This window comes from Mesoplodon bidens, assembly GCF_964165515.1.
Source record: "Mesoplodon bidens genome assembly, chromosome: 2".
NCBI lineage: Eukaryota > Metazoa > Chordata > Mammalia > Artiodactyla > Ziphiidae > Mesoplodon > Mesoplodon bidens.
Genome location: NC_138177.1, coordinates 89,356,250 through 89,426,928, shown reverse-complemented (window position 1 = coordinate 89,426,928; position 70,679 = coordinate 89,356,250). Strand labels below are relative to the sequence as shown.

The window sequence follows — 70,679 nt, the reverse complement described above, 5'->3', positions numbered from 1 at the left end:
CTCATGAGGAATTGCATCCTCTTCCCACCCCACCCCAGTGTGACGTGAAAGTCGCAGAACAGGGAAAATATGGAGGGCAAGCCAGCCGTGGCTTCCCTCTCCACATTTCCCGCTGAGCCCCAGGAGAAGGGCAGACCCTCCAGAGCTGTAGTAAGAGGCTGGAGTCATGTGAGCAGAGTCCAATACACCCCTTATGCCTTACAACTTTCTGGAGTTGGAAAATGGCCAACAGAGACCCCCAAAATGAAAGTCACAGTCAAATGATCACAGTTTTCAAGGTCGAAATGCTAAAAAAGCCCAAGTCTGCCAAAATGAGGTATATGATTGCTCAACCACTGAGGTAGTATTACTTTTTCGAACTTTCCCGATGATAAGAATCACCTGAGATGATTGTTAAAAAAATGCAGATTCCCAAGCTGCTCCCCCTGGAGAGTCAGTGGATCTGGGGTGTGATTGAGAATTTTCATCAAATTCCCCGGGAGATTTCTATCACCCAAAGAGTTGGGAAACTCTATCATGAGGTAATTCCTAGGTAGCTAGACCAATAGGAGGTGTTTTGTAAGGCAGTACAGCCCTGAATGGAGGAAACCTCTCCACCACCCTGCTCATGAAAGGTTTTGTGGATGTGGGCAAGGGCAATGCTCCCAACAGGCAAAACCTGGAGAGTCAGGCTGGCGACCAGAGAACTCAGTCTTTGCCAAGATGCAGTGATATTCACCAGCCACAGCCCTGACCTCACCATCCCTGTCCAGCTGGATATGGTTCAAATGCGACCACTGTGTGTTGCCTCCTTTTCACCCATTTTCAACAGTAGCATTTATAACAGTTGCCCTGTTTCCCACCAGCATTGTACATGAGGACTGTGGGAGGTGGTTGGTAGTAATCACAAAGCCAGTGTGGGCAAGATCACGGGGAGCGATGAGAAGGCTTAACCAAGAGGAATAGACACACTCAAGCATCCTGGACTTGAACTTGCTGTCAAGTGACCCTCTAAGTTTGTCCTTTGAGCACCGTTCCTATCCACACCTGGATGCACTAATTTTCTCTAAATATGTGGAAAAATATCTAACATGTAGTAAACACTCACTGTGTTCTAGGCACTGTGAAAGTGCCTTGTGTGCATCAGCTCACTGAAGCCTCCTCCAAACCCTATTAGGTAGGTGTTATTATTATTATCCCTCAATTTACAGATGAGGATCAAGAAACCTGCCCCAAATCGTACAGCTATTAAGTCATGGGGCCAAGATCTGAACACAGGCAGTCTCCAGAACCTGAGCTCTTAATATTACTCTACACTGCCTCTCCAGTGAAAGAAAAACATATGAGAGAGAGGAAAATAAAAGGACACAGTCACATTTCAAAAGAAGATAAACATGTCCATGGATAGGAAACAGAGAGGAAATAAGAAGACTAATGTGAAGAAAGGCTGCCAACAAAAGCAATCAGCAGGAGATAAACTCCTTTCAGATGAAAAGAAAATAGTAGAACCAGATGAAAACGATTGTAAGACAAGCAAGTTGAGAATTCTCAAAAGATGAGGGAAAAAACGAACAAGAATAAGTGGATATGGAAGAGGAACAATTAGAAATCCTGGAAATGGAAAAACCTAGTACTTGAAATAAAAACTGAACAGATGGGGGAAGGTCTGGACCAAATATAGTTGAATAAATAATTAGAGCTTTGGAAGATGGAGCTGAGGAATTCACCCAGAACTCAGTGCAGAGGATTTTTTAAAAATCGAAAATGATGAAAGTGTAATTATGAGACAGGGAAAAGAGTTTGAGAGGCTCCATCCAAGAGAAGATTCAAAAGAAAGGATTAGAGCAAATGATAGAGAAGACTGAAGAGATAATGGTGAAAAATTCTCCAGAATCCTCAGACAGAAAGTGCCCACTGAATGTTGAGTAAAATAAATAATAAATCCACACTTATACATGCTGGTCTAAAGCTGAAGAATGCCAAGAGTGAGCAAGAAAATCTTTAAAACTACCAGAGGAAAGAGAGATCTTCCATCTAGGGGATTCTGGACTTGGAGAGAGAAACAGTAGCTGGATGACTTTGAGTTACACCCTACTGATAAGAGGATGGTTGTATTACAGTAAGAGAGGACACTTGGGGTATTTTGTGTATGGAAAGAAAATTATGTGGGTATGCGGGGAAGACTATCAATTATTTTGCACACCTCTTCTGAGCAACAGTCTGTCCTTTCTAACCCTTTCGTTCACATGCGCGCTCCATTCTCTTCTAAAGCCTGCTCCCAAGCACTGTTTATTAGCCCAGGGAAGGGTCCTTGAGCTAAGGTGACCGATCATAACAGCTCACCCTAGGCCTCATCTGAGGCACCATGTTGGGTGAATAAGAGCCGTTCCTTGAGATATTTGACCTTGAGACCAGAGAGAGCAGGTCCTAGCAGCAAAGCTGTGAGAAGTGAGCCACAGGTGCTCTCAAAAGCCATGCTTCCTGCCATGTGGACAATGCCAGTCTGAGGGAGAATAAAGTTGGTCTGTAGAGAAAAACAAAGATGAAAGAGAGAGAGAGGGAGAATCCTGTCAATGTGTAAGAAGGATCGGGTCCTAGTCGTATCTCTGCTCGTCTGATCTTTTATGAATCTTCCCTAAATTCTCCCCTTTAACTAAACTTATAAAACTTAAATTTCTACTATTTTCACCCAAAAGAATCTTAGTTAATGGAATGATAAGATTGACACTTTATTATTCTTGAACTATTTGCATGTTTTCTTTGGGGAAAACGTCTTTGTTTATTTATCTTCTGGGTCTTATATGTTTTTTCGTTTGTTTCTTTTAAATATGCAGTATTCCCAAACCAAATTTCTGTTCTCCTGATCCCAATCCTCTTTCTTTTCTCCCTTTCTCCACTGAAGGCTTCCTCATCTTTACGCACACCCAAGCCAAGGACTTCAGTATCGTCAACTCCTTCTGCTTTTGATTTCATGCCCCCAGCACCACGCAGCCATCAAATCCCATCAATTCTGCCTGTGGAAGTACCTCTCAGATCCATCTATTCACTTTAACAATGATTAACCCACCCAATGACAGGGCTCCAGGCAACTCTCTCATTTGCTGTTCAGTGTAATTCGGTGTAATTTTCTGGAGGGAAATTTGGAAAAGTATTTCAATAATCTTTAAAATAGTTCTGTTGATACTTTGACTCAGCAGTTGCACCCTATGAATAAGGGGGGGGGTGGTAAAAGATAAGAACGAAGACATTTTTTAGAAAGCAAGAACATGTACAACAATGACATGTTTTAAAATAATATTTAATAAGATGGAGTGTTGCTTAAGATATAATGTTACGTAAGAAATGATATGAAACATATTTGTACACAGTATGATTCTAATGTCATTAAAATATATGTCAGATTCAGTGATTATGCAAAATTTGATATGATCTATAGGCTTTCATTCTTTCCACCCTCATTCTCAAACCACTGCCCACCACGGGTCCCTTCTGAGAATGAGGTGGGTGTGGTTAGGAAGCAACAGCGTCCAAGTCATTTGAGGCTTTTCTAATTCAGTGTACAGAATGTTGAGTGCAGTATAATTTTCAACATCTTCATACTGTACATTCTGTGACAATATAAACTCCCCTCCAGGTGCTGTCTTCTGTTACTTTCACAAGAATGCAACCCCACGCTTAACACAATTTAACTTTTATCCCCACACGTAATCCCATCTTGGTGGGATTTTAATACATTTTTATATCTACATAGGGAAAAAATAGGTAAAGTAAACACACCAAAATGTTAATAAGTGGCTAACTCTGCAGGATGAAGTTTGTTGGTTTTAACATACTCCTGTATCTTTAAATATTTTTTAAAATGTAACTGTCAATAGCTGCTTAGCATTCCACCATATGGATACACTCCAACTTATTTAATCAAACCCCATTCTTGGAACACTTAGAGAACTTGCCATTTTCCACTACTGTAAACGATGCTGCGGTGAACATCTTGGTATCTACATCTCTATGCCAGCTGGGTCCTGCAGAATTATACAGGCCTGAGGCAAAAGAGCTCCTGTCTTCCAGGGCATTTCCTCTTTTGTAGAGGAGAGCAGACACTTAGAGAAACAACTGCAATGTGAGACACAGTGTGGTTAGTGCCTTATCAGAGGAGAAGATTCAAATCCAGGCAGGGAGCAGGATGCCTGGAGGAGGGGGCATTTGAGCCAACGTCCTTAGACACAGAGCTGGGAAGAGAGAGCTGATCTTCCCAGTGGTCACAGAGAGTTGATCTCAGTGAGCTACTCCAGTGGCCTTTGCACCAGAGCCTGAGAATCTGGGGCCCCGGTGTCAGGGCCTCTTGGGAACATGGCAGCTCTCATCAAGGGACAGGAGCATCCTCTCCCCTCTACTGAAGCCTGCTAGTTTCCCCATCCTCCTTCCAGACCTATAAAGTCCACTCCACCATCAGCGCCCCTGTGTCCAGACAAGGGGAGGTGTCTCCAGAGCCCTCCACTGCCGCCCTCCCTCTGCCCCCAGGGGAGCAGCACAGAGGGGCCATTCCCTGACAGTCCTGAGCCATAGGGCAGGCGCACAAGGCTCCGGATCCTCAGCTCTCAGCACCTCCTGCAAAACGCCAGCTCCTGGGGTCAAAGAAATGTTGAGCAATCTTTGGAATTTTTCAGAGAGAAACACGCACTTTCGAATTCCATTCTGGCCTCCTGAGCTGGGCACGCTGCCCACAGCCTGGAGCCCTGAGTCTTCCTGAGCAGGCATCTGGGAGCACTGGGGGACTTTTCAGTGTTTGTTTTCTCCTCCTGCTGGCGGGGCTGTAAGGACACCATTACAGTGAGGTCATGGAGCCCTGCCCTGCTGCGTCCATCCGTCAGTGGCCGAGCAGCCGGGATCTTGCAGTCGGTGCTGGATGGATGTGCCAGGGGCTGGGTGGGGTCTGGAAAGACTGAGGGGCAGAGTCCAGGCTGCACCCCTCAGGACTGCCCTGCCCCTTCACTGCCAGGCCCTATCCCCTACCCCGGCGCCCGACCTCCGTCAAGGGCCTCAGGGCCACACTCTGTCCAGCTTCCTGGGGCCTGCAGGGACACGTGGAGAGCCCAGTTTTGGCTTGGTTGAGATAATCCACTGATGTCTTGCAACTAGTTCTTAGCGCAAACAGAACCTTCAGGGAAGCCTTCCTGGCCCCCACCCCGCTCCCCCTGCTTCGCCCCACCACCATCACATGCACGAAATGAAGTTTCCCTGTTATACACTTTCATGGCACCCTGTGCCTCTCCTTCTGAGCTCTGGCCTCTGCGGTTAATAATAATTATTTGAGTATTTGCTTCACGTCTGTCTCATTGATAGACAGCATGTCCCTTGAGGGCAAGAGCCCTGTCTGTCGTGTTCACTGTTGTGTCCCCAATACTAAGCACGGTATTTGATACGTAGTAGGTACTTTATGGACTTCATTATGCCAAGCAAAGTTTCCCAAGGGGGTACAAGGATACTGCCCCCAAAGGTGCCCCTCCCAGGACATGAGCTCCCCTGGGATCCCCTTCAGATTTGATGGGACCTCAGCCTGGCCCCACTTAGTGCCTCAGTTTCCCTGGGTTCCGGCTCCCCCACTGTCAGCCTCATCTACAACCAGGGAGTCAGGAGACCAAAGGGTCCTTGCTTATAATTAAAGCTCCTCTGTCTGTGATCTGAATGCAGGTCTCCTGGCAAGGGTGACCTGACCTGGCAAGGGTGACTTTTGCAGACACCAGTTGTTTCAACAGCCCCACTGCCCCCTATTTCAGGTTCCTTTGTCATCCTGGCTCTGGGGTGGCCCTGACTCTATATGCACACCTCCCATCTACCTTAGGTTTGTGTCAGGTTCAAAAGTTCTTCAAGCCCATCACGCCGTTATTTCATCTGTGCCTCCCAATAGGACTTGAGGGCCAAAGCATGAGCCTTCCCATTTTACAGAAGAGGAGACGGTCCCTGAGAAGTGACCTTCTCAAGGTCATGTCTGGGAAATAGCGGGTTACGTTTCTAGCTCCAGGGGCAGAAGGAAGGAGTCAGGTAGAGAGTGGGAGGTTAGGACCCGGGAAGGAGGGAACCTAGGCCAGGCACCTGAGGCAAGAATGCAGACATCTCAGAAGGAACTGGAAACAAGACAGCGCCTACACCCTCTAATCAGAATCCTGCACTTCATAAACCAGACGATTTTTATAATTCGTATGTTTTCTGTGTTAATTCTCACATAGTAGGAAATAATAAAACCTCAAGAAAGTTCCAGGTGACCTCAGCTGTGCAGAGGGAAGCCAAAGGAACGGGTTTGTATCTGTGCTTGTGCCAGAATGTTGAAAGGGACAGCAACCCAGGGCAAGAGAATCACAAAAGGGAGAGGGTCGAGGGCACAGGGGAGCCATTTTTTTTCACCGTCATCCCTACCCTGACCCCAGGCACCTGCAGAAGATCAGAACCTAACTATAGAAAACCTGGGTTTTTCTTGTCATTAGATGAAGTTGGTTTCCTTAATCACCTCATAAGGTTGCTGTGAGATTCCATCATTCACATGACAAGTATTCATTGAGTTCTAGGTGCCTGGGATGCATCAGGGAACACAGCAAAGATCTTCACCCTTGGGCAGTTTATATTCTAATGAGAGGAGATAGAATACCGACATTAAACAAGAAATCAGTAAATTACATGGTATGCTAGAAGGTGTTGAGTACTGTGGGAGCAGGGTAAAGGGTGAGGGTGTACTGGGTTTGTTGGGGTAGCAATGCCAACTACAGTGGTCAAGGCAGGCCTCACAGGGAAGGGGAGATTGAGTTGCAGGGGTGTCAGGGAATGCGTACCCCAGGCAGGGGGAGACCAGGCCCTGAGTGATGAGGAGCAGGGATTGTTCAGTGAGGCTGGGGCTGGGGGAGTGAGGGGGAGAGTGGTGGGAGCAGAGGTCAGAGGGGTGAGGGAGTGGGCAGATCATGAGCTGCTTGCTGGCCATCGCACAGACTTGGGTGAGTGAAATAGGGAGCTATGGATGGCTTGATGCCTCTAGCTACTGTGTTGAGAAAAGAGTGAAGGGTCTAATGAGAGACATGATGGGAAGCCAATGCAATAAGCCATGGGAGGGGCCATGGCAGCTTGGACCTGGGTGCAGTGATAGGAGGTGATGAGAAGAAGTGAGGCACTAGATAAAGTGAGAGACGACAGGATTTGCTGATAGTTTTGGTGGGGGATGTGAGAGAAAGAGGAGTCAAGGATGACTCCACAGTTTCTTTTCCAGGAGGTGACTCCTGGAAGGATGGAGTTGCCATCAACTGAGATCATGCCTGTTAGTATAGCTACTGACCACCTACTCTAGGCCAGGTCCCGGGTCATCTACTTTGCTCTCTGATCCAAATCAATCCTTACAACCCCATGAGGTAGGAATTAGTCCCTTCAGCCCAGAGAAGGTACCTCACTGACCACGTCACTCAGTAAGTAAGAGGCAGATCCTGGATGCCCCAGGCTGGTCTGACCTCACGGGGTGGATGTGCACATCCTGTCCGCAGGATACCAGTTCCCTTGCCTCGCCCGACTTTGGCTGGCCTTGTACTTCACTCCCTCTTTCCCCTACATCAAGCTGTCTCCAAGTGACAGAGCTCCCAAGCCCTGATGTTTTATGTATGCTGGGGACTTCTCTTGGACACACTTTAAAACTCCTTACTTGGATATCTGAAATTAAGTCTGGGGGTGGCCAAAACTAGGATGTTTGGGAACTTCTTCAGAGGCCTTGGGCTGACAGGTGGGCCATGAGTCAGGGAGGTGACAGGTGGGAGAGAGCACAGGGGGACTCAGCAGCTGTGTCAACAAAAATGCGGGATTCTTGTAAATACAGTCATCTCTGAAACACCCTTCCCCACCATCACAGCGCCTACACTGGAGGGGCTGCTTTCTCACCCTCAGGATTTCTCTGCCCTTGTAGATCACCAGATTCACAGCTTACAGACAAAACACGTGGACCCAGAGGGTTGACCCTGATTGCACTCAGATATGGGGGCAGTGCGTGCATGCATGTGTGTGTGTGTGCTTGTGCATATGTGTCTAGGGAGGGGGGATTGGAAGAGTGGAAATCTACCAGCACAGCATGATTTCAGGAGTCTGAACACCACCATCTTAGCCCAGGCACATCCTGGACCTCCTTTCAGGGCTGACTTCAAGAAGGACACAGAGGGGCTTCTCCTACATATCAGAGCAGAGCTCTGCCCATCCAGGACCAGGCCCTGCGCAAAAGTTTCAGCAAGAGGCTGCTAAGAGCCAATTTTGCAAGGAGCCCAGACTAGGGGCTCCTGGATGGATTCTGGGTTCCTTGCTAAAGTTGTGCTAAGAAGTTGGATATAAAACCCTGCCACCTGCCTGAGTCACAAAGGAGGCCTTAAACATGTAAAAGCACTTTATGCCAGGCACTTACACACACACACACACACACACACACACACACACAAACCTGCTTTAATTCTCCTGACTATGGAGTAGGGATCATCCCCACTTGGACAAAACTGAAGCTCAGAGAGGTCAAGAGAGGTTCAGGGGTCACACAGCTGGAGTCCCCGATTGTACCCTCAGATGCCTGACTTCGAAGCTCCCAAGGCCCAAGGTATTTGACATCTCCAGCACCCATACCTTAGCCCTCCTCAAATCCCCTTCCTTTCTGGGCCCACAAGTCTGCTGAGGAGCAGTTCTGGGTCAGTCTGGCTTTCTCACCAGAGGCCTTACCCTCTCTGGAGCCTCCCCGCCAGTCCAGGGATGGGGTAAGCCTGCAGGGATGGCCTAAGCCTTGGGAATGGGAAGGGAGGGGGTTGTGCTGACATATCTTTGGAATTTTTCTGACTTCCCTGTCCTTTGGGGCAGAGAGTAGATAAGGATTGGGCATGTGGGCAAGGAAGGGGCATCTCTCTCCTTAGAAGGTGGTCCTGGGGCTCAGCGCAGTGACCTTTATTCCCTCCGATATCCTGAGACCTATTCTCTCCCCGTCTCACCCCCAAGTCTCTGCGCCCAAGCAAGGCACTTGTCTCCCAGGGCTCACTTTCAGCAAGGGGGACACAGGTTGTTTCTTCCGGCCCCACTGCTGAGACTCTTTTCCCACTTGCCCTGAGTGTCTCCCCTCTGGCCAGGCCCCTGGACCCTACCCAGAATCTTAGGTCAGTTTCTCCCATCAGTGAAGAAACACATTTTTGTTTGGTTGTTGGGTTGATGTGCCACACATCCCAAAGGTACTTGCCTGCTTGATGAAGCCCTGTATAGAAGGTGCTTATCCCAAAGGATGGAATTGCTAGAAAGGGGCTGTCTGACCTTACGCAGGGACACTCTGTACAGAGCCTGTCCCTTGACTTTGCCAAAAGTTCGGGCAGATTTGATCTCCTGGACTCATGGTTTCAGGACCTCGGAAGGCCAGTTCAGAGGTGCTTGGATCCCTAAATTCCCAGCACTGGTGGATGATGACCAGGGCCACCTCTAAACCTTGGCCCTGAGATTTGGACAAGATCGGGTGCGTTCAGGGTGGTATGGCCGTAGACACCCTGAGATTTGGTATGGGGGTGGAGATACTAAGCGTGGTCAGATCAGGCCTCTGGAATGTGGCAAGACAAACACCTTCCCTGCTTAACATGTGGCTGGCTCTCCCCAAAGCAGGGTGTCCCCACTTCTACACTTCTTCCTAAACTGCCACTGACAGCTCCATCGGTCTGGAGCAGAGTCTGCTCAGATTCCATCTGTGGGGAGCCGCTGTGAAGAGCCGGGGAATTTGCACGTGCAGTGGGCCCTGGTGGAGGCCAGAGACGGAGCCTGGGAGGGGGTGGGGCAGGCACACAGACAGCCTCTGTTGGCCTGGGAGGCTGAGAACAGTGACCAGCGCAAACCCTGTTGCTTTCAAATAAACAACCTCAGGCTGGGGGGAACAGCTCATCTTTGTCCTGGTTGGTGCTGATGTGGATCCTGCAGTCCCTGACCCCCCAGTTCTCCTTTTCTTGCCCACTGCAGCCTTGGAACTGGGGTTGGGTGGGGAGGGGCCGAGGAGAGGTGAGGCCCAGGCCCGAGGCACCTGGCTCCCAGAAGAGGTTGTGAGTCTGGCCCCTATGGCCTCTGAGGTGTGACCCCTCTTACCTAGTGGTCATGGGTGGGCCCCACACCCATCCCTATGGTCCTGGGCCTCCACCTCCACCTCAGCGAGTTCTCAAGGCCCTTCTTTTTGTCTAGCAGCTGGGCTGCAGCTCTGTGCCATGCACAGTCTGAATCTTGGAGGATCAGGGAGCCGTGGTGTATGGATAAAGGACCCAAATCCAGAGAGGTTAAGTGACTTGCCCAAAGTCACATAGCTGATGAGCCACTGAACTGGTTGACTTTCCACACTCTTGGAAGAATCCTCTTTCCATTTTTTCGTATTGGTCCTTCCCAGACCCCAATCCACCCAAGAGAGCCCAGACTTGGCTGGGAGGAGCAGTCTTCTGCACACATGTGGTGCTTATCAAGCAAGCATTGCCTTGTAGGGTTTCGCAATGCGCCTTGTGTTCTGGTTACCCCATTAGACTTGGAGCTGCAGGAGGGCAGGGGCCTTCCGTGCTTTCCTGACCACTGCCCAGGTCACTGCCCCACCCAGGCCCAGAACCAGGGCCCAGCACATCCCTGCTCAATGAGAGAGGGGATGTGTGCAGGCCTGGAGAAGAAACAGGCTCAGGACGTCAGGCTTTTTCCCCTCAGAGGGAACAGAGCAACGAACTGTGCAGGAAGAAGGAGGAAATGTTTGTAGGAACAGCGACTTGTAAAACAGGGAGGTGACCAAATTCATTCAGATTGGCCTCGGAGCAGGCTCTGCTCACAGAACCAGCTGAAATACTCCGAACTGAAAGCCAGCGGCATCTCCCCAGAGAGGCCAAAGGGGACAGGCCAGGCGGAGCTGGCAGTGGCCGGATCAGGCACAGAAGACATTGAGCTGGCAGAGGGTGCCAGGGAGAGGTTTGTGGGCCCTCGGGGAACAGGCAGTGGGACTTTTCTGGGAGGTCTTCCTTCCAAGATTAATTAAGCCCTGCTACTTGCCACTCAGCCAGTCAATCAGCCCAGTAACTGGTGTGTATCCAGCTTTCCCATGAGCCCAGTGTGGTGCTAGGAGCCTGGGAGGGGTGGGGAGGCAGGCACCAGAAAGAGAAGCCAGTGTCTGCCTTCGGGGGGCCTGTGAAATAGTTGGGGAGAGCAAACAAGCACATACAAATCAGATCATGGTTAGAATGGTTAAATAGCAAACCATGGGCGACCCAATACAATAGGAGGCAGGGGGGAGGGTCCTCTCCACTGTGCGTAAACATCAGGCATCTGCTCTTTTATTTCCTTTCTTTCATTCTACCACACCCCCACAAACACACACACACACACACATAACAGGGTCCCTACATAACAGGGCCAGCAGTGAAGGTTAGAGAATAACTTTCCATAAATCATAACTCTATGAGGCCTTGGCGACATCCCAGCTCCGGTCCTGAATTTACAGCCCTCAGAGTACTCACACTGCTGACCACCAACCCCAGGACAACACCAACATCTTAAATTTATTGACTGATGGACTGATTATCAGCGTGGGAGCAGCCAGTACACATGGCTAGGGGAAAGATGGCACACAGGCAGGAAAAAACAGAGAGCAACTTGGCAAAGTGCAAACAGCCTCATGTACAAGGAAGGGAAAGGATTAAAATCGTTCTTCAGTGAGATTTCCCAGAGCGGATTCTTTGGTTCCCACTTTTGAACCTTCACTCTTTCCCCACAGCTGGAACTTCCCCACCTCCTTGCACCCAACAAGTCCCTCTCCGATTTTGAAACTGACTTCCAGGGAAACTGTCCCCAGGTCCCACATCTGACTCAGGCCATCGCATCTGCCCCCTCTCTGTATTCAAGTCAGGCACCCAACTGTCAGTCCAGAGGGGCCAGGATCTGACTGCCTGGTCTGTCTTGTGTATAAGCAGTTTTTCCACTCATTAAACTCTCTGGAGCATCAGTTCGAGGCCGGGCTCTGGGCTATGTCAGCTGCAGGCAAAGTGGGACAAGCTAGGCCTTGCCGCACAGAAGCTCACCATCTCCTCAGGGTGAGAACACATAAACCCACCAACGTGAACTTAACCTTGCGAGGCAGGCTGGATTCAATGTCAAATGAGCGGAAGAGTCATCACCTTTTTTTGGTTTTGGTTTATTTGTTTATTTTTGTTTATAGCAGCTCTAGAAACAAACCAAATGTCCCCCCAAAATCACTTTAAAAGGCTCAGAGGAGGAAGAGGTTTCTGAGGGCTGGAAAACTGCCCCCAGCTTCTTGAAGAATCTGGATCTTGAAAGAACTGGACAGGTAGAGGAAGGGAGGGAATTCAGGAAGGGGGAATTGCTTGAATCAAATGGTGGAAGAAGGGTTTCCCTGGTGGTTCACTGGTTAAGAATCCGCCTTCCAATGGAGGGGAAAAAGGGTTCGATCCCTGGTCCGGGAGGATCCCACATGCCGCGGAGCAACTAAGCACGTGCGCCACAACTACTGAGCCTGCGCACTACAACTACTGAAGCCCACGTGCCTAGAGCCCATGCTCCGCAACAAGAGAAGCCACCGCAATGAGAAGCCCGCGCACCACAATGAAGAGTAGCCGCTGTTCGCCGCAACTACAGAAAGCCCACATGCAGCAACAAAGACCCAACGCAGTCAAAAAAAATAAAAAAAATAAAAAAGGGTGGAAGAGGGTAGATCAAACTTGGCAGATAGATGGCACACATGACACCACTCTGCTATTGCTTGTCTGTGGATGACGTTGTTGACTGTTATGCTGCTTCCCACCAACTCTGAGTGCAGACTCCTTCTCAATGCTGCCATCACCAACTGGTTAACGTGGGAATAAGTGTATTGGCCCTTTCTGGCCTAGAGAAAGGGGCCTCTGAGACCTGAGAAAATGGATGAGGCTGGAGCAGGACGCTGTGTGTGGAGGAGTGGGGAGGAAAGGCAGAGTCGTGGAGTTTCAGGATGGCACAGCTGAACGGACTGGAGGAACCAATTCCCACATTTTCACTTACGGAGTCCGAGGCTACAAGTACTTGTCCGAGGTCTGTGGGAGTACCTGGCAAAGGTGTTTGTGCTCAGGCCTCCTGACTGCTGGGTCATATGCTAGGGCCAGCTGTTCAGAAGGGCTTTGGATGCCCAGCTGCTGAGCTTGTACCTAATCCTGTACGAGCTGGAGCTGGCCGCGTAGGAGCCCAAGGCAAAGGTCTTCTGAGCTCATTCTCTACCCCAGCCCACCTTATCTCCTCCTTTTCCAAACTCCCGTTCCTCAGGAAGCCCACAGTGGGGCAGTGCTGGGGAGGGGGCATGCCCTGGTTCGGCGGGACGTCCAAGGTGGACTTCCTCTCACCCTTCTCCCTGCAGAGGAAGGCACTCCTCCCCCTGGAGCCCTAGCGGGCTCACTGGGCACCAGCGAAAGGTTTCCCACTCAGCCCCCAGGCCACAGGGAGCCACTGAAGGTTTTAGAGCATGGGAGTGTTATGATGAAAATGTTATTTATAAAATATTATTATGAAAAATTAATCTGTCCTGTGTCTTCTGGGAGAGAATGCCTCCCATTGGGACATTCCTGAATGGGTCGGAAGCTCTGCGAAATGGACCCAAGGGCTCCACAGGACAGAGGACCCACTGAAGATGGGGGCACTGGGAGGGGGGTCCTGCACATCTGGGGTGGAAAGGAGAAAGGTGTTTTACCCTCAGTATCAAATTCCTGAGGTCAAAGCCCATGGAGGCTCCTGGGAGGGATAAGGAGTGGAGACTAGGAACCACGCCGATCTGGAAGGGCTTTGGAGAGCTGTCAGACCCCATAACCCCCAAGCCGGCGTGGACTGGTAGTTGTTTTGCTGTTTGTTTCCTTGAAGTGGATGTAAGTAAAGAAGCATGTTGGGCTTCCCTGGTGGCACAGTGGTTGAGAGTCTGCCTGCCGATTCAGGGGACACGGGTTCATGCCCCGGTCCGGGAAGATCCCACATGCCGCCGAGCGGCTGGGCCCGTGAGCCATGGCCGCTGAGCCTGCGCGTCCGGAGCCTGTGCTCTGCAACGGGAGAGGCCCGCGTACCGGAAAAAAAAAAAAAAAAAAAGTATGCTGAGGCTTGTTTGGGGGGTAGAATGAATTGGGGAGACTGTGGCCCTTTGTGCAAGCAGCTTCTGGGGGTCTGAGAAGGGGAATGTAGGAGGCAAACTCCAGGCAAAAGAGGGCGTGGTGGCAAGGAGGGGCACAGAGACAAAGGGGGTCAGCCAGGAAGCCCCCCAGCCTGAGAAGGGGCAGAGCTGAGCAGCAGCGCCTGGATACCCCCATTAGACCACCAGCCGCTAGAGGGTGGGGACCACACCCCCAACTTCCTCAGCCCATAGTCCCAGGCTCTGGAGACTGGACACATAGCCATGACCTTGCTGAACCAGGATTGACTTTTTCCTTTTTCCCAACCATTTCCCAAATCATAAACAGTTCTCCCACTTATGGAAAGGGGCAGGTAGGGGATAGCATTCTCCCTGCCCATGGAGGGGCCATCCGAGTGAAGGTAGAAGGGTCTGGTACCAGAGAGATAAGCTAATTTTTCTCTTCAGAGGTCACCACTGATGTCCCATTTTCCAACCCCAGCTTCCACTTAGTGCTCACCCTCTTGGGGCAGCTGTTGCTCAATCTTTGCTTCTTTAAACCTTATTGCCTGGGCTTCCGGCCTTTGCACCTTCATGGTTCTCCCTCTACAGCTCTAGTTCCTCTTTCTCTACTTCTGTGTAGTTTACTCTTCTTCCTGAATCCCTTAAGCCAGGTGTCCCCAAAATTCTGCCACTGGCCTCTTCTCCTGGACATCTCCATGGTCTCCCTCGGGACCCTCTCCACTAGTCTCAGCTTTGACGGTCAACTTGCTTGTTGGTGACTCTATAGCCCTGATCACTCCTTCAATTCTAGGCCTTCGTTTGCAAGAGTCTGCTGGACAGTGTAGTTGGAAGCTCTCCACAGCCCCCAGGTACAACACGTCCATTGTTGGAGGGCTTCCATGAGAACTGGGGGGAGCCAAGCCTGGAGACAGGGTGCCCTGGTGGCCGGACCTTTGCCTCAGGTCACCAGCACCAGGCCCGCCATCATCCTGCAGGAGGCTGCCTGCCCTCCCTCTAGTCTCTGGTCACTCTTCCTCCTGACTCAGAGAGTGACAGGGTCTGAGTCACTGATGTTGGACCTGGAAGACTGAGATACCCCCCTGGGGGACAGAGTGGTGGGTAAATTCTAAATCCATCTGGAAACGATTCCAGTTCTGGGGAGTGCTCTGAGCTGAGAGCTCACGGGAAGATAAGAGGAGACCTCCCAGGCTGAATGGCGAGGAACATTATTCTCTCATTCATCCCTGAAATATTAATTGAGTTTCTCCGCTGGGCTAGGGACTGTGTTAGGGGCTCAGGATACAATGGAGAAGACAGACAAGGTCCTGCTCTCGGGGAGCTCAAAGTCTACCAGAGGACTGGGCACCAAGCAGGTGATTAGAAATTGATGAGTGCCCCGAAAGAGAAGCATGGGATGGAGGGGGAGTGAAGGACAGGGGCTGAGACCTAAAGAATTATTAAGAGCTAAGAGGAGATGCAGGAGAGAAGATCGTTTCAGGCAGAGGGCAGAGCCCGTGGGAAAGCCCAGGGCAAGGTGGGCTCAGCACTTTGGAGGACCTGAGAAAAGCTCAGAGTGACTGTGGAATGCTGAGAAAGTGACCCTTAAAGAGGAAGGAGAGGTGGGCATGGGCCATGTCACACATGACGTGGGGGGCCATGGACAGGATTTCAGAGTCTGGAATTTAAATCAGTGAAAGCCATGAGAAAATGTTCATTTAAATAAGATATTTGGGGCTGCCATGTAGCAATCACATCCCAGGGCCCACAGAGGACACTGCAGTGGGTACAAGACGGTGGCAGCCTAGATTAGGGAGATGGCTTTTGCTGGAGCCAAGCCGTCAGATTTTAAGGATATTTTGGAGGATTCAGGAGCTAAAGAAGAGCAGAGGAGTCAAGGACAGCTTTGCTTGTTTCACTTGTATAACCCCCTGCGTGGTCAAGTTCATTCCATGGGAAGTTTGGTCGTGGATCCGTGAAGTGGAGATGCCTCTGGGGCCTTGAAGAAAGAGGTGAAGTCATGCAGGCTTTGCCAGATACAATAAGGGTGCCCAGTTCAATTTGAATTTCAGATAAACAAAAAATAATTTCTTAGTATAAATCTGTCCTAAACATTACATGGGCCATGGTCATACTAAATTTTTTTTCATCGTTTATCTGAAATTCAAAGTGGACTGGGCATCCTGTATTTCTATTTGCTAAATCTCACAAACGGGCAATTGTGTACCTGGATCTGAAGCACAAGACAGAGGTCTAGACCGTGTCAGCATAGAGTAGCACGTGCAGCATCAGCCATGTAGGGGTGGCTTAGGGTCAATCTAAGGAGGAGACAAAGCCTAGAACAGGGTCTGATTAACTCCAAAGGTTAGGGTTCGGGTAGTGGAGAAAGGAGGAGGAAAAACAGGGGAGCACCACAGAAGCTGACGGTAGTAGAAAGAAGAAGTGACCCTCAGCAGAAAAATGAAACACACAAGGGCTAAAAGCATTCATGGGAAGGATGGGGGAGTCATTAGTGGTCTTGGTGGCAGCAGTTATTTATGTCTTGTGATGGGAAAATACATCACGGTGAGTTGAGGACTAAATGGAAGAGCTTGAGATGTTTTCCCATGAAGGAGAAGGTAGGAGCTGGAAGAAGAGGTGGGATCAAGGGCGGGCTTGATTTAGTATTAGAGACTTGAACTTGTTTAAATGTTGGTGGGAAGCCATGAACAGAGAGAGAGAAGTTGAAGATGAAGGAAGAGGGAACTTGGCAAGGTCCCTGAGATGGCACTAGGGGTGGGATCCAGAACATAAGATTAGATAGAAGGATATACATCTTCCATCAAGCCAGGAGGCAAAGTGGAAAGGAAGGATCCAGGCAGATTGGTGGGAGGATGGCAGTATGGTGAATGATTTCCGGCCTCCAGGTTCCTATTTTATCTTTGAAGGGGGTGGTGATATCATCTGCTGAGAATTAAAATGCAAGTAAAATAAGTTGAAGTTTTGAGAACAGGGTATAAGTTTTAAAAAGTGGTTGTACAAGGAATTGAATAGATGTAGACAAGGGAAAACATAGTGGGCGTTGCTGAGGACCACCTTGCTTGCTTGACTTGACTGGTGCTTGGTGAGCACCAGTGATGGTGGCTCCAGTCAGCTTGCTGGTGTGGTGATTCTTCTCCAGCAGACATCACCCACCACACAGGTACAGTTCAGAGGGAAAAGAGAGCTAGTCCTTCCACAGTTGGGGTTTTGCTGGGTAGTGTGATAGAGGGCAGTTTGTGTTAAAGGCAAGAGTGAATTAAATTCTGAGCTGTGCAAGCTAAGGTGTGATGGGGGGAGAAGAAAAAAGAGGGTTGTTGGATAGGGAGAGGGCGGAAGGGTCAGAGACAGGTGCTCCTGAGGGGTTCAGAGGACAGGTGTAGGCCGACTGATCGAGTGAATAAGCTGAGAGGCTAGAAGGATATCAGAATTAGTGATTTCATAGATGGGAGAGTTCTGGTAGTGACTCAGTCTGGGGAGTGGTGATGGGAGTGGATGGCCAAGACTGTAGGACAGAAGATCGTCAGAGACGGAGGAACCAAGCAACCAAGAGGCTGGGTCACTCTCATGGACACTGAAGTCACCCATGGTGATGGCAGTGCCTCCCTGTGTCCTCCACATGTCTTACCTCTCCTGGTAACACTTACCTGTTTGTCAGGCCACAGGGCTCGCTATGGTGGTGGGCAGGAAGAGGAGAGCTGGTAGTGGCTCACACTGGGAGGGGACTGTGAAATGTTTCAATAGTAGAAAGAGATTCTGTGTAAGCTTGGAACTAAGTGGATTCCGTTGAGTCTTCTTACAGTCTATCCACAGTCTGTCATCAATATTCATCAAGACTGAGAAAATCTAAGATTCTTTCTCCTCTCAATGTTACTCTGGAAGCCCAAGGAACTAGTATACTGGTAATAACACACAGTGGTATGCCTCACCTTTTTACCCCCAACTCCCAGAGCCTGCCCCATCTCTTGTCTTCTTTCAGCTACTCTGGCTAGAAAGTTCAGTCTCACTTCCATATCCACTGGCCACTAACTTTGCCTCTTTCTATTCCCAGTGCCCCTACTCTTATTCATATCACTGTCATGTCTCCTCACATTACAATTGCTTCCTAAATGATTTCTCTGCTTCCCTCCTACCACACCCTCCCGCCAATTTTCCCCGGCTTCTCCCTCTTCCCAAGAGGCCAAGGCCAGAGAGAGGACACTCCTAGCAATGCTTTCTCCAAATAGACCCTTTACTCAGCCATTGTATAATCTTCCTAAAATGCTGCTTAGTTTACATGATTCGCATCCTCAGAATTTCTCAGGGGATCTCTGTTTCTACAGAACAAAGATCAAACTTCTTAGCACAGTATTCAAGACTCCTCTTGACCTGGCCCCAAGTTCCTTGTCACCCAGATCTCCTATTCCTTCCTCCACGCACTGTGTGCCAGCCCCTCTGGGTTGTTTTACGTTTGCTGAAATAAGCGATATTCTTTCCTGACTCTGGGGATTTGAATCTGCTGTCCCCTCAGCCTGAGATGTCCTTCTTTCCGTTCTCCACCTGCATCCTGTAGGGCTTAGCTACAATCACACCTGCTTCCTGGTGCCTTATCTGATCCTCACCGTTCAGAATTAATCAGCCCTTCCTCTACAGCAAAGCCAGAAGGCTGTGCCGGCATCTCTATTCAGCATGTATTTTCAGTTTTGTAAGCAGTTTAGAAGTCGTTCATGTAACACTTACACTGCAAGTATGCTTAGCTGTATGAACCACTGAGGATACAAAGAGAGAAGAGGTCCTACCTTCCAGGTGCTCATATTCTAGTGGGAGCGCTGGGGTGCTTGGCGAGCTGATGGGCGACGACAAAGGCTCATGGTGCATTCTGAGAAAGGCGAAGGACCGATAATTCCACCAGGGAGTGGAATTACTGGTTTGTATCCGTCTCCCCAGCTAGAACAGAAGTTCCTTGAGTTCAGAAAGATGCTATGCTTAGCTCTAAAAGTCCCCACACCCCTGCCCAGACCCTGGCAGGTCGTAAAAGCACCATGCGTGATTTGTTAGGATGAACCTCAGGCTCCCAGAAGACAGGAGCTACGTCTCCTTCATTCTTTTATTCTTCCCTCTTCCAGTGCCTTGTTCTAGTCCTGGTAGAGTCAGTGTTTGCTGAAATGAATTGAGAAAGAGTTGATGGGAAGTAGCAGGTGTTCTGGGGACCTGTGAGTAAACAGTTGGCCTGGGACGTGCCTCAGACCAGACAAATGCTCATGATTCATGGGACTGTCTCGACCCAGGCACCAGTGGATCACTGCTCATCCCGGTGGGGCTCCCCGAGGCTGGCTGACTGACCAAGGCCTCCCAGCACCCGCCCACCCTGTAGCCACTCTCTCCTGCACGAGGCCAGGTGCAGGGAAGGGTCCTTCTAGCCAGCAGGGCGGCGTCAGGAGCTACGGGGACCAGGCTGGAGTGATTCACAGGAACAGCAGAGAAGCGGCCTGAGAGGCACCCCCAGAGCCACCCCCCCTGCCCTTCCCCCTACCACTGTGGATTGGGCCCCATCTTGGTTTGAGGGGCTGTGTGTTCAGCAGTTGTGGTGTCAGCCATCGAGTCACCCACCTTATGAAGAGGACAGAGGGGGCCCGTTCCCTAAGGATGGCTTCAAAATGACCCGACAAAGGGCTTGGGGAGAGGTGGGGAGGAAGTGCCTGCTCTGGGGTCAAGTGCAGAGGTTTCCAGGAGACTGTGCCCTCCCCCTCTCTAACCCCCCTCCAATTTGTGCGTCGGTGAGTGTGGGGTGGTATGCAGAGGGTGAAGAAGTTATGAGAAAAGTTGGACAATGTCCTGAATTCCTGGGCTGTGGAAAATCCCCCCAGGACTCCACAGTTCCTACCAGGAAGTGGGAGATTCCCAGCAGCTTTGGGGGAGTGTTGGAGGGCTGCCAAACGGGGTCAGGGCTTCATTAGCAAGGGCAACCCCTCCTGAGGGAAGTCCCTGCTTATCCCCTGGAGGTAGAAGTGGGCTGTTGGGATCCAAGGTGCCCCTTCAAGGCTGGGATGCAAGGTGTTCAGTTCCCATGGGAGGTGGGCTGCCCCACCCCAAGCCTTCCCCCTCCCTCCCCACCCCTCCCAATGCTCCTCCTGGCATTTCTTGATTCCCCTCAGTCTTCCTCTCATTTTCCCCCTGGACCAGGAGAAAGCCAAGAGAAGGCCTAGGTTTGTATCTCTGTAGAGGGTCTGCAGGGCATGGTGAGAATAACTTGGGGTCTGGTCTGTGCTCCCCTGCCTGCAGCAGCCATGGGCTCGGGCTCTGTCTGGGCAAGTCACTCAGCTGCCCCAAGCCTAAGCTTGTTCTTCTGTAAAATGAGGATGTCCCTTTGCAAAGCTGTTTGAAGAGCCATTGTGTATAAGGGCTGTTTGCAAATTTGCTTTAGACACACAGCTATTCATTGATTCACGCATCCATTCCACGCAGTACTTATCAGTGCCGACTACGTGTCAGGCGAACTTCCATTGCTAAGGATGTAGCAATGAGCAAAACAGACAAAACCCCCTGTCCTCCTGGAGCTTACACTTTAGTGAGGAAGACGAACAAGAAACTAACCAGCAAATGAATAAACATTTAATATACAATAAATATAATTTTCTTCTCTGCAAGGACAAGGTGACATAAGGTGGGGTAGTACCATCTCAGGATGCTCAGGAAAAGTTTCTCGGAGGAAGTGACTTTTGGACAGAGACCTGAGTATGGTAAGGGAGAGGGCCAGGCCACACTCTGGGGGAGAGCGCTCTAAGCAGAGGGAACAGAAGTGCCGACGCTCTGAGGCAGGGAGATGCTTGGCTCAAGGACCAGCCTGGAGCCTGTGTGGCTAGAGTGGAGCAAGCAGGGGCTGTGGTGGGGGATGAGGTCAGAGGAGAAGGCAGGGCAGGACTGGAGGGCCGTGTTTATCATTTTGGGGAGTTTGGTTTTATTCTAAGTAATGGTTTTGAACAGAGGAGTGAACTGATCTGATGTATGCTTTTAAGATTACCCTGTATGGGGAGTTCACGGCCAAAGTGGGACCAGGATAGCAGTTAGGAGGCTGTGATCATCATTCATCACAACTGATCCCCCCTCCCCTATCTCCATCCCCCTCCCCAGTTAGCATTCCAGAGCCTGGCACACTGTGCCTAGCTCCTCTCCTCTGCTACTCTCCTGGTTTACTGTTTTTTTTTTTACATGGGCCTCTCACTGTTGTGGCCTCTCCCATTGCGGAGCACAGGCTCCGGACGCGCAGGCTCAGTGGCCATGGCTCACGGGCCCAGCCGCTCCGCGGCATGTGGGATCTTCCTGGACCAGGGCACGAACCTGTGTCCCCTGCATCGGCAGGCGGACTCTCAACCACTGAGCCACCAGGGAAGCCCCCCTGGTTTACTCTTTACTGTATCTGGAGTCTGTCCCCACATGCCACAGAAGCTGCCACCAGTGGCCCACTCCAAGGGTCTTTCTCAGAGGAGACCTCTCTGAGGCATTCTGTGATCTTAGCCCCTCCTCCTGCTGGGACTCTCCACTGCCGGGGCATCTTGGCCCTGCATGTACTACCTGGGACCCCCATCTGAGGTGAAAAATACAAATGCCTATACAAGGTCCACTCTCGACATCCTTCATCCCTCCTCTGGGGGCCCCTCTCCCTGGACCTAGGCTTCAGTGTTGCCCTGAGGTCCCTCCCGGGTTTTGCCCCAGGCCCCTTCTCCTTCCACTCTGACTGCATCCAGCTGTGACCCCCTCCTGCCCCTGCTGCTGGCATAGCTGTCACACTCCCTGGTGAGTCATTCCATCACCAGTGTGCACCAGCTACCTACTCTGGGATCGCCTCAGGTGCCTTCCAGGTGAAAGTGAACCAGACAGACTGAACCCCTGCCCTGAGGGAAGTCACATTCCAGTGGTGGAGACAGAAGAACATGTAAACAACTTTACAATGGAATGTTGGGGAATGATTAATGCTATGATGAAAATTAGAGCAGGGTAAGCAGATAGAGAGTGATGGGGGAAAGGGCTACTCCAGATAGCAACCTGAATTAATTAAGTGCACAAACCATGTGGATGTCCGAGAAGAGAGTGTTTCAGGCAGAGGAAAGAGCAAGTGCAAAGGCCCTGAGGTGAGAAATGAGCTTGTAAAGAAGGCTACTGTGGCTGGAGCAGGGGGAGGGGTGGTGGCTGAGGCTGCCTCACATATAACTCCAGACTCCACCTCAGACTCCAATTCCTCTGTCTTTCTGGACTTTCCCAGCTAGAGCTTCTACAGGCATCACCACAAACTCAGTGGATTCAAAACTTAACCCGTGTTCTTCCTCCAGAAACCTATTCTTCTTCTTGTCCCCTGGTCTAAGCCATCCCCCATGTTGGTAAGCTGGGAGTAGCTGGGACAGCTCCTGGCCCCTTACCCCACACACCCAGCCAATCACAAGTCCATTAAACCCCATTTTAAAATATTTCTTGTATCAGTTTCCTTTTTTTCTGGATCAGACTCCCACCCCTGTGATGAGGATATTGTAAAAGCTAACCTCTGATAATTCTCTGAACAGAAAGATGGTCCATACCTGGAGAAAAGCTCAATAGCACAAAGCAGCATGTACTATGTAGAGAGGGAGCTAGGGCTGGGTGCAGTCAACTGGAGGAAGCAGGGCAGGCTTCATGGAAGAGGAAAACTCGTCGTCTCCCAGTTCAATGACCATGTACACCTGGGACCCCAAGTCTAGTCCTCCAACACAGAACTCTCTCCAGAAATCTAGCCTTGCCCACCCTCTCTGGCACTTGCCTGCCCTCAGCAGCCCCTCCAGGAGCTCAAACTGAACATGTCCAAGTTTGCACTCATCATCCCCTGCCCGCAGACATGCTCCCCTCAGTAAAATAGCCCCATTGCCCATGTGCTTAATCAGAAACCTGGGAGCCACGCTTGACTCCTCTCCCCTCCACCCCTATGCCTAAGCAATCACCAAGTCCTGTTAGCTGTTAAGAGCTTTGGACCCCTTCCTCTTGGCCTCAGCTCCCCAGCCATCACTTGGTTCAAGCCACCACTGCCTCCTGCCCAGACCATGTAAATCGCCTCCTAATAGGTCTCTGAACCTGTCGCTTGCCCTCCTCCCAACCATGGGCTACACTCTGGTCACTCTGGACCAGCTAAGGTGCAAATCTGCTCATTGTAAGCCTCCACTATACACTTCTCATTGGCTTCTCATGGCTCTTAGGATAAAGTTTAAACTCTGCAGGGCCCCTGGGTAACTCTCAGCCTCTCCTCTTGCAACTCCCTCTCACACCCTCTACTCCAAACTTTATGATCAACTTTCAGTTCCTAGAATGACTGCCTCTTGCCTTAGGCTCTCCTACTTTCTGCTTCCTCTGGTCCCAGCATTCTTGCTGCCCCCTTCCCTCCCTGATTCCCTTGCCTACCTAACTCCTACTCACGCCTCAAGAAATCAGCAACATCACCTCCTTCAGCAAGCCCTCTATGATCTTCTCAAGGCTGGGTGAGGTGCACCTCCCAGGTGTCACCCTAGCACCCTGAGCTCACTTTGCTCCATTGCAAGTGCCTGTTTATATCTGTCTCATCCACAAGCCTGGCAGGTCTGTTAGTGTTTACCTTGTCTAGCTTGTTGGTGGTCAAAATCTCAGCTCTTGGCACAGGGCTTGGCATTCTAGTAGAAGGTGCTCAACAAATATTTTTTGAGTGGATGGATGATGTGAGGATGGAAATGTGGTTTAGAGTATGGGTGCATCTAAGAAGGAAAAGGCATCACAGAGAGTGATGGAGAAGGGGCATGGCAAAGGCAAAGGTCGGGGGATGGCCATGGGTATGTCACATTCAGGGGCAGAGGAGGCCACCTGATGGGAGTGGAGGGCAGGAGTCGGGTAAAGGGTGATGAGGTCAGGAGGGAGGTTGGGCTAAGCTAAGGCATTCAAACTTTATCCCAGAGCTAGTAAGGAGCTGCCAAAGATTACGAGCAAGCTGCGACACGGCCAAAGCCATGTTTAAGAACATCACTCTGGCGTGGCCTGCAGGGGGATAGAGGAGGAGTTTGGAGAACACTCCCACTTGGAGGGCCCCAGGGGGCCTGTTCCAAGCCCCTCTTTCAGCTGGAAGACCCCAATCTAGTCTCAGACCTCTAGCAGCCTTGGGCCGTGGAAGGAAACCTCCTACCCCGGCCTTCCTTCTCCACCACAGGGCCTGATTGCCCTCCCTGGTGACTCACCCCAGAGGGTCAGCTCCGAGCAGAAAGTCATTGTTGACAGGAAGAGGGGTCAGACTTTCCCTTCCCCGGAGGCTTCCTGGACACCAAGACAACAACACAGGACAGCAAAGAGTGGGGAGGGAACCCCTGAATGAGCTGGGAGCATGCCCGCCCAACCCACGTTACCCGCCCACCCACCCAGGACCCACGGTGCCACATGACAGCCAGCCTGACAACACCAGCTGTTGGTGAGTCAGGCAGCCCTGGAAACCCTCTCACCGCCAGCTGGGGAGGTGTGAGGTCCACAGCGCCATTCCAGCCCTTGCAGGCTGGTCGGGGCGAAGGGGTCACACCAGCCAGCTCTGGCTCTCAGGCGGACACTGGAGCCAGTGAGGGCATCAGAGTGGGGACAAAATCTGTCAAGGCTTCTTAAGGAAGTGAGAACTGAAGGCGGGGGCAGAGGGCTGCAGGCTCCCAGAAGGGTATATCATGGAACTGGGACCAGGTCAAGTAGACCTGGTCTCTCTGACATAGAAGCTGGCAAGAATTAACTCACTGTGGCAGTTACCAAGGCAGGCTGGCTCCAACCCCCAAATTGTTGGATTTTAGAATTTGTTCTCTATAGAAGAGGGACGCCACATGTGGTGGCCTAGTTCCTTGGCTAGACCATCCCACAGAATTCTATGGGAGCCAGAATGTTTAGTAAGAGAAAGCTAAAGTGCCTATAGTTAACGATGCAGTTTCATGCACTTACAATTTGGTTAAGAGGGTAGGTCTCCTGGTAAGTGTTCTTACCACAAAAACAAAGCAAAGCCAAACAAAACACAAAGGGACACAAGGAAACTTTTGGAGGTGATGAATATGTCCACTACCTCGTTTGTGGTGATGGTTTCATGGGCACATGCATCTGTCCAAACTCATCAAATTGTGTACATTAAATTTGTACAGTTGTTTGTATATCATTTACACCTCAATACAGATGTTGAGAGAGAGAGAGAAAGAGAGAGCAAGTTGGGAATGTAAATTGATACAGCCACTATGGAGAACAGTATGGAGGTTCCTTAAAAAACTAAAAATAGAACTACCAGAAATCCCACTACTGGGCATATACCGTGAGAAAACCATAATTCAAAAAGAATCATGTACCACAATGTTCTTTGCAGCTCTATTTACAATAGCCAGGACATGGAAGCAACCTAAAAGTGTCCATCAACAGATGAATGGATAAAGAAGATGTGGCACATATATACAATGGGATATTACTCGGCCATAAAAAGAAACGAAATTGAGTTATTTGTAGCGAGGTGGATGGACCTAGAGTCTGTCATACAGAGTGAAGTAAGTCAGAAAGAGAAAAACAAATACCGTATGCTAACACATATATATGGAATCTAAAAAAAAAAAAAATGGTCATGAAGAACCTAGGGGCAAGAGGGGAATAAAGACACAGACCTACTAGAGAATGGACTTGAGGATATGGGGAGGGGGAAGGGTAAGCTGTGACAAAGCGAGAGAGTGGCATGGACATATATACACTACCAAATGTAGAATAGATAGCTAGTGGGAAGCAGCCGCATAGCACAGGGAGATCAGCTTGGTGCTTTGTGACCACCTAGAGGGGTGGGATAGGGAGGGTGGGAGGGAGGGAGACGCAAGAGGGAGGGGATAGGGGGATATATGTATATGTATAGCTGATTCACTTTGTTATAAAGCAGAAACTAACACACCATTGTAAAGCAATTATACTCGGATAAAAACGTAAAAAAAAAAGAGAGAGAGAGAGAGAGCAAGTTGCAAGTTTGGGTGTGGAAGTAGGGAAGAGAGGAAACTTGGAGCAGGGTCTGGAACCCATACGCTCACCAAAGATTGTGGGAACCATGAGCCAGAGGGCAGGACTTCTAAGTTCTCCTCCAGTTCAGTTCCAGCTCTCTTCCAGGCTCTGCGTCTGGGAGCAGCTCCAGGGAAACCCACTCCATCTCCTGTGTCTGGAGTTCCACTCTCCCCTGCACAGAAGGAAGCAGAATCCAGACCCTTCTGCTCACCTGCTGGATGGCGGGAAGGGGACATCCCTGGCTGCAGTGGTGAGTAGCTGGCTTCAGCAAGCCTGGGCCCCAGAGGCAGATGTGAAGAGCAGATGTGGGTGCCAGGCCTGGGCTGAGGGCTTTGAGGCAGGCAGCAGCAGGAGAGAAGGTGAGAGGGGAGCTGGGCTGAGGGGTGGGACCTCGGGGAAAGGAACATATCCTGGGAGAGGGGTTGCGGGGCAAGAGGGCCCCTCCCACAGCCATTGCAGCACCCTGAGTTGCAGATCAGAAGGGACCCCGGTTTTCCTTTCTGTCCTATCCTTCCTCCTTCTCACTTCCCATCTCCCAGTCTTCCCAGCACTGCAGACCCTGCAGCTGATTCGTAAGTGGGAGCCAAAGCTAGTCTGTCCCTCTGCCTGGAATTCTCTTCTCAGAGTTGCCACAGAGCTGGGTCCTTGTCACGGTCTTGGCTGAACCATGACAGGCTCTAAGAGGGCTTCCTTGACCGCACCTCTAATGGAGGCCACCCTGACATCACTATCCCAGCCCCTAGATCATTCTCACAGCAGCTCTTACCACCATCTGCGATTTTCTGTCATTTGTTTCCTCATTTACTCCTGTCCCCCATCCATGACGTAAGCTCCGCCAGCTCAGGGACCTTGTCTATGTTGCTCTTGGCTGTGAGGACAGTGCCTGGCACGGAAAGGTGCTCAAATATTTAGTTTATTCATAAATGAACAATAATGGTTAACATTTATTGAGTGCTTACGACAAGCCAGCACTTTCTTCGCATATTAACTTGGTAGAGCAAACTGTGAGCCTCAGGGCAAATCCAGCTCCCTGCCTATTTTTATAAACAAAATTTTATTGGTCCCCACGCCCATTGATGTATGTACTGTCTATGGCTGCCTTCGAGATAGGACCGCAGAGCTGAATAGTGATGACAGAGACAGTATGGACAGTAAACCAAAAATACTTACCATCTGGCCCTTTACAGAACAGGTCCGCTGAGCCCTGTGTTAACTCACTTACTGCTCACCAATGACAGTGAGGCCAGTTTATTATTATCCTCACCATTTTACAAATAAGGCAACTGAGGCACAGAAGGCTTGTCCCAGGTCACACGGTAAATACTGAACCCAGGCAGTCTTGCTCCAAGGCCCACGTTCTTATTTAATAGCTGCCACATTCCGTGACCTTTCTAGGAAGGGAAAGGAAGAGAGAGGGAAAGTCAGGAGGTCAGAAGCATTTGGGTGTAGCCTATTAAAAAGGAAAGGAAAATGGAAAATAGAGAAAGCTAGGGCAGCCAGGAGGCCCGTGGAGCCCTTAGGACCCTGGGCCATTGCTTTTGAGGTTTGGCTCAATTCTGAGACCCAGAGCTCTCAAATCCTGTTCCCTGGAGCAAGAATCCCGCCCCTAAACATAAATAAAGATCCCCTTCCTTCAATCTGAAGACCGAGTGTGAAATAGTCTCCACTTCGGACAGGAGATGCTAACATTCTTCTTAAACCTTAAACCTTGGCCCCTGCTACTGTTTATCTCCATGAGAATCAAGGATACAGGGGTCTCTGATTTAGCACATATTATATATGGAGGTTGCACATATTACTTTTTTGTGTGTGTGAGTTCCACAAAAGTGCTGGCTTCCAGGGGCTCCACCACGTGAACATGTTTGAGAACCTCCCATTCCCCTGATATTGAAATTTGGATGCAAATCAACCCAGAGATTAAAGGAACCAAGAATCAGATCCTCTAGAATCAGAGGAAAAACTGCAGTCTTGGAAATCACATCCCCATGCATGAGATCTCCTAGTAGTATGAGAAGCTTTTCCTCACTGATTAAAAAAAAAAGACTCTGGGCAAGCTGGAGAGGAGCCCTGAGCTGAGCCGAGCTGAGCCTCTGGACCTCGTCCAGGCAGGGAGTCCAGATGCAGAGGGAGTATCTCTTGGAAGGTGTACTCTGGCGGGAGCAGTGGAAGAGCACCCCACCCTCAAACTTCTGGCCTCTGGAGGCTGCTGCAAAGTTAGCCCAGCCCCTCCACAGTGGTTACTGCATTTTCTCATGGCAATGTCCTGAGGAAGGAGTTTCTTTCATCCCTATCAGAGATACTACAAGATTTGTTAAATGTCACACAGCAAGTGGCACCAGACAGCTCCCCTCCATTTGGATGAATTCCTTGCTTATTAAGTAACCTCCCGATGACTCACTGGAGAGCCTGATAAAAGGACAGAGGTGATATGGGTGGATACTTTGGTATTTTAATTCAATGTGTCCATCTAAGTCTTGGCTGCATTCCCAGTACCCAAAACCTGGCCCACAGTATGTTGTCTCTCACTATTTGTGGAGAGTATTGAAATGACATGTCCCTGCTCCGGAGGAGCTCCCAGTCCAGTGGAGGTGGCAGAGAAGGTACACACATATGCCTAAAATAAACTGGAACATGGAAAGGGGCCCCCAGAGGAAGACAAAAGGCCATAGGCTTCTGACGAAACCACACGGGTTGGGGAAATAGGAATTCTTAGAGAAGGTGACAGCTGAGAGGGCTTTAAGGAGAGGTTTACTTCCTCGGCTGGGGATGGGGTTCTAATGACAGGTCTCTGGCCTCATCAGTCCTCTCCCCATCAAACCCTGTGTCGCCCACACCCAGCCAGCCCAAACCACACTCCTCTCTGCCCCTCTGCCTTTGCTGCTCCCCCTACCCAGAATGCCCCTCCTCTCCCTTCTCTTCTTCCCTTGGCTCACCACTCCCCTGACTCCCCGACCCTCTCCTGGATGTCCCAACCTGGGCTTCCTGCCCGTGGCACTAACTATGGGCTGGGGCGCTATAGTCGGCCACTTACTTGTCCAACCACCTCTAGCCCTGCTAGACTGTGAGCTCCTTGAGTGCAGACTATGTTTTATATATTTTGGAAATTCCAGCAACTAACCTTGAGCTGGGCCGTAGGAGACATTCAATAAAGATTTATTGAGTAGAGGTGTATCCAATTTTGGGATTGGGCCTATGGGTGGATAATAGAAGATGAGTCTGAAGCAGAAGGCTAGGCCCAACCAGAGGAAGGCCCTGCCATCAAACAAGCAGGGGTGCATGGAGCCCTTGGAGCACTCAGTGAGCCATGGTGGCTGGCGGTGGCCACTGACAGGACTGCCCTGCAGGGACACGAGGGCTAGAGAAAAGAAATGAGAGGCCACGAGGGAGGAAGGCTTGCTCCAGCGTCCTGGTAAGCACACAGGTCCCCGGAGCCTTCAGTGAGCCTGCACAGGCCCCCAAGGTTCCGCTCACACCTTGACTCACAGACAGAGTGAGTTCAAACCCTGCAGCTCTGGCATCCTGTCGGAACCCATGACCCCAACCAAGTGCAGAGGACCTGTGACAAGCATGTGACCCAGCAGCCAGCCCTGGGATAGGCCACCGTGGGATGGAAGTGAGGAGCTCAGCTTAGGAACAGGGGAGGAGAGGTCATTTCCAGCAGGGGGAATGACTTGAGTTCTTGAAGTCCATTCATTCACTCATTCATTCAACAAACTTTTATTGAGCACCTAGTATATTTGAGTCCTGTGGGAGACCAAAAGCTATCTCTAGAAGCTCATAGTTTAGTTGGCAGAAGGGTAAGAAATATACATGCAAAGGAAGACACAAACAAAAGAGAGGCAGAGACCAAAGCACCATGGAATCCAGAGGAGGGAAAAAGCATTCCTGCTGAGAGCAATGGGAAGGCTTCCTGAGCAGGGCCATTTCAGGAGGGCCTTAAAAGACATGATTTCCACAGGAGGACTTGGGAGCGGTAGGAAGGGGCAGCAGGCCAGGCCGAAGAAGGCTGTGAGCTCCTGGGGGAGGGAACCATGGCCGTTTGGTTCTGTCCCTGGTCCTCGGCAGTGCTCAGTAGTCATGTGTCTTATTTGCTGATTGAGGCAGTGAACTTCTCCTGGCCCCTCCTCCTTCCCTCCCCACCAGGACCCACCACCAACCACCTGAGCTCTCAACAGCACTTGGTCTCCCAAACCCCTTTTCTTCTGAAACCCACACCATTGACCTCAAATGCAAAACACCTCTTCTCCTGAACCCACAAATCTTTCCTTGCATCCTTGATGTTACCCCCGCCCACCCCCAGGATCCCGCCCCTTCAGTGACCTCTGTCGCTCCATCTGTTTAGCCTCTTTCTCTCTGGGCAACGTCCCTTTAGCTGATAAATTTAGTTAAGTCTGTGGCACTCCCAAATCCCCTCACTTCCTGATTAGATGCTGCATTTCCCGAGGACAGGAGTCCATTCAGTACCATATGCATCTCTTCACGTGCCCCTCAGAACCTAAGGAAGGGGCCCTAAGCTCAAAAAACATGCACTGAATGCATAGATCTGATCCTGGCACCCTCCAGCTTCCTCAGCAACTCCTCGTGGTAAAGTCAAATGTTGTGTGTATGACCTCCAGGCCTCTCTCCCACTTCTACACTTCCTCCCCAGCTCCAATCATTCCAGAATATACTGCCCAGAGCCCACTACACTATCAGTTACCTCTCCTGGCCTCTGTGCATGCTGTTCCCTCTCTCTGGAAATCCCTTCCCCATTTCTGTACCTGGTGTACTATTGCTCTCAATGCAGCTCCAAGGTCTCCTCCTCCTAGAAGCGCTCCTGACTCCCCACCCACTCACCTGCTTCAAATCCCATCCAGCACTGCTGCTCTGTGTGGGAGCAGTGTGTTCACAAGCCCGAGAGCTCCTTGAGGGCAGGGATGGGTCTTCTTCAATGATTTTAGCCCTAGTGACTGGGGCCGGGCAGTTGGTAGGTGCTCAGTGTTCATTAAGTGAACGAGTTAATTAATGTCTGAAGAAGTGCCAGTGTTTTCAGAGGTACATGTCTAATTTTCCTCTTGAGTCCTGGCTCCCACCTGCAAGAAGGGGTGAAACACCCTTGGGGCCCAGAGTGTCTAAGATGGCATGAGTCCACAGTTTAGGACCCCCCAAAACTCAGCTCTAGAAAGACCCCTATTTGAAGTTGGCTTAAAAATTAGGCATATAGTCCATGACCTTATTTTTCAAATTCAAGGAAGAACCAGAACATGAGTTCTACTGCTGTGTTCTAAAAATATTTTTTCTATGGTTTTCTGCTTTCTTCATAATAAGATAGCTTTGGCATGACAGTCTTCTTGTATAAGTGAAATAGTGTTTTATGACCTATTTATTTATTATTTATGAAATAGCTTTAAGGGAAGCAAATATCTGACATAAGGCAGGGACAAAGGGAGGGGAGAGGGGCTCCAGGCAAGACAGTTCCATGTCCCCTGAAGCAGGCCCTGAGCCTGGTGCAGGGATATTGGCACCAGAGCCCAGAGTCAATCGTCCTCAATCGATCAGCAAATATTTATTGAGTGATTACAGCATGGGGAGCTGCAGCTGAGTAGAAGGGAAAATGTGTGTGAACCCAGTTTACTTTCCATGGCCGGTTCCCTCTGGCCATATCATCACTACTACTTCTACGAATGATTGTAATTAACATTCATTGAACATCTTCTCTGCACCAAGGGTCTGGTTATCTCTGGTATTGACTTTTTATAAACTCTCTAAGGCATGTAGTATTATTTCCACTTAACAGATGAGGAATCTGGGGCTTAAAAGAGGTTCCTACGTGGCTCCAGGTTTTGCAGCTAGAAAGCAGATCTGGATCTGAAACCCAGTTTCAAACCCAAAGTCCTTTACTAGTGATGGCCAACATCTGCAGGCGTCTTCCAAGAAGACAGAGTATTTTCTAGGAAATTTCTAATTTGATACTAACACTACTCACGGGAGTTCACAATTGTTATAATCCTCATTTTACAGGTGAAGAAACTGAGGTGCAGAGAGTTCCAGCAAGTTGCCAAAGTCCCTGTCTGAGGTGTAGACAAATCCTGCAACACCACACTGAGGACTGGATCATCTAATTTTGGCCCCTGCTGCCTTCTAGCACAGAGCTGGGCAATGTAGTCTCTTAGAAGGAATTAATTCCGGAAACGGAATTCTTTTCTTTTCTGTTTTTTTGGCGGCACCGTGTGGCTTGTGGGATCTTAGTTCCCCATCCAGGGATCGAACCCAGGCCCCCTGCAATGGAAGCGTGGAGTCCTAACCACTGGACTACCAGGGAATTCCCAGGAACAGAATTCTAACCTAACAGCCCCAAAGAGCCCCCAGGCATCGTCGTAGGACTGCCTGGATTCTGTCCCAGACTCCTGTTCCTGGGAGGAGAGAAGGGAAGGGCGCTCCAGGTCTGATGACCAGGCTGCTCTGGGGGCTAGCAGCCCCACGCCTGGGAGATGGAATGTGAGGGAGAGGGCGGGAGCTGTACCGGCTGGACAATCAGGAGGCTTTCTAATGAATGGACCGATTGGTAGTTGTGGTTCTGTGGGCCAATTGTGGTTAGGGGAAGGAAAGAGGCTCCCAAGGAACACTGCATTCCTGTTTCTGACAGCAACTCCAAGTGGGAGCTGGGAGCACAGACCCTGTCCACCCCCTTGGCTCCAGGATGAAGCCTGCCCCTCAACAACCCCACACCCTCCTGGCCCCCAGAGCAGGGCTCTCTCCACAGCAGGATCCAGAGGAATGTTCACAGTAGGAGAGGGGCTTTTCTGGGGTGGAAGCAGCCTTGGCCATGTGCCGCCTCCACCCTGCCCCCATTGTTGCCTGGCTAGGGCACTGCTGAGGAGGCAATAGCAGAGCCGCTCTGGAGTCCTCTTTTAATGGAGTCTCGAGTAGCACCGACTGGACAACAGGCGCAGTGCCCTCTCGGTCTCACTATTCCTTAATAACGATAGCTCTCCCCCTTATATGGCACCCATTATATTCCAGCCAATGTCTTAAGCATTTTATACATAATAACTCAACTTTACAGAAGGCCTATGAGGAAGATGCCAATATTATCCCCATTTTACGGATAAGGAAGCTGAGGCACAGAAAGGTTAAGTAACCTACCCAGGAACACAGAGCTAGCAAGAGGCTTGGGATTTTAACCCAAGCATTATGGCCGCAGAGCTAATGCTCTTACCACACTTCACTGCTCCACCCATGAGGGCTGCTCGGACTCTTCCTACTCCTCAGGGAAAAGTGCACAGCACCAGACAGTGGAAAGGAGATTTGCCATCTGGCTGAAGGGCCTGGGGCTGGGCTAGGACCGTGGCCCGGGGCTTAGGGCAGCCACAGAGATGAGGGCTGCAGACTGGAGGGGGCGTCACTCTTGCCTCTCCTCCCCTCACATAGGGCAACCCTGGAAAGTCTTACCTCCTGACTCATGTCCGTGCTCTGGGCCTCCCCATCCCAACTAGCTGGGCACTCTCGTGAGGAAGCCTCCTTTTGGACTTCCCAGTTGGCATTGGGCAAACCAACATAAAGAACCAAGGCAAGGAATAGCCTTAAATCACAAGAGGTGGGAGAAAGGGGTCTGTCCCCCAGCTGTATCTTGGACTAGAACCCTTCCAACCCTCAGGCTCTTCTCTGCTCCAGGTTTCTGGCTCCCTTCAGTGACTTCCAGAAGCCAAGTGGCTCCTGGCGCACTTCATACATTTCCCCATCATCACACTCACTGCCTCAAGTTGGATTGTCCCTGAGGAGTCTGTCTCCCTGGCAGGCTGTGAGCAGGGAGGGCATGTAATGCAACTGATGAGGATGAATGCAGGGCCCAGCACACAGCAGACATTCAAAAATGCCTATTGCATTAACACATGATTACAGATGGCGTAGATTTTCACTTCCTTTTTCCAGGTAATTCTCTGCCTTATTTGCTCTGAAGTCATGCAGGGCCAAAGATAGGAAGTATGCTTATCTGTTGCTTGGAAACCAGCAGACACATGATCCTCTTCATGATTCTTTTTTTCCAATGACGGTTAGGACAAACTTTCATTCTAAAAGGGTTCTCAGCTAAGGAGTTATAACTCTAGCAGGTAGGGAGGGTACTCGGGAAGCCAAAATTCATGCAAATAAATTTTTTCTTCACTTCTAGGTTAGATTGATCAGCTCTGAGGACTTCATGAGCACCTGAGAGAGCCTGTCCAGGTCTAGAAGATGGTGCCCAGCCTCCTGGCGTTGGCAGGAAGCTCAGGGCAGAAGAAAGAGCTGGACACCTGGTACAGACAGCCTCCCAGAATGCCTCCCCTTCAGAGTCAAGATTCCTGGTGGCATGGCGCTGAAGCCAGCACAAGTGTTTTTGTACCTGCAGGGACAAGGGGTATAGCTGGCTGTCCTCCAAGGGGAAGATCTGGTCTCAACACTTCTATCAGTCATTTTCCAAAGTATCAAATATTGGTTCTTGGTAGTTTACCAAATACAAGGTCTTCACAGCAGCCCTGGGAAGCCAACTGGCTGGGAGCTACCATTCCCATTTATTATTTATTTATTTATTTAAATTTATTTTTGGCTGCGTTGGGTCTTCGTTGCTGGGTGTGGGCTTTCTCTAGTTGCGGTGAGCGGGGGCTACTCTTCCTTGCGATGCATGGGCTACTCATCGCGGCAGCTTCTCTTGTTGTGGCTCAAGGGCTCTAGAGCACAGGCTCAGTAGTTGTGGCGCATGGGCTTAGTTGCTCCGCGGCATGTGGGATCTTCCTGGATCGATCCTGGATCGATCTCTTTTTCCCCTGCACTGGCAGGCGGATTCTTAACCAGTGAGCCACCAGGGAAGTCCCAACTATTCCCATTCAACTGATGAGAAACCCAGTCCAACGTCCCTCCGTTATGGCCACTTTACCACTTTCGTGCTGCCCCCCCCACCCCGCTCACCACTGCCCTATAAAAAGGGAGAAGGCATGACTAGAAAGGCAGCCCACAGAGTAATAGACCTGGGTGGGGCAGCACAGGAGATGGGTTAGTTGGGGCGTCTTAGCACACTCTGGCCATCTCTGCAGCACCTTGCCAGGAGCACGGGGACAGGAAAGCAGCATTTCCTCTGCAGCCCCAAGCTTCCAAGGCTATGCTATCCACCCCCAGTCCACTTCTTAAAGAGCCCTGGGCCACTTTAGTGGAAGGAAGAAAGAGAGAGAGAAGAAACTGAAGGAGGAAGAGGAAGAGGAGGCGGGAGAGAGGAGGGAAGGAAAATGAAAGGAATGAAGAGGGAATGAAATAAAGGGGGAAAGAAAGAAATAAAGAGGGGGAGGAAAAAGAGAGAAAGAGAGGGGGAAAGAAAGAAAGAAAGAAAGAAAGAAAGAAAGAAAGAAAGAAAGAAAGAAAGAAAGAAAGAAAGAAAGAAAAAAGAAAGAGAGAGAGAGAGAGAAAGGAAGGAAGGAAGAAAGGAAGGAAGGAAGGAAGAAAGAAAATGAAAGAGAAAGAAAGGAGTCCTTTGTGATAGAAGTCAACTCCCTAGAGAAGATCTCAAGGGGAAATTGCCTGTCAAATAATTTCAAAGAAATGACATTTTGACAACTAGCAAATGAAGCTTTCCTCCCACTTCCTCCCATCCGTCTCCATTTCTCTCTTTTCTGTCTCTCTCCTTCCACCCTTGCTTCATTCCCCTGACAAGCAGGGTCCCTCTGGTACTCCCTTCTGCCCTCCTCCAGGGTCAGCTGAGCACTGCCTTCTTGATGATGCTACATTAGGAAATCATTGAAACCCCAAATCTTGGATTGTTCCAAATTCCTCTATGCCTCCCCCAGGACCCTGCTCCGGACATGACTCCACCAGTAGTCAGCAGGGAGAACAGCAGCTACTCTGACCAGGGAGAACACAGGGGATCCAGAGTTGGGTCAATCCAGGCCTCGGTCCTGAGGCCCCCACCCCATACTGCACCAATCACGTGTGACTTTGGAGGAGGTGGCTTCACCTGTCTGAGACTCTGTTTGCTCATTTGAGGCAATATGGGTGGAACAGCTTCTAGGTCAGGTCTGTGGTTCCAACACTCTGTGACCACCAATGGGCACACACAGGCTCGCACGGGTGTAAACAGCTAAGGAGCCACATGCAGATGGAAACCATCCTGCTGGCTTGGCCCTGAGATTCAGCCAGAACCTGCCTGCCCAAGGTCTCCCAGCCAGACAGGCAGGGGCTGGAGTATCCGCCCAGTGCAGGAGAGAGCCAAGGAGATGCTGTCCAGGGGAGCCCTACCAGGCACACCGTAAGTTCTTCCAGCCTCAATTTCTCCATGTCTGGTGGTAAAGCTTGCCTGAGGTCAAGCAGATTCACAACCTCTCCTTTTAAGGTAACAGAGATGAGACGGCTGCAAGTCCCACTGTGGAGTCACGGTCACCTTGCTCATCCCTCTGCAGCTCCACACAGGCAGAGACTCCCAGCATCCCATAGCCTACAATTCCAAAGTGTTCTTTCATAACCAAGCACTTATTCTGTGCTGTTCATTGCCCTAGAGACCCCCATTTGTCACCCATTTGACCTCTCATCCACTCCTTGGGGAAAGGGCTTATCGTCGCCATTGTCAAATGAAGAAAGAGGGACTCAGAAGGAATAAAGGCTTTGTCTAAAGTCACACAGCAAATGAATGGCAGAGCTGGGACTAAAGTCTGGCATTGGGACTTGCAAGTTTACTGCACTACTGTAGTGTCATTGCTTAAGACGCATTCGAGTGGGCAGATAATACTAATACTAATGATAATGCTAATACCAATAGCACTTACTACCTTCAGGTCCTGGGCTAAACACTTCACAGGCATCATCCTACTAAATCCTCAACACTTTGGTGAGAAATATAAACGTCTCCATTTTATAGATGAAGACACTGAGGCTAAGAGAGGTTTGTCCCAAGTCATACAACAAATGACTGGGCAGAGTTGCAAGGTCAGATAGCTTGTAAGTGGTGGAATCAGGGTTCAAATCTGGGGGTGTAAAGAATTTCCGTTAGGGGAAACAAGAACCCAAGGCTTGTGCTAACAGAGGAAGGCTGACTTCCAGAGGCAGAGCTATGTCCTAACACCGGCTTCAGTGAGCCCACAGCGTCGGGTCAGGTGAAGGAGGGAGCAGGTAAAATTTTACTCCCAGTTCAACAAGTCAAGAGGTTTATCTCCTCACATCACTTCCTCTAACCTCTTATCAGTCCTCAGAACAAGTGGTGTCAACATGTTATCTTAAATCATTTTGTACTGGGACCACTTGACAATGCCCAGGGGAAGTAAGCCCTCAGACTCCTTCCTCTGGCTGGACTCTGTCTCTGGCCTTCCTTCCTCAAGTTTCTGAACATCCAGGCCTGTCCCACACCCCTTAAGTTCTGACTACTCCCAAACCTATGAAAGCAGGGATATGCCGACATGTCCATCATCACATTCCCAGGCCTAGCTCAGTGCCTGGCACATAGTAGCCACTTGGTGCACATTTATTAAATGAATGAATTATTCTCTAATGGACTCATTTGATCACTATCAACTGGGTACCTATTATGTGCTGGGCACTTTCGATTTGGAGGTAAACATGGGACCAGCTTGGAGGAACTCTCAGTCCAGGGTGGGGGTGAAGTTTCAGTCTGATGATCCAGAATATAACTATCAGCACCACCTGAAATACTTTTTGGAATAATGTGGAGAATGAATGAATGAAAGACAAACAACTTAGGGAGACCACAGAGAAAGGAGCCAAATTCAGTGAGACCACAGGAAAAGGAACCATTGATCTGCCTGAGGAGTCAAAGAAGGCTTTGCTGGTGAAGGATGTGGTGTGATTTCAGCCTTGAAGGGTGAGATGTTTGCCTTAAGGACAAGTGGGGAAAGGATAAATCTAAGCAGAGGAACCAGTATGAACAAAAGCATGCAGGTGTAAAATTACTTCTTGGGGCTGGAGCAAGTGACAAGAGATGCCCCTTCCAGACCTGGCTGTATATCATGTATTTCCCAGGGGCTGGGGTTGGGTGGAGTCACAGAGAGATTGAAACATTGAACCATAGTGAATTGAAGAAAGAGAGAGCTCCTGAATTTGGCATTATGATTAATAGGCTCCTCCTATTAGGCCTCATTTAGATTCATTCTCATGTAGAGACAAAATGTGATTAATCATCTTAGTAAATGCATTTCCAAAAGCATCAAGGGAAATCTAGGGCCCAGGTGCCAATCTCCTCAGGTCTGGAGGCTCAGAAGGGAGCATGGGTAACAGCCAGCATTTACATCACCTGCAGGTCAGGTGCTGGGAGAATCTCCTAGCACACAGCAGAGCCTCCCAGCTCCCTGTCACAGGACACAACTCATCCCCTTCTGGCCAGGTGGTTAGGCTCCCTGCCTCTACCCTGACACCAGAACAGGAGACAGAGGCTGGGCGGGCGGCTTGGGGGCTGCATAAGAAGGAGAGGGCTGCTTACAAACCTGCTGACTCGGGTTCCACAAGGTGCTGCAGGAAGCGCAGCGGGGGAGGCCCCAGTCTCCAATGTTTGCCCCTGCCCTCAGGCCATTTCCTGCTCAGATTTGGGAATTTTCAGGCCTAGAGGGAAAGTCCCTTGAAAGGAATATTAGAAAGAGAGAGAGAACACCGGATCCGCCTGGAGAGCGCGGAAGGAAAGGCAAGGCTCTGTCCAGAGCCGGCGCGCTGGAGGGAGGGAAGCGGTGAAGCCCGCGTTACTTTCTCGAAGGCTTCGGCGTTGAGCACAGCAAACAAGGCGACTGGAAGACGAGCGGAGAAGACCAGCCCGCGGGGTGGGGGCGGGGAGGCGGTTCAGTGGGCCTCTGGAGTTTGTGTGTCTGTGTCAGTGCGCGCGCGCGCGCGTGTGTGTGCCTGTGTATGTGTGTGTGTGTGTGTCTGGCGCCTGTCCAAGGTGATTTCCCATAAACCACATGCCTCACAAGTCCGCTTAAAAGGCTGTGCCGAGGAGCTGGCCAGTGGAGCCCGGCTCGGGGAAAGTGAAAGTTTTCCAGGGGGCTCTCTGCGCCGCCGCGGGTCCCTCCGCACTCCTGGGACAGCAGCGCGGCCCTCGGCCGGGGCGTGGACTCTGCAGCGGCCAGCGAGCGAGCGAACGAGAGAGCGAGGGCGGCCGACGCGCCCGGCCGGGACCCAGCTGCCCGTATGACCGCGCGGGGCGCCGCCGGGCGCTGCCCTCCCACGGTAAGCGACGGCCGTGGCGCGGGGCCCTGGCCGGGCTGGGGCGGGAGCTCGGCGGCGCGGCGCGGCCCGTGGGAGCCCGCTGCCCGGACGCGCCGACTGCCGAGGCTCTTCCGCCCCGGCAGCGGGCTCCGGTTTCCATCCCATCTTTGCGCACGGACTGCGCGAGGCCCCTCGCGCTCTGGCTGGGACCCGAGGCGGCCCTGCAGCTACTCTTGGGGCTGCGGCACTCCCTCGGGAAAGGGAAGGCTGCTCACCCCATTGCACGGAGAGGCACACTGAGCCACCCGCTGGCAAGAGAAAGGGGCTCGCAGCCAAGGGGCAGAGGCTGCGTCCCTGACTCTCTCCCTTCTGATCAGCCACCGCCAAGGGACGGAGTGGCTGTGCGCTGAGGGTGGTGCCTTCCCAGCGGGCATTCCTCATGGGCCATACACATGCTTCTAGGTCCTGCTGGGGAGTGGGCGCTTCTGGATGGGGAAAGTTCAGGGGCCATCCAGCTTATAGAATGCCAAAGCAAAAGGAAGGTACAGGGCAAGCCGCTACTTGTTCCGGTTCACAGACAGAAGCCATTGGGCACTTGGGTGGCTGGATCAAGTATGTTTTGTTGGGGGCGGCGTCCCAGAGTTGCATGGGGCCAGCTCTGAATCTTCCTGCCAAACCTGGTTCAGTCCGTTGGGGAGATCCTGGGCTTAGTGGTGGTAGAGGAGGGTGGAAGGAAGGTTTGGGGTTGCAGAACTGTGGACAGGGGCAGCGGGCTGCTCAGGACTGCATGGGGACTGTCCTGCCCCAACTGTGGGGCAGCTCCTAGATGGCGCAGGGTGGCACCGTTAATGAACAGTAAGTGGTCTTCCAATGGGTTTGCTTCTGAGGAACCCTAGAGGAGAAACCCAGGGGGGAGAGAAGCAGAAAAATATTTGGAGGATAAGGGAGGGGGTTGCAGGTCGGGTAAGAGGGAAGAGCCCTTCCACGGGGGAGGAAGAGTCCAACTGAGAGAGAAGAGATGGGCTTAGGAGGAGAAATCAGGAAGGGTGAGGTGATAGGCAACAAGACAAACAGGGGCTGGAAGTGAGACCACGAGGAAAGAAGAGGAAAGGAAAGGTGGAAAGAAAGAGGCTGGTTTTAGACAGGGGCAGCCCAAGGGGCCACTCATGCTAAGATCTCTCCAGGGACCTTGTTGGTGGGGAAGATAGAACAAGATAGGAGGCAGGTGAGGATGGATAGTTGGGCTGAGATGTCCCAGCATCTCTCTGAGACTGAAGCAAAGATTCCTTGTGATTGCCCCAGAGGCCAAGGCTGGTGGGTGGGAGGAAGAAAGAAGGGGGGAGAAGAGCCGGCCCAGCCAGATGCAAGCTAGAGTGTTAACCCTTTGGTGCCTGTCCAGATCCTCCTCTGAGGCCAAATCAGGGCCTCAGGTGCAGGGTAGCCCCTTTGGCTACCTTCAAAGTCAGCCTCCCACATGGTGCCTGAAATAACTCCAAAAGCCAGGCAGCCCTTGGGGTTAAGCATTGCTCTCTCCTTGCTGTCCTTAAACATCAGTATCTTGAAATGTGTGTGACAAGGCTGTCTTCCTGATCATCCCGTTCCCCATAGGCCCTTTCCTCCATACCACTGACGCCTGGGGCTCAGAGCCTCAGGGGCAGCCAGCCTGGGGCAGAGACATACCTTCTGCATGGCCCAGTTTCCTCCCATGGGTCCTGAATTGCAGGTTCCTGAGGGCCTGGACAGCTATTCCCACCCAGAGCTACCTCCTCAACCAGGCAACAGAGCCCAATGTTTCCTCCATGACTGTTCTACCTCTTCCACAGTCTCCCTCCCCCAGGTCAGACCAGGACCCTCACCAGATCCCTGTGCTGAATGGCACTGGGCCATCTTGTGCCTCTTTCCTCCGGGCCTCTCCTTCCCTCTCTCTGCCATCAACGTCTCCCCATCTTTCAAGGCCTCACTGTGGCCCCTCCTCCCTGCAACCTCCCTGGAGCCCAGCCAGGGCCTCTCCTCCCTAGTAAGAGCTAACAAACATTTGGGCTTTTAGTTATATGTAAATCAGCATGTTGTTGTGGGCTGTCTCATAGCCTCCAATGTGCTACTTGTCTGCAGTATTTGTCTCGTCATCTGAATTACTGAGGCAGAGCCCAGAGCCCAGATCCCAGGAAGGTGCCAGCCCGCACCGCATCCTGACAGCATTTCCCTGAATCTGCCAGGAGGCAATATCCAGCTTCGGAAAGAAAGCCCAAGGGTCTTTCTCTGCCTCTGGCTGGAGAAGGGGAGACCTAGAGCCAGGGAGAGGGCTAAGGGGACCTTGGCAAGAAGGAGGGAAGGGGAACAACAGGGTGTCAGGAGCCTGTCCCATCACTCTGGGGGTAAGCAGCTACCGGGCCAGGTGGGTGCTGAAAGAGGGGAGAGATCTCAGAAAACATTCTTGGAATGTTAAGAGCTGACTGGCTGGATGCAGAGCCTGATGGGGCTCCGATAGGCAGGTGCCAGCCAGGGATGGTCTAGAGCTGGCACTGCTGCCTCTGATTAATCGGTTGGGCTCTTTTTGACACACATACCCAGGGCTCCAAAGGTCTGTGGTGCGGGATAGGTTCCCAGTGAAACTGAGTTTGGGCCCCTGGTTTTTCCAGTAGCAGAGCCAGACCTGTGTGGAATCAAGTAGAAGGAAGGGCTGGGCCCAGGCAAATACCTCTGGCTCCAAGTCTGGAAGCCAGCCAGTGCAAGAACATGAACTTGAGAGGAGTGGGCAGCTCACAAGATGCCTGGCTCAGTGTGTGATATTGCAGACAGAATGATGGGTAGATGCAAGTCCTGCATTCAAGGAGTTTCCTGTGTAATTGACATTTAGACTGGTAGGCATACCTCCCATGTCCTCATTAGAAGTTCAGTGTGTAGTAAGTCTTGGCCTGGGTTAACCTGGGAAGGCTTCTTGGAGGAGACGACATTTGGATTGTTAGCAAGGGAGAGCAAGGTTGTGCGTGGCTGCTAGGAAATCCTGAGTAAGGTGGGTTTGGAGAATGCTGCATTCTGGGATGAGGGGCAGATCTGTAGCATTGTGGATCTGAGGTCCCTGCTTTTCCACCCCAGCAAGGCGTGGGGGTTCCTGGGGAGTGTGAGAGCTGGGGAGAAATGATGCCTTCTCTGTCACAGACATGGCTGGGCCGCCTGCTGCTGCTGGCCTGTCTCCTCGTGAGCAGGAGTACTACCGAGGAGGTGTCGGAGAACTGTAGCCACATGATTGGGAACGGACACCTGCAGTTCCTGCAGAAGCTGGTGAGTGTGTGGCCCTGCCTACCTTACCTTCTCCCCACTGGGGAAACGGAGGCAGGAGTCAGGGAGCAGGGCCAAAGAGAGTGGTTGTAGGCAGAGAAATACGGCTATGCAGGATGTGGCTCGTGGCTCCCACTAGCTCCACAGATGTTCTCACTGACCTTCTAAAGGTCAATGCCTCTGAGCCCCCCTCAATCCTGAAGCCCTCTCCCACTCCCCTGCAGGCGGTGGACAGGGTAGACTTCTAGCTGGTTGCCTAGGTTAATGATTGCCTGGAATGTCAAACGTGGACTCTGAAAAAGGTTGTAAAGCCAGCTCTCCCTCGGTGGGATGCTTCCTCTGAGGAGCCAGCCCAGTCTGCCTGCTGTGTCCAGATGTTGCCTCTAGCTCCTGGACTCCCAGATGTGCCGCCAGCCTGGCACCAGGGCCTCAGCCAGATTTGGAAGGGAGGCTCCCGCCTAACTCCCAGCCGTCCCCCCTCACTTCCCTGGCTCTTGCCCGAGCCCTGGGGCTGGGATGGCCTGATCACCCAGGCCATGAAGGAGCCCGTGCCTCACTCTAATCGTGCCAGCAGAGTCGTCAACAACTTCAAACGTGGTTCAGCCAGGCAGAATCAGGTTGCTGTCATGGCTGCTGTCCTGCTCAGAAGAGAATTTACCATCCCTCTAGCCAGCCAGGCAGTGGGGAGCACCACAGGCTAAGGCCAGCTCCAGGGCCCTGAACTTGGAGCCCATAGGCTGGGCCTCCTGCCTCTATTACCCCCTACACTCTTCCTCCTGTATGTAACTGCTGCAGCAATCCAAGGTAGACCAAGAGCCACCACATTCTCTGAGGCTTAGAACCACTGCTCTGAGGACCAGTGAGGGCTTTAAGGGCATCTAGCCTCAGTCTCTACAGATCCTGAATCCCCAGAGCTTGTCTAGCCTCTGCTTGAATTCCTTCCAGGACAGGGAGCTCACTACCTCCCGCAGGAGATTATGTCCTATATTAGATAGTTCTTCCTTATAACAAGCTGGCATCTGTGAGATTTCAGAGTGGGAGGTACAAGACAGAGACTTCTTGTTCTTCTATAACCCTCCCCTGGGCATGTGGAGGGCACAGGTCTTCCCCTAGCCTTGGCTCTGTCTTTCCAGGTGTGGTTGGGGGGAGATGGATGAGGATCAAACCCTGATCCATCCAGAAACTCTAGTCCCCATTCTTAGGCAAGCTCAGTCAAGTGCAGACACCCTGCCACCACTGGCCTGCTCTCTTTTACAGATTGACAGTCAGATGGAGACCTCATGCCAAATTGCCTTCGAGTTTGTAGACCAGGAGCAGTTGGTGAGTTATGGCTGTTTACAAGGCCCATGTGCCAGCATGTATGAACTTCCCAGGGTGGGTGTGTGTGGGAGCATGAAGGCAGGAGAAGTCCTAGAGCTGGGCAGGGTATGGTGTTAAGGACCCCTGGTACTCAAGTCTGGGGTGCTAGGGTCCAGGGCTGAGCTGGGCAGGGCCCAGGGCTCAAGTCCCCTGCTGCTCCCTTCTGCTGGCCTGGCACATGTCAAGGTCTTACTATGTGCCAGGCACTTTTGATCCTGACTATGTGGTTCACTCTTCTTGTTCATGAGAGGTTAAGGGAGAGAACATAGGTAGTAAGTGATTTGAATGCGGGCAGGCTGGCTCTAAGGCCTAAGGCAAACCAGTACTTCTTCTGGGTCAGATGTTTTGCTTAAGGATGTCACCTCCATCCAGCAGACAGACCAGCAACCAGGGAATCAGTCCAGCCCTTTCCCTCTTCCTCCTATCCCACACCCAACTGAGTGCTGCCGGTTCTACCTCCCAGCATCTCCGGCTTCTGGGGCCTCACCCCATCAGTTGCTTGGACGATTTCAAAAGCCTCCTAAATGGCCTTCCTGCATCCAGTGCACCCCTCACCCCACCACTAGTGGGGGAGCTCTCTGAACCACAGCCTGTTATCTTCACCGCCTCCCCCAAACCTGGAGACCCCTCACTCCAGGAGAAAGCCTAGGTTGTTTAGCCTGGGGTTTATAAGCTCCAGTCTCTATCACACGGCCCAACCCACTACCCCCATTCCCTGTTTCTTCCTGCCTCCAAGCCTTTGCACCAGCTCTTTCTGATGCCCGTAATGCCTTTCCAGCTGCTCCCACCCCAGCCTTTATTCCACGTCTGTTCTTCTTTGTGCCTCCTAGAAAATCGCCATCATGCCCAGAATTTGCTCCTATCTCTGAGCTTCTGCACACCTGACCCATACACGTTTCTTTTTTTTTTTTTTGTGGTACACGGGCCTCTCACTGTTGTGGCCTCTCCCGTTGCAGAGCACAGGCTCCGGACGCACAGGCTCGGCGGCCATGGCTCACGGGCCCAGCCGCTCCGTGGCATGTGGGATCTTCCCGCACCGGGGCACGAACCCGTGTCCCCTGCATCGGCAGGCGGACTCTCAACCACTGCGCCACCAGGGAAGCCCCACATTTCTATTAGAACTGGAGACCACCTCATGGTCCAAGGAGTAACCTCGGTGTTCCACTCACTCACTCACTCACACCTTACCAAGCATTTACTACTAGGAACCTATTGCACCAGGTGCTAGGAATACAGAGCTAAAAGCAGAGTCTTCATTGAGGCACCCACCATCTCTTTAGGGAGACAAAACACTGAGGTCATTCTTTGGACCCCGAGGTAGTCTCCAGTATCCCTATGGCCTGGAGGATTAGAAGGAGCCATATGGTAAAGGGCTTTGTGTGAAAGCAAGCCAAAAGAGGGTCAAAGACAGAAAAACGGAAGTTCCCCAGAACCCACCCTACCTATACACCTTCATCCTGATTAAAGCCTCATCTTTCAGAAATCTGAGGATCTCTCTGGTCAGAATCCACATTTCCTTCCCTCTACCACAATCCCCAGCAGCGCCAGATCCCAACAAGGGAGAATGAAAGCCAGCTGAGGGCAGCGTTCTCCTTCTTACTGGAGGGGGTGGCCCCTCTCCTCAGGAGTAAGGGTAGGGCAGGCTGCAGCCCTCCATCTGCCTGGGATGAGGGCATCCAGCACAGAGCTTGGGCTCCCAAGTGGCATCAGCCAGGTCGTCAACTCCAGGTTCTACTTTTCAGAACGACCCCGTGTGCTACCTTAAGAAGGCATTTCTCCTGGTGCAAGACATAATGGAGGACACCATGCGCTTCAAAGACAACACCCCCAATGCCATTGTCATTGTCCGGCTCCAGGAACTCTCTCTGAGGCTGAGGAGCTGCTTCACCAGGGACTATGAAGAGCAGGACAAGGTAGGAGGGCCCTGGAGCCAGGAGCACTGAGTGGGGGAGGGCAGAGGGCAGCTGCGGTGGTACCATCCCTACCCATAGGCACAGAGGCACTCACTGGCCTCACCCATGTCATTGCTCACTTGCTCTCTCACTCACGTATTCATCCCATAAACCTTTGCCAAGGACTCACCATGCAGGAGGCACAGTGCTAAGCCTTGACGATGTCTTCATGAGCAAGAACTACATGGTTCCCACCCTCTTGGAGCTTATAGTTAAGTGAGGTTGGCAGCCATTAAACAAACAATGACACAAGTAAATAGAATTTTAACCCATGAGGACCATTCATTCATTCAACAAATAGTTAATGAGTGCTTATTGCATACCAGGTATTGTTCTAGGCTCTGGGATACAGCTGTGATCAAACAAAATTCCCCACATTCATGGAGGTTACATGTAGGGGTGGTGAGACAGTTAACAAAATGCGTAAGTAAAGTGTCAATAACTGCATTGCAGAAAGAAAACCAGAGAGGGAAGACCTGAAGCAGGCAGGTGAGGGAGTGAGCCAGGAAGGTGAAGTACGTGGGGCTCCGGGAGAGAGAAACAGGACTTGGATTTAAAAGGCAGTGGGACATGCCACGGAGCAGCTGGGCCCGTGAGCCATGGCTGCTGAGCCTGCGCGTCCGGAGCCTGTGCTCCACAGCGGGAGAGGCCACAACAGTGAGAGGCCTGCGTACCACAAAAAAAAAAAAAAAAAAGGCAGTGGGAAAGAAGAGACAGGGAAGGCTTCTGAGTAAGAAAATATTCACTTGAGGTCCAAAGATGAGTAAGAGGAAGAAATAAGGCTGGTCAGAGCATTCCAGAACAGAGAACGCTGGGCACAAAGCCCTAGGTGAGCAGGAAAGTGCACATTCAGGGCCCCCAGGTGTGGGCAGCACGGCCAAGGCAGGGGAGTGAAAGGGAGAGAGCCAGGGAGGTGGGAGCCAGATCATCTGGGGTCTTAAAAATGGGGGATTTTGTCTAAAGAGCGAGGGACCTAGTCTAACTTGCGCTGGGAGACCATTTTGGCTGCTTTGCGGGCAATGGTATGTAGGGAGCAGGGATGGAGGCTGGGCGGCCAGCAGGAGGTGCAAGTCCAGGCGGCTTGGACTAGGGTTGTGCAGTGAAGGTGAGGCAAGGGGACACATTCCTGAGTTTAGAGAAAGAACCCGAGCACTTGGTAGTGCAGCGGCCGTAAGTGTTGAGGGAAGGGAAGAGTCGTGATGGTTTTGTCTCCAGCACGTGGAGTTCCCGTGATGCTGAAATGGGGCAGCATTCCTGGGGAAGGGCAGGAGTCCAGGCTGGGGTACATTACACTTCAGATGTTCGTGAAATGGCCGAGTGGAGATGTCAAGCAGGCCGCTCGACGTATGGGTCTTGAGTTTGGCTGGTGATAGACAGATGTAAGTGGTGTTGGTCTGTAGGTCATCGGTGAAGCCAGGGGACTGTGTAACACTGCCCACTGTGAGAAGAGAAACAGGCCCAGGAAACCCAGCATTTATTTAGAAGTCAGGCACCGGAGGGGGCCTGGCAAGGAGGCTGAGGAGCAGTCTAAGGGGTGGGAGGGAACCCAGGAGATTGTGGGATCCCTGAGCACATGAAAAAGAGCATTTCAAGATGGGAAGAGTAGTCAACTTTATCAAACAGGGTTTGAGAAGCCAAGCAAGAGAAGGGCTGAAAAGTGTCCAGTGGATTTGGCAACGTGGAGGTCGCTGTTGGAGGCAGGTGCCAGGTCAGTGAACAGAAAGTGAGGAAGTAGAGGCAACACTGTGGAAGAACCTGGCTCCAAAGAACCGCAGAAAAAGAGAGGTAGCTGGAGTGAGTGTGGGTTGGAGGGAGGGAAGACTTTTAAATAAGAGAGGTATTAGATCTGTGGTTTTCCAATGTTGAGGTTCATAAGAATCACCTGGGAGCTTGTTTAAAATGCAGATTCCTAGTACTTCCCTGGTGGTCCAGTGGTTAAGATGCCACGCTTCCACTTCAGGCAGTGTAGGTTTGATCCCTGGTTGGGGAACTAAGATCCTGCATGCTGCATGGCCAAAAAATAAAAATAAATAAAAAGGAAGTCTTCATTTTAAAAAATGCAGGTTCCAAAAAAAACACCTTCCTTTTAAATAAAAACTCAAAAAACATTTTTTAGTTAAAAAAATTTTTAATGCAGATTCCCAGTATGCACCCCTAGAAAGTCTGATTCACTGGGTCTGTGGGTGGGCCTCGGAATCTGCATTTTAGCAAGCCGCCTACCCTGCACACTGTATGGGATGCTGGGGGCAGGGGGACAGACTCCAGGAGCGGGGAGCCAGTGAAGCTGGAGGAGCTGGTCTCCTGAGGAGCCGGCAGGGGAGGGATTCAGAGCTCGGGAGGCAAGAAGGCACAGACTCTGTTGAGACAGGTAGACATTGGGACCATCTGTCCTTGTTTTCTCTATGAAGTAGGAGGTGAGGTTTGAAGGACAGAGATTTTATAAGAAAGATGAGAAGAAGCCAGCTTACCTGTTCCTTACAATTGCCCTGGGTGGGAGGCAGGCAGGGATTGTTGTTTTGACTTTACAAATGAGGAGATGAACCCAAGCTGGAAAGTTCATTTGGCCATCGTTGCTGAGCTGGTGAGTGATGCAGCCAAGTCCGGGTCTTCCCATTCCCACATTCATTCTCTCCTTTATCTGGTAAACATCTACTAAGGGCCTACTATGCACAGCCCCTGGGCATCCTTAAGGAAGGACTTGGGACTCATCGGCAGGTGAGCCATAGATGTGATGAAGCCCTGGGCACAGTGTCTGGGGTGAGAGTAGGGGTGGGCCCAGGACTGAGCCCTGAGGAGTGCCAGCCTATGGAAGTCAGGTGGAGGGGGGAAGCCTGGTAAGGAGACTGAGACGGAGCAGCTCAAGGGGTGGGAGGAAAACCAGGAGTGTGTGAAGCTTCTCAGAGCTCCAGTGGGTGTGGGGAGCCTGGGTCCCACGAGCAGAAGAGAAAGGAGCAGCTCAACAGACATAGCTGGGGCAGCCTTGGCTCTCCTTCCAAGATACACCAGTGCCAGAGAAGGACCCACAGCCCCACGGCCTCCTCCAGGCGGTTCTCCTCACCACACAGGATGATCTCTCTAAAAGACTGGAGTCTTATGCTCCACTCACCTCCCCAACATCCCCTCAGTTCTCTTTGCTCTACGGATAAGGTTAATGGTTCTTTTTTTAAAAAATTAATTAATTAATTTTATTTATTTATTGTTTCTGGCTGCGTCGGGTCTTCGTTGCTGTGCGCGGGCTTTCTCTGGTTGCGGCGAGTGGGGGCTACTCTTCGTTGCGGTGCACGGGCTTCTCATCCTGGTGGCTTCTCTTCTTGCGGAGCACGGGCTCTAGGCACATGGGCTTCAGTAGTTGTGGCACATGGGCTCAGTAGTTGTGGCTCGCAGGCTCTAGAGCGCAGGCTCAGTAGCTGTGGCGCACGGGCTTAGTTGTTCCACGGCATGTGGGATCTTCCTGGACCAGGGATCGAACCCATGTTCCCTGCACTGGCAGGTGGATTCTCAACCACTGCACCACCAGGGAAGCCCAGGTTAATGGTTCTTGGCATGGCCAACAAGGCCCTGCAGGACCTGGTCCTTGCTGACCTCTCTCAGCTGCATCTCTTGTCACTTTCCTCCTAGATGGCTGTGCTATAGCCACTGTAGCTTTCTTTTTCATCTTTTAACATTTCAGGCTCTTTCCTGTGTCAAGACCTTTGCACAGTCTATTCTCACCACCTGGACAGCTCTCTCCAACCCCACCTCCTTTCCTGGTTAACTCTTGCTCATCTTCTGGTCAGTTCCTTGGGGACTCCCCCAGGCCCTCATTTAGTTCCCCTTGTTATACACTCTCAGATCATTCTTCTTTTTTTTTTTCTTTTTTTTTTTTTTTTTTTTGCGGTATGCGGGCCTCTCACTGCTGTGGCCTCTCCCGTTGCGGAGCACAGGCTCCAGACGCGCAGGCTCAGCGGCCATGGCTCACGGGCCCAGCCGCTCCGCGGCATGTGGGATCTTCCCGGACCGGGGCACGGACCCGTGTCCCCTGCATCGGCAGGCGGACTCTCAACCACTGTGCCACCAGGGAAGCCCAGATCATTCTTCTTAGGACTCACCACACTTGTAACAATATGTTTAATAACGATGCCCTGTTGGACTCAATGTCCAAATCGGCCAGGGACCACCTCTCTCTTGTTCACTGAGTGATTTCCAGGTAGTTACCAGATGCCTGGCACATTAATATGTGTTAAATGGAGCCATGAATAAATGATAAATTTCACCAACTCAGGACATAGGGGTTCTGCAAACCAGGGTAGAGGGGAGGGAGAAAACAAGAGAAAAATAAGACAGATGTGAGAAAGGCCAAGGGAGTTTGACAAACATGCTAGAGACATGGGACCAATGCTCATCCTCATCAAGGGGGACTCTCCTCTCCTTCCAGGCCTGTGTCCGAACTTTCTATGAGACGCCTCTCCAGTTGCTGGAGAAGATTAAGAATGTGTTTAATGAAACAAAGAATCTCCTTAAAAAGGACTGGAACATTTTCAGCAAGAACTGCAACAGTAGCTTTGCTAAATGCTCCAGCCAAGGTGAGCACAGAAGGGGCCAGCAAGTGTGGGGTTGGGGAAGGGCATGTGGAACAGAGCTGCATTGGGAGGTGACGCATGGGGCTAGAGGGACCCCTGGGAGGCAGCCTCGTTGCTACTCGTGCTCCTGTGTGTGTAGATGTGCTTGTTTTGTGTACATATGTGGCTTCATGTACCTCTGGGTGGTCCTAGGCACATGCCTTTTCTGACATGTGTGTGCATGCACACCTACATATGTCTGCATGTTGAGGCATCAAGAAGGATCATGCTGGTGGCTGTGAGATCAGGGAGTGGAAAGGGGGGCCCTCTCAGAGAGCCCTGTAGGCATGGAGGCTTTCCCACCGGCTCTGCAGGCTGGCTGAACGTATGGGGGGTACCGTGGAGAGAGCAGAGGCTCCATCGGGGATTCAGGGCCCTTGCTCCGGGAGCCCTGCTGCGAATCACCAGGATACCCTGGCTCCAGAAGTCCCCAGGATGCCTTGAGTGTCCCCTCAAGGGACAAGACTGGATTTGAAGTCTGAGCATCATTCAAACTCTCCCAGTGCTGGCCCAGCTGCACACATGTCTACCCTGCGTTGTCCTCGTCTCTGCGTCCTGTGCCACGTGTGCCCACCTACATTCAACCTTGCTCCCCGAGGCAGGGGCTGAGGCCCTGTGACCTGCCAATGGCCAAGTCCAGTCTCGTTGCTTCAATCCCAAGGCCTCAAGCCTTGGCCACATTCCAGCCCCAGCCTGTTCCCGCCTGTGGCCGTGACTGTTTAGCACCTTGCTGTGCATGAAACCACCTTGCTGCTTTCCAACCAACAGTGTCTTTGGGGCTTGAGGGTGTCTTGTGTCAGTCCTGGAGGCCACTACTCAACCTCCTGGCTGGCTGTTGTCACCCCTGGCTTGGCGTCTGGCCAGCTGGAACTCCAGAAAGGGCTGTTCTCTGGTCTTGCCTGACCCCAACCCCCAATCTGTGTGTCTAAACCCCACTTTTTGCTCTTTCCTGCAAAGAACCTTCCTGCAGTTTGCACCTTCCCTGTCTAAGGCCTGTGTCATGAGCATTGGCCCCAGTCCTGTCCTCTCCTCAGCCCCAGGGCTGAGTTAGGGCATGAGGGGACCCCCAGACCCACATACCCCTCTCCATCCCTCTGGGAAAGCTGTGCTGGAGGCTGGTGACTCTATCTCCTCCCCGTCCTTCTCTCTCCCTCTCTCTGTGGTTCTTTCAGATGTGGTGACCAAGCCTGATTGCAACTGCCTGTACCCCAAAGCCACCCCTAGCAGTGACCTGGCCTCTGTCTCCCCTCAGCAGCCCCTCGCCCCCTCCATGGCCCCTATGGCTGGCTTGACCTGGGCTGACTCTGAGGGGACAAAGGGCAGCTCCCTCTTGCCCAGAGAGCAGGCCCTTCACACAGTGGACCCGGGCAGTGCCAAGCAGCGACCACCCAGGAGCACCTGCCAGAGCTTTGAGTCACCAGAGACCCTGGGCGTCGAGGGCCGCCCCACTGGAGGTTCACCTCAGCCCCAGCCCTCTGTCGGAGCTCCTGTCACTGGGATGGAGGACACTCTTGACTCTGTGCTGGGCACTGACTTGGCCCTGGAAGAGGCCTCCGGAGAGGCTAGTGAGGGTCTTATGCCCCAAGGGGCAGAGCTTGCCTCCCGCACGTTGTGGGGAGGCAGCGTCCAGGCAGAGACCGCCAGGACCAGCCGTCTCCTGTCAGCATCTTCACCACTCTCTGGGTCAGGAAAGGGCTGGCAGCCTGCGGATGTAACTAGCACACCACTGCCCATGGTGGGCCCCGTGAGACCCACCGAGGCCTGGAGTCACACACCTGAGAATGCAGACCATTCATCGGCCTCGCCCAGAGACCAGCAGGAGCCAGGCTCTGCCGGGCCCCCAGCACTGCGCCCACACGGCCTCAGCAGTCCCTCTGCCCCCTCTTCTCAGCCAAGGCTTCCCAGAAGCCATTCCCGGGGCAACGTGCTGCCCCTTGGGGAGCTGGAAGGCAAGAGGAGCACCAGAGACCGGAGGAGCACCACAGAGCTGGAAGGAGGACAAGCAAGTGAGGGGGCGGCCAAGCCCCCAGCCCGTTTTAACTCCGTTCCTTTGACTGACGCAGGCCATGAGAGGCAACACAAGGAACCCTCCGACCCCCAGCTCCCCGGCTTTGTCTTCCGCCTGCTCGTGCCCAGCGTCATCCTGGTCCTGCTGGCTGTCGGTGGCCTCCTGTTCTACAGGCGGAGGCGGCGGGTAAGAAGAGCCCGATGCGGGAGAGAAGGGCTCCGCGTGGGGGCAGGGCACAGCCTGGCTGGAGGAGCAGGTCGGAGGACGACTTGGGCTCAGACTGGGTTCTTCAGGCGCTGAGAGACAGGAGGCTGACTGAGCACAGAGGATGGGAGGTTGAAATGGAGGGTTTCTTCAAGAACAGGGAAGGCTCAGGCTACAAGATGAACCAGTAGGGCCTGGGGCAGAAGAGTAGGAGACGCTGTGCTTGGACTAAAGCAGGATGAGAACCCAGATGGGAGGGGAGATGGAGGAGGAAAGTGATGCGTGTGAGGTCAGGCCAGGGCATTCCCTGGGAGCTCTGCAGAGCTGGGGTATGAGGATAGGAGAGGCCTCTGGAAGCCCCCTGGCCCTCTGGCTGATCCCGAATGGGGAGGCTTGGTAACTCTCTCATAGAGTCCCTGAGCAGCCCTGCCTGAGGATGGGGCCACGGCGTCCCCACGCACCCTCAGCTCCTCAGTGAGCCTGCTCCTTTCTGTCCCCAGAGCCATCGAGAGCCTCAGACAGTGGATTCTCCCATGGAGCAATCAGAGGGCAGGTGAGAGGTTTTTTTTTGGGGGGGGCAGGGCTCTGATAGGCATGGGGGGCCTGTCTTGGCATCTATTTCCCATCTAGATTTGGAAGAGACGTTCTCCCGCTTGCTGTAAGGCTCAGAACAGGATTCCGGGGTGGGTGGGGAGAAGGAAGGGTGTCTCTTCTTTCCTAGCTATCTGGGACTTTTCCTAGTTTCTTCTTAGGGTTAGGCAGTTCTGGGTCTTCTAAATCTGAGAGGGCTGGAACACGTGTGTGCGGGCTTGGGGGGCAAACTTAGGGGATCCCCTCACTCCCTGGCCTCTGCTAAAGTCTTATGCCAGCCTATGCTCTGCCCACAGCCCCCTGACCCAGGATGAGGACAGACAGGTGGAACTGCCAGTGTAGAGGGAATTCTAAGGTAAGACTCTGATCTGGATCTCTCGCCACCCCTTAAAATTAGTTACACCCAAATCTTCCAGTCACCCTAACTTGTTTGTGGTACCACCAACTCCCCTGAGGCACCCACACTTGACTCCCTTCTCTCTCTCTCCTACTCCCTTTTCCATCTATCGCCAGGTCTGGCCAACCCTCTTCTCCCCGAGTCCTCAGGCCTCCCACTGCCCCTTCATTCCCTCCACCCCATTTGAGGCCAGGCACTGTTAATTCTGTGTCGGGCTATTATTTCTGCACTGGGCTTCTACTTTTGCTGCCACCTTCCATCCCAGAGCAACCAAATTGTTCTTATGTAAGGTCTTTAGCGTCTTGGGGAATTTCAGCAGCTCTGCATCACCAACCACTTCAAACCCAACATTCTCAGCTTGGCACCCAAGCTCCTCCAGCAGCTGCCCCTAACACGCACCTCTTGCCAGCTTCCTCTCTGTCTGCACCCTGATTTGACCCTTCTTCCCAACCAAGATCATTTCTACTTCCCTGCTTTTAGATGCAAGGAGCCATAGAGGCTTAGTCTTTTTTTTTTTTTTTTTTTTGCGGTACGCGGGCCTCTCACTGCTGTGGCCTCTCCCGTTGCGGAGCACAGGCTCCGGACACACAGGCTCCGCGGCCATGGCTCGCGGGCCCAGCCGCTCCGCGGCATGTGGGATCTTCCGGGATCGGGGCACGAACCCGTGTCCCCTGCATCGGCAGGCGGACTCTCAACCACTGCGCCACCAGGGAAGCCCGGCTTAGTCTTAGAAGGGCTCTCAGAGGTCATCTGGCCTAGTGTCTCTGCATCCCAGATGGGGAGTCAGCCAGCTTCTGGTCACACACTCTCAGTCGCAGGCAAGCTCCCTGCCCTCTCCCAATAGCACTGTAGGGAAGTCCTTCCTCACTAGAGGCCTAACTGGCTTCCCTGCCTCCTCCCCATCCTCCCTCATGAGAGCCCTCCAATATTTAAAGTCAGTTATCCATGTCCCCTTTAAGAATTCTCTAAGTTAAGTGTGGCCAAGTCCCTCAAACATTCCTTATATGATATGGTTTTCAGACCCCTCACCATCCTGTTCGCCCTCCTTTGGACACACTCGTTTGTCAATGTCCCTCTGAAAATGTGGCGCCCAGCCCTGGACACAGTGCTCCAGATGTTGTCTGACCAGCTCAGAGTACAGTGGGACTGTTACCTTCCTTGATCTGGACAGTGTTCTTCTATTCGTACAGATTAAGATTGTATTTGTGTTTGTTTTTTTAACAGCCACATCATTCTGTTGTCATATGTTGAGCTTGTGGTCTATTAAAACCCCTAGTTCCATTTTTCATGAACCTCTGTCAAGCCGGACTCTATCCTGTACTTGGAGAATTTAATTTTTTTACCAATGTGCAGGAATTTATATTCATCCTTGTTAAAACCACCTTGTGGGCTCAGGCCTATCATCCGAGCCTACTGAAATTGTTTTAAATCCTAATTCTGTCTTCATAGCCCTCCCAGTTGTGTCTCCTGCACATAGATGAGTGTCTTCTGTTGTCCTCACCCATGTTTTTGATAAACATGTGACTCTTATCACTCCTCACCCTGGGCTCCCCGATTCCAGGCAGCCCACGGCCCTCCTCCCTTCCTTCCCCTCAGACTACAATCAGGCTGCAGGAATCAGCCCTTCCTGATGGTCTCCATCCCCCTCTGGCTGCTCTTTTAGCTCCCACTCCTCTGCTCTTTTGTATTTGGTTAACACTATATCGATTTGCACTTACTTGGATGTTGTTTGTTTTTATACATTTTAAAATCCTACTTGATGCATATGTGTACATTCCATACCCCTAAGAAGTCTGTAAGCCCCTCGAGGGCAGGGACTGTGTCTTCTACTTTTTTTGCATTTCTTTTTCTATCCTGAGTCCTAAACAGAGAGGGCTTCTTCATACTTGCTAAGAACTCAGTAAATGCTGGCTGATTGGCTTCAGGGCTGACTGGCCGATTGGCCCTGGCTGGCTGTCTCTAACTGTCCAGCCTTCTGGCTGACCAGTTAACCAGCTAACTAATTGACTCTGACTGGCTGACCAGCTGGCTGGGTGACTCTGACCAGTTACTAGCTAGTAACTGCCTAACTGGCTAGTCGATTGGTGAGCTGATTGGCTAACTGACTGGCTGGCTGCTTGCCTAAGTTGCGGATTAGCAGGCTGGCTGACTAGCTGGAGTGAACCCATTCAAGTTTCCAGTCACGTCCCGTGCCAAATGCAAGCCAGCACTTCAGGGCCTTCTCATGGTAGAGTGACAGGTCTGGGCCACTCCTAGCGAGATAGGGGATCTGCCAAATGCTGAAAACCAGGGGAACCTATTTAGAAAACAGCAAGAAGTAAGACATCTGGAATCCTGGGGTCACCTTGTTGGTGGGGTGAATGAAGATGGGTCAGATGGGACAGTAGCAGGGCTGCGAGAATGACGCATACCCCGTCAGGACCGGCAAGCAGAGGAGGGACCAAGGTCCCTGGGGACTTCACGGCTCAATGCTGTGCCACCCTCTGACTGGTTGCCTGCCTCCCCCCTTGGTCTTGGCGCTCTGTCTACCTAATCTCAGGCCCTCCCAAGCTTTCCTCTTCCTCCCCTTAAAATTTCACTTAGAGAGGAACCCAGGGCAGGGGCCACATCCAGACCTCCACTTGGATCCAGCCCTAAAGTGGTCTCCAGGCCAGGCAGCAGGAGCCTCAGGCAGACTCAAGACCAGCCTCAAGACTTACTGCTGCTCTAGTGAGAGAAATGACAGGAGGAAACACAGAGGCAGAGGTCTGAGAGAGGGACCCTCAGAAAGGAAACGTGGACGCCAGACCCTCCACTCCAAGGAACCAAGACACAGGGGCAATGGGCTGGAGGTTGCCCGTTCGGTTCTTCTTCCTTCCTGGCCCCAGCAGGGCCTGTGGCCTGGCTGTACCCAGCATGGCTCATGTCCAGTTTATGGTCCTCCCTTCTTCCCCTTCCAGAACATGGGAATGGGCTGGGAGCCAGAAGCTGTGGTCCTATCTTTCCTCCTTACCCATCACGGGTTTTGCTAGTAGGGCCCATGGACAGTCAGGGAGGGAAGCTCCACACTGGGTCCAAAGTCAAACTGTTGGATGGAGTCCAGGGGATTTCTGCTCTGGGAACAAAGCGTTCTGAGGACAAGGATGGGGGAGGGCTTGGAGAGAGCAGGGCCCTGACTCTTATGGATGATGCAGGGAGGCAAGTCCCTTGGTCCATCCGGCAGGAGGCTGGCTTGCTTAGGGGTTAGCATGCCAAATGGCAGGGTGGGAGTTTCCTTGTCCGGAACTACCTCCAGTTCTTCCCCTTCAGATATCTCTGCCCTGCTGTCCTGAATATCATGTGTGATGACCCTCTGTGATGAGTGCTGAGGAGGTGGGAATGAGCAATTCCTCTTCTTTGCTAGAGTTAGCAGGATTCACTCTTGATTTTTTTAGACCAAGGACAGTGAGATGGTCTTTCCTGAGGAGGGGTCTAAGGACATGCAAGTGCCCCCTTCCCTCCCTGTCAGACCCCTCGACTTGAGCAATGCCCCCTACCCCAGCCCTGCTGAGACCTCTACCAGGCCCTGTTACCTCCCGCTATGGTCCCTGGTTCCCCAGGAGGAGGTAGGAGGTGAGGCCAGTCTGCCCAGTGGCTTGGGCTGCTGCCAGAGAAAGCTGCCCGGTCCCTTGTGGTGTCTGGGGTGGCTGGGAAGGCGAGGGAAAGGATGGGGGGAGTCCTGTCTGCAGCACCACCAGCGGCCCACAGGAATGCTCTACCTCGCCTCCCCATGTCCTCAGCGACCCCTTCCTTCACTCCCACCCGGCTGACCAGCCTTTCTTTCTCTCCCCTACAGCTGGGCGCGCAGGACAGTCTCTCCATGCGAGGAGACATTATGGGGACATCCACCACCACCCCTCCCCAGCCATTCTCCTGGGAATGTGGCCTGCCCACCGTGAGAGCTCCTGGACTCAGGAGAGCAGGACTGGACCAGAGCAGCGAGGCTGGGGCCCTCAGCCCTCGACCCTCAGACTCTGGACTGACTAAGAGAGGCCTGGAGGATGCCCCCCACGCTGCTGAATATTTATCGGGGGCCCTGGAGGCTCCCATCCGCTTGAGGAAGGCTGGGAAGCCCGGCTGAGGACCCTCTGCCCCCCAGGGGCTGTGCCCTCCTCCCATTCCCCTCCAAGCCAACACCTGGGCCAGGGACCCAGAGGCCCGTGGGACATAGGAGTGCAGGGTGGGTGCTGAGGAATGGAAGAGCCCTTGTGCCAGAGGACCCGTCTGGTGCCAAGGGATCCCAACACCGACAAGCAGGGACTCGTCTCCAGAGAGAGAGAAGCATGAGATTCGCAGGGCAGGACAGCGTCACTGGATTTCCCGTATAGGTGTGTAGCCCAAAAGACGGGAAGAGAAGGCTTCTGGGACTGCTGGTCTGCACTGACAGCCCAGAGCAGGTCTGCACCCTCCACTTGCCTAACTGCCCTCTGCTGGTGGCCAGGCGGAGAGGGGATGCCAACCCTACCCTCAGGACCTGCCTGGCTTGGCTCGTGATGCCAAGGGCAAGACCAAGCTCTGGCCTCGGCCCCAGCGTCCCCCCAGCCCTGCCAGAGCTTCTCCAGGAGGCCGCGCAGAGGCTCTCCTCATGAAGGAAGCCATTGCACTGTGAATACTGAACCTGCCTGCTGAACAGCCTGCCCCATCCGTCCCAGAGAGCAAACACCTATCCGTCCTCCCACCCCTCCAGCCTCTCCCCAGCTTCCTGCACTGAGTGTCCAAGCCGGCCTTGCCCGTCGACTGAGGGAGCCCCTGAGCCCCGACCTTCTGCTGACCCGGCTCTGAATCCCTGGGGTGGATTAGGGTGGGAGAACTGCCCGGGCCACCAGCCAGAGCTGGTCTTCAGGCTGCGTTGTTCGCCCAGGTTTCTGCATCTTGCACTTTGACATTCCCGAGAGGGAAGTGACTAGGGGGAGGGAGAAAAGGAGGGCAGGGACAGACACAGAGAGAGGCTGCAAGGTGAGCTCTGATGGAAAATAGGTCTCTGAGGTTAAGGGCATGCCCCTGAGGTGGGGGAAGGGGTCTGCACCCCTGACCCCCCAGCCTGCGCTCTTGCCCTGTACTAGGCCCCTGCCCCAACCACAGCCCCAAGGCTGCTGCTGGCTGGCACCTGGGGTGAGTGGTTGTCCCCGGTAGGAGCCCCGGAGGCAGTGACACCCTCCAGCTCTCATCCCACCCCTCGCTAGCACCATCTCTCTCACCAGGCAAGCCAGAGTGGGAGAGGGACTTGGGAGAATCCAGGCATCTGCTTCCAAGTCTGCCTGAGGGCCTCAGCTTCCTGGGTCAGCCCATGGCTGTGGCTCTGAGAGTTGGGCAGCAGGTGACAGGGCTGTTGATTACCTTCGGTCCCTTTGTGCTACTGTGTCCCTCCTCTCCTGCCGCCCTGGGTCCTCCACTGAGAGACCCTGCCCTACTTGGCTACTGGACTGGGGCCTAGGAGCTTCCCTTCCTGCCCTTAAAAGTGAGGGTCCGCTGGTTCCTGCCTCCCCTGCCCTGTTGCTGTCAGCTGAGGGAAGGGCAGTGGAGAACTTTCCCCTTTGGGTCTCTTTTCCTAGTCACAGACTCTATATTTGATACTAAAAATATATATATTTAAAAGTGGAAGGAAAAAAACCCCACAGAAAAAGCATTCCTCCCTCACTCCCCACCCCTTAAACGTATGGTATTTTAAAGGTCAAGAAAGCAAGTCCAATCCATCACAGAAACTCTTTGTGGGCTCTTGGTGACACAGGAGTGGGAGGGGCCCCAGAGCCCCCTCTGAGTGGCTCCCCAGCTACCTGAACAGGAACCCTTCTTTTCTCTGAGAAAGCCGAGAGGGAACATTGGCTCACACACTGTGAGATTTTGTTTTTATACTTGGAAGTGGTGAATTATTTTATATGAAGTCATTTAAATATCTATTTAAAAAATAGGAAGCTGCTTATATATTTAATAATAAAAGAAGTGCACAAGCTGCCATGTCTGAGTCATGGGAAAAGTTGCTTTTGGTGTGTGAATGGCAAAGATGGAGTCGGAGGGGTGACCAATAGCTGCTGGGTGAGACCCAGCTCAGCATTTTTCAAGGTTCGTGGGGAAGGAGGGTTCTCTCCAACTTCCAGTCTTGTTACCAAAACCTCCTGCATTATTGCTGTCCCAAACACATTCATCTGCATATCTGTTTAATAGGAAAACGGACGGAAACCAGCCAAACGTCAGGCCTGCCCACCAGCCCCTACCTCAGCCCAGCCTAGCCCAGCATGGCTGGTTGAGCTCTGTCCAAGGGCCCAAGGGGCCTGTAAGGATGAGGTTCCTTGACCACTGACCCCTGCTGTCCAGGTCCTAGCAGGCTCTGAGGTGAATGAGCACTGTCTCTGGACTGGGAATTAGGCGAGGCTGGCAGAGGGAGAGCCAGCAAGCTCTGTGAGTGGCTTTAAGCCCTGATCTTCCTTTTGGGAGTGGAGAGGAGACCAAGGATGCAGACTTCCAGGGGCAGAGGGGTGTCGGGAAGGTTCAGAGTGATTGAAGGCCCAGCATAGCCCAAACACACACCCTAGGCAAGGCTGGGATAAAAGGGTCCTCCCCACCACTAGGAGTGTGGTGGACAAAGTTTTGCATCAGTGGTTCTCAACCCTGGCTCACCTGAAACTAACTTGGGTTTCCAAAAAATACTGGTACCCAACCCCCACCCTAGATCAACAAAATGAGAATCTCAGGGGTGAGACTCAGACACCAGGCATCAGAAGGTTTTCAAGACATTTCAAGTAATTCAAGTGTGATCCTGGATGAGAAGCATGTAGAGCTACACCGTCTGATATGGAGGTTATTTGGGTTTAAGTTAATTAACATGAAATAAAAGTAAACATTCAGTTTTTCAGTAGTACTAGCCACACTTCAAAGTTCAATAGCCACGTGTGGCTACCATGTTGGATAACACAGAAACAGAACATTTGCATCATCTCCGAAATCATATTGGACAGCTCTGCACAAAAGTTTGTGTCCCCCGACTTAGGAGGCCAAGGTTATAGGGTCAGAATGGGCACCAAGCAAACACGCCTGGAACTAAGTACCCAGGTATCTCAGTTACCCCTCTCTGTGCCCTGAGCCCCCACTACCACCCTGTCTCTCATCATTTCCCTTAAGCTAGCTCTTCCCTTTCTATCAAAAGCTCCTCAGAAAAGATTTTTGAAGAAACTTACTCATATTTTTTTCCTTCAAGTCACAACTTAAAAGTTGCCTCCTCTGAGAAGCCTTCCCAGCCTGACCCAGGCCCCGGAGGCCCACCCTAGCTCAGTTCTTTCCTCCCCTGTTCTCCCCCAGACTGAGAGCCTGTTTATTTGTCTGTCCCACCAGGCCACTGACTATGGCGGAACTGTGCTGTATTCCTCCTTGCATCCCAGTACCTGAGAGTATTTGGCACACAGTAGGTGCCCAATAAATGTGCATCAAAAGGTTAATACTGAATGCATGAACAAAGGTATAGTAAGGCAAATTCTGACCAGATTTCATGGTGGCCTTTTCTAGGGGCTTACCTGATATTAGCCAATGGAATGTATATCTAATAACTACAATTCATTAGTAGAGGAGGCATTTTCAGCAGGTCTCCCTGGCTTCTGTTGGAGATGTGGCTAGGTTAGAACCCTAACTGATCACTGGGCAGTGGATGGAAAGTAATTTCAAGGACTTTAAGCAAGGACTGGCAAACAAACAAATGCCCCTGCCCCTCACTTGCCTTTCCAGAGGTCCCAGGAGGTATCCAGAAAGAAATGCCAAAGAATCTCAGTAGCCTTTCCTGGGCTTCATGTGCTGCAGGTGCTGCTTCAGAAGTGTCGTATCTGTGGAACGACATCAACTTTGGATTCAGAGCCAAAAAACTTAAGCCACTGGCTTGGATCTCTTCCTGCTGTGTGAACTTGGGGAAGTATTTAATCTCTTTGAACTTCAGGTTTCTCCTCATCTTTAGAACTGGTTTAAGAATACAAGCCAGGTACACCTGGTCTGAGGTTCAAATGCAGGGACAAACCCAAAGGCACCTTGTGGACTCTAAAGGCTGCCCTCAGATAAAGTGTGTTCTGATGCTGCCCCGGCCAGCTGGTCCCATGGTGCCCAGGCCAAACACAGCTCCTCTCTGGGCAGGCACTGGGGACCCAGGATGCTGCCAGGGCTTGGCTGTACTCAGCAGAAGGTGGCAGAGCCAGGCGCTTCCTGCTGGGATGAGGATTCAGATACCTTGTAGCTCAAGGATTTGGGGCTGAAGGGAAGGACAGGTAGGAGACTGAGCAGGAAATGGCCCTGGGACATAGCGGGTGCCTGTTAGCAGGCAGGGTCAGGAACTCTGGCTTTGAGTATGCAAGCAGAAGGGCCCAGCCAAACCCCAAACCATTATCCGGCCAGAGCCAGGAAACTGAATCAGAGGGAACCAGGAAGAAGCCTGAGGTTAACCTCATGTAGACTGCAGGCCATGGCAAGGAAGGGTTTGGGGTGGCCTAGGGTCTGGGCAGGGCCTGGGTGGGTATCTGATGATCCCCTGAATGAGGAGCTAAAGTCATTAGGGGGTGGGCAGTGACTAGGCAGCCTGAGGCGCAGGTCAGCTGCAGGGCAGCCCTGGGGAAAGAGACCATGTTTCCTGACAAGGGCCCCCAGCCCCCAGTGAAGGCACCCTCTACCAGAGCAGCACTTTTGTCCCCTGGTTTCCTGGGCCAGTTTCTGGGAAGGGGGGGTGACCAGGCTCTGCCGCCCTGGATGCTGGGACTGCTGAGGGAACAGAGTGGACTGTGCCAGCCTGGAAGGCCCCCCTGGCAAAGTAAGGAACCATAGAGAGGCTCACTCCCAAAGCCCTACTGGAGCTGTGGCAGCTGTGGTCCCACCCCTGGTCTGGGACCACAGGGAAGCCCATAGGTTGACCCCCATGGCCCTGTGTAGAGTCCACATGGATGCAGCTCCTGGACTGGGTGGCTGTGGGACAGAAGAGGTTATGGATTGGGGAGTGGAGGAGGCTGGGTCAAAGGAGTTGTCGGGTGAATTTCTGGAGGATGGCTGGGTGAGAATTCCATGTTGGACTCCAGCCTCTCTGGCCCACAGACCCCATCACTACCCTGAGGTCCTGGACTCCTGCCCCAGCCTCTCTTTATATGTGTGCACCTAGTGAGGTCTGTGAGGGCTGGAGCCTCATCCTCATCCACTCATTCATTTCCCCATTGATTGCTAGACACTGAGCACAGAATGGTGAGCAGAAGAGCCAGTGGGGGAGACAGGTATTATCCAAACAACCACACAAATAAGTATCTAATCATAAAATGTAAATAGAGGTAGGAAGATACAAGTGCTGCGAGAGCTTCTAATAGGGGGCCTGACCCAGGATGCAGGGCCTTGCAGGCCTTCAGAATGATTAAGGCAGAAGAAGCCATAGGATGGTTTCAAGCAATGTGGCATGGTCTATTCCTCTCCCTTATTCAATGCTGCCAACAAGGATGAACAGTTTTCATTGATCAACTACCCGTTATGTGTGAGCTACTCCATAAAAATGCAATTTCGTTCAACCCTACAACAACCCCGTGAGCTAGGTGCTAATATCTTCTTTTTTTTTTCTTAGAGAAACATAAAATTTGGCCAAGGTCACAGCAGCTTGTAAGTGGCAGAGTCTGGGTTTGAACCCAGGTCTGTGTGTTTTCAAAGCCCACACTCTTGTCACATCACACCCTAGTGACAGATACTTGTTGCGCAAACAGACAGCTTGTGCCAGCCTGGGGTTGAAGGTCCCTAGGGCCTTAGCATCCTCTGCCTTATTCCCCTCAGAAGGACTGTTTAGTCTGGCACTGGATAGCGGGTGTGCCTATGACAGATTTCTACTCTCTTGACCCTGTTCCTAACCCTGAGTCCACCATGAAAGGAGGAAGGTCCCTCCTGGGCAATGTGCCCACCATCTGGGCCTCTGGGAACGGCCCTTCTTGACTACCAGTCCTCCCATTGGCTTCCTTTGTCCTGGACCCTTTGTAACCCATATGTTTTCTCCCTGCCTGCTTTTTGAGCATCTCCCAGGCCCCTGGTTAATTATTGGCCCAGGTGACATCTGGGCACTGATCACTCCAGCTGGTAACAGGCTTTAGCATCATTTTTATTTTGGCTGATGTGACCTTCTCAGATGAAGAGGCTGGAAATTTGTTCTCCTCACACCCAGCCAGACACCCAGGGGAGGTTATCCAGGCCTGGCTAGGATTGTGTGGGCAAGGCTGGATCAAGACCACTAAATGTGACATCTACCGGTTCAACACACTCTAGTGATTCTGGAGAGACAAGCCAAAGGCTGAGGAGTGGAAGGAGCAGAACCCTCCCCGTGAGTGTGATGTTTGGGAGAGCCTCAAAGAGGCATCATGATCAGAGTGCACTGAGGGTGCTCAATCTGTGCTGGTTTTCCTAAAATGAGCTCCATGCCCATAGGCAAGAAGCCCACTCTGACAGTCTACTTACCCAAAGAAGAGCTTCAGGCTTGAAGGGAATTTGGCCCAAGGCCTGTGTTATATTCAGAGTATTTTTCTATAGCAGAAACAACAAAAACATCCTGGGGAAGGGGTAGAAATCTGATTTCCAGAGTTGCTGCATTATGTCATTTTAAATGTCTAGCTTTAACAATAGCAAAAAAATTACTAGGCATGTAAAAATACAAGAAAGTATGGGCCCTATGTAGGGGAAAGAAGCAATCAATAGAAACTATCCCTGAGGAAGCCCAGACATTGGACTTATTAGGCAAAGACTTTAAATCAGGTATTTAAAATGTGTTCAGAGACTAAAGGAAACCATGTCTAAAGAGCTAAAGGAAAATATGAGAACAACGTCTCACCAAACAGAGAATATCAACAAAGATGCAGAAATTATAAAAAAGGAATCAAAAAGAAATTTTGGATTTGAAATTTAGAATAACTAAATGAGAATTTCCCCACAGGGGCTCAATAGTAGATTTAAACATCCAGAAGAAAGAATCAATGAATTTGAAGATAAATTCATTGAGATTATTCATACTGAATAACAGAAAGAATGAAGAAAAATGAACAGAGACCAATGGGACATCAACAAACATACCAGCATATGCATAGTAGGAGTCCAAAAAGGAAAAGAGAGAGAAACAAAAGAGTATAAAGAATATTTGAAGAAATAATGTTTGAAACTTTCCAAATTTGATGAAAAACATTCATCTGCACATCCAAGAAGCTCAGCAAAGTTTCAAAAGGCAGAGACTCTTGAAAGCATTAAGAGAGAAGTGACATATGGTACCAGGAATCTGCAATAAGATTAACAGCTGATTTTTCATCAGAAATCATGAAGTCCACACATTAGGCCACAAAAGAAGTCTCATTAAATTTAAGAGGATAGAAATTACATCAAGGATTTTTTCTGACCACAATGATATAAAACTAGAAATCAATTACAGGAAGAAAAATGGGAGAAACACAAACACACGGAGACTAAACATGCTACTAAAAAACCAATGAGTCAGTGAATAAGTCAAACTGGAAATCAGAAAATACCTCGAGACAAATGAAAATGGAAACACAACTTTCCAAAATCTATGGGATACAGCAAAAGCAGTTCAAAGAAGGAAGTTTATAGGAATAGAGGCCTATCTCAAGAAACAAAAAAAGTCTCAAATAAACAACCTAACCTACCACCTAAAGGAGTTAGAAAAAGAAAAATAAAGAAATCATGAAGTCTGGAAGACAGTGAGATGACATATTCAAAGTGCTGAAAGAAAAACTGTCAACCAAGAATTCTATATGCAGCAAAACTATCCTTCAAATCTGAAGGCAAAATTAAAATAGCCCCAGATAAATAAAAACTGAGAGAGTTTGTCATGAAGCAGATCTGACCTACAAGAAATACCAAGAGACTTCTTCAAACTGAAGTAAAAATATAATAGATAGTACCTTGAATCCACATGAAGAAATAAAGAGCACCAGTAAATGTAACTACACTGGTAAATATACCAGTGTATATTTACAGTATACATTGTAGACAAAAGACAGTATGAGTGTATTTTTTTTCCTAATTGATTTAAAAGAAAACTGAACAAAGCGATAATTATAAATTTATGTTGGTGGATAAAAAATGTATTTAAAAAGATGTAATTTGTGATAATTACAGCATAAAGGAGGGGAAAAATGGAGCTATATAGGAGGAAAGTTTTTGTGTACCATCAAAATTAAGTTGGTTGTTAATCTAAACTGATTGTTGTAAGTTAAGATGCTAATGGTACTCCCCAGGGCAACCACTAAGAAAACAACAAAAAAACATAATAAAAGAAATGACAAGGGAATTAAAAAGGCATACCTGAGTACTTTTATATAAAAGCCTCACTCTCCTTCCAGCTGTCAGTGAAAAATTGGGGAGACTTAACTTCCTGAGGAGGAAAGATGTACACATTGTCCTTGCCCCTTGACCTCATGCTCTACTCATCTCTTAAGATAAAATACCTAGTGTTCCTTAGTTTTCCAAGCACTTCCCAGATAAGGTCATGTTTCTTCCTCACAGAAACACTGTGAGGCAGGCTTTATAGTATGAGTTTTATGAGTGAGGGCTCTGAGGCTCAAAGAGGTTAGGAAAGCAGCCCAAGGACGCATAGCCAGTAAGTATGAAAGGTGGGACTAAAATTAAGTCTGTCTTATTCAAGTACAGGGCTCTTTCCTCCATAGCGAAACTCAGCACTTGGCATCAGAGATGCCAGCTTCCTTTTCCTTTGTTCCTTTTCCTGCGTTTTAATTATAGAAAATATCAAACAGATGCCAAAGCAAAGAGATAGTAAAATGAACCTCCTTGTACCCATCACTCAGCTTCAACAATTGTGGCCAATCTTGACCCATCTGTATCTCCACACACTATCCCCTGTCTTCCCTCCCATTATTTTGAAACAAATCCCAAATATATCTTTTGAAATGATCAATTTTAAAAGGAGCATTGTGGTTATGTTTCTAAAATCAAATCCTTGCCTTTTAAAAGTCTTTCAAAGGCAAGGATTTGATTTTAGAAACATAACCACAATGCTCTTATCACTTCTGAAAAAAATAATAATTCCTTAATATCATCAAATATCTGTCAGTGTTTCCATTTTTCTCTCTTAAATTTTTTTAGCGTTTGTTTGAATATGGACCCAAATATCATTTATACATTGCAATTGGTTGATATGCCTTTTAAACCTCTTTTCATCCACAGGACTCTATGGGACCCCTTCCCCTGATCTCTTCCCCCCAGTAGTTTATTTGCTAGAAAAAACTGGTTCATTTGTCCTGCAGAGTTTCTTGGAATCTGGATTTTGCTGATTGCAGTGCTATAGTGTTACTAGTGTGTTCCTCTGACACCCACATTTCCATAAATTGAATATAAATGATATTATATGTTTTTATCTTTAAAATTTAGAAACAGCTTAAAGGTATTCTCCTATACTAGGAGAATAATCGCAAATGATGGTTAATTGTTACCATGAAGTTTTATGCATTTATCAGTAATCATACTTTTCAAAGAATTTTGAGGGATACGGGGAATGCTTATCATATAGCATTAGGGGAAAAAGCAGGAATAAAAAATATATGCTTTATGCCATATATCTATATAGAGAAAAAAGGTTGGAGGGAACCACTAATTGCAAGGAAAAGCAATTATGTTAATAGAGGCTATAACTAAGGATTAGAATTATGGGGGGTTTATTTTCTTTCTTTATTCTTTCTATATTTTCTAATTCCTAATAATATGTTCACACTTCTTTTATAATCAGAAATTTTTAAAAATATTTTGTAAAACCTTCTTCTGTGTGTAAAGTTGTGATTTTCCTGAAGTCATCCACAGGACCACAAAATATTACCTTTTGCAGCAAGATCTAAGATCTAAACAAACAAAGCAGTTTGACCAACTGAACAAATTACTGGTAAGTTACTGGTTGGTCACTGGTTGTCTGATGTCTCTGAATGGTCATTTTGGTCACAAAGACCAGTTTGCTGGTCACAGGGGCAGAAGTGGAGAACAGTTCATCAGGAAGGCCAGCAGGGCAGACTCTTTAGCTTGGCTGGCCTGGCCGGTGGACTTGGGTCTTCAGAAAGCCCAGTCCCACTGCCCTGTGCCCTCCTCCAAATCACACACCACAAGACATCACACACACACAACCACAGAGACATGATCGCCCCGGCAGTGAGGACAACCAGGGACAACTACAGGTACCTTGAGCAGGGCTAGACCAGGGCAGCAGCCCACCGTCAGAGGCATGCCTACGTGGCCCTCCCCCCGGGCAACAGGACCAGACTGCAGGTCTGACCCAGACAGAGGAGGAAGTGAGAATTCTATTTCTGATTTCTACCTTTTCCTTCCTGGTCTACCTCAAGCCATAGGCATCAGATATTGATCTATAAGAAAAGAAGATTCGATTTTAGATCTTGGTGGCCCTTTTCCCACTCTGACATGTTAATCTTTTCTGGGATCAGTTTCCTCCAAAGTTCATGGGCCATTTGAACTATACCCAAGAGAGAGATTTTTTGTTTCCTAGTTCATAAGTAATCATTTAAACTATGTCCTCATATGTATACCATCGGATTGTGGCACAGATGTCTCTGTCTCTGTCTCTGTCTCTGTCTCTGTCTCTCTCTCTCTCTCACACACACACACACACACACAGGCTGTGAGAGCCACACCACAACCCCAATTCTACTCACACAGCTCAGTCCCTGGGGAGACCCTCCAATCGACCAGTCTCTTCCATGTTGTTCTTGCTTTCTTTTAAGTGGATGATATATTTTAAAACTTACATTTTTCTGTATATAAAGTTATCACAAGGTGATTACAGAAAATTGGGAAAATACAAAAAAGTATAAATAAAAAAATAAAATCACTCTTACCCACACCATTTATCAATAGCCACTGCCAACATTCTGTTGTATTTCCTTCCAGTCTTTTAATAGTCTACTTAGATTTTTATATAGTTAATATCATAATGTATATACAGTTTTATATCAATTTTATACTTAATATCATAATCAGGAACCATTTCTCATATCATTACAATTTTTATAAATATTATTTATTCTTTTATCTTCTATGTTTTTCTGAGCTGATTAACGAATCCATAGTTTTTGTTTGTTTGTTTTGTTTTTTTTGTGGTACGCGGGCCTCTCACTGTTGTGGCCTCTCCCGTTGCAGAGCACAGGCCCCAGACGCGCAGGCTCAGCAGCCATGGCTCACGGGCCCAGCCACTCCACGGCATGTGGGATCTTCCCGGACCGGGGCACAAACCCGTGTCCCCTGCATCGGCAGGCGGACTCTCAACTACTGTGCCACCAGGGAAGCCCCGAATCCATAGTTATTAACTGAGCTTCCACTTTGTACAAGGCAGGTACGGTGGAGCATTCAAAGGCATGTGACTACAACAATGTCTCTATCCATGAAGGGATGAAGGACATAGATGTGCAAAGCTTTCAGACAGGGCTAGGGAGGAGTGAAAGAGACCACTGTGAGGATGGGTGATTGTGAGGACCATTATTTTCTGAGCTAAAAACTGGTCCACAGGATCTGACCCAGGTGACCTTTGACAAGTCATTTAATCTCTCTATGCTTCAGTTTCCTCACCTGTAAACTGGGGACGATAATAGTACCTGTCTCAAAACTGTCCTGGAAAATAGCACTATGCAAGTGTTTCTGTTTTTATTATTTTGGGACACAGAAGTATTTCAGAAGCTGTTGCTTGGTTGTGAAAACATTTGTATTTGTAGCACATTCTAATGTGGGGATTGTGGGGCAAAATATTTGAAATCTGAACTGTCCTGGGGGATACAGAGTAAAGACTACCCTTGGAGGAAGGGGGTGGGGAAGGGAGAGAGATAGACAGAAACAGAGAAAAAGAAAGAGAGAGAGAGAGAGAGAGTCATTCTAGCTAACGTTTAGTGAAAATACACAGAGGAGGAAAGATTTGAAATGGGCTTCAGAATCTTCCTTAAAAGTCATAACCCTTTGATTTAAAAGTTCAAATACCGAGGTAGAGGAACCACACCTGACACACAGCCTCACCAGACTTGAACTCACTCACAGAGCCTGCCTACCGCACAGCACACGGCTGGGCAGAGAAGGCACTCAGTTCAGCTCTGCAGAGCTGGAAGGGACAAAACAGAAAAAGAAGACAAATACAACTTCTAAATCAATTATTTCCCTCTTTACTTTTACCCAGGAACCAAACGCTGAGCTGGGACTTTTGCTCTAGTGCAAACATTCTCTCCATCAATTTTTCAGCACAACATAATCTGATATGGAAATATCAGTAGAGGTCCAAATAGAACATACTTTAAACAGCATTTGATTTTTGGCTCACAATAACAGATCATCTCTCCCAGAAACTATTCTCTTCATCCTTCACGTGAATTGACAGTGAGCAGCCTTCTCATTAAAAAAAATTTTTTTTTTAACTTGAGCAGTATTTTTTAAAGAAAAGGCTAATGGAGGCCAGCCCCAGACTCTGTGCCTGTTGTTGAGATAGCACTGTTGGTGGGATGAGCCCCGACTGGAGTCACACCACCTGGGTTTAATATTGGACACCTTAATGAGGAGCCAGGACCCTCTCTAAGGTGAAGGTGGTGGAAGTGAGGAAGCCCAGGGAAATCTGCAGATTAAGAAGCGTTTACGGAAAGACCAGGATTCAGCCCTACAAAATGATTTACAGGTTACAAAACACTTTTATCATTTGGTCCTCACAACATCTGGTGAAGTAGCTCTTTTTATGATTTACACAGAAGGAACTGAACCCAAAGAGGTTGAGTCACTGGTCCAGTGTAATGACAAACCCAGGGCTTTTATGCCAAGTTATTCCCTGCTGAAGTGTAAATTCCTTAAGGACAAGAACTTTGCCATATTCATTTTCAGATCCCCATCAGTCTCAACACAGGATCCAGCTCAGAGCAGATACTCAATAAATGTTTGCTTAGTGAAAGAATGTGTATGACCTTGGACAATCCCTTCACCTCTCCACACCTAAGAGTGCTATGAAGATGGCCTTAACAGTCCTTCCCCA

General features: G+C 50.7%; 1 protein-coding gene across 2 annotated transcripts; it reads left to right on the top strand.

Annotated features, from left to right (window-relative positions):
• The first annotated feature begins 39,036 nt into the window (after window positions 1–39,036).
• CSF1 (colony stimulating factor 1) lies at window positions 39,037–59,636 on the top strand. Of its 2 annotated transcripts, none has more exons than XM_081225570.1 (9): window positions 39,037–39,292; window positions 42,431–42,553; window positions 43,808–43,870; window positions 45,652–45,822; window positions 50,276–50,423; window positions 52,523–52,653; window positions 53,172–53,224; window positions 53,559–53,617; window positions 57,474–59,636. In XM_081225570.1, exons 1-8 carry the CDS (start codon window positions 39,254–39,256, stop codon window positions 53,602–53,604), a joined length of 774 nt encoding a protein of 257 aa, XP_081081696.1. In that variant the 5' UTR covers window positions 39,037–39,253; the 3' UTR covers window positions 53,605–53,617; window positions 57,474–59,636. The 2 variants fall into 2 exon arrangements, with proteins under 2 accessions (XP_081081696.1, XP_081081695.1); XM_081225569.1 differs by having other exon boundaries at window positions 51,632–52,653.
• The last annotated feature ends 11,043 nt before the right edge of the window (window positions 59,637–70,679 follow it).

What these genes read in the sequence shown, in the direction of transcription:
- CSF1 (XM_081225569.1), top strand. Translation starts at nt 39,254, where the DNA reads ATGACCGCGCGGGGCGCCGCCGGGCGCTGCCCTCCCACG. An exon ending in CCGGGCGCTGCCCTCCCACG is followed by an intron (nt 39,293 to 42,430) that starts GTAAGCGACGGC and finishes TCTCTGTCACAG; the next exon opens with ACATGGCTGGGCCGCCTGCT. An exon ending in TCTACAGGCGGAGGCGGCGG is followed by an intron (nt 52,654 to 53,171) that starts GTAAGAAGAGCC and finishes TTCTGTCCCCAG; the next exon opens with AGCCATCGAGAGCCTCAGAC.